Here is a 72,089-nt window from a genome sequence, read left to right on the forward strand (position 1 = left end):
TGGTCAGGAGATCTAATCCAGCAAAGCAGAGGGTGGAGGTTTGAGGAGAACTCCTCTAGATGTGGTTTGTGTGGGACACCAACAAGGACCGTCACTTATTTGGAGCCACAAGAGGGCAAAGGTGGCCTTTCCTGTTCTCTACCCGCGTCTCCTGGTTTGCTGATGAGAGGAGCTCACCACAGGCAAGAAGCTGCAAAAAAAGTCTCCGAAGAAAACTTTACAAATCCTGTGTTTATCCGTCACTTTCCAAACAACAAACACTTAGAAAATGTTTCAAAGTGGAACTCAGACGACTAACAGATGTGGACTCCTCTCACTTTCCGCTGGCATGCCACACAACTTTACAAATACACAAACACACACACAGACTTGCTGTACCACTGCGGCTTCCTCCATACACACAATACACCCACCACAATGACCTGGCACGGCCTACACCATGCTGGAGCATATACTTACTCCACAGCAATTTACCCTCGGGCTTTGACAGCTCATCGTTTATGCCACTGTGGCGTTGCGAGGGCACCACTCCCTGTCTGTGAGTCCGTCTGTCCGTCCATCTGTCTCTGTCCGTGTGTCTGTCCTGTCTGTCAGAAAAACGGCAAACCAGAGACTGAGCGATGATGCTGCATCTCAGGTTGAAATGGTGTCGAAAGTATTTTGAGGTCACAGCGGTGGTTGATGTTTTTGTAGGATTTAGTTTTTTTCAGATATTCATGGTCCCCAGAGGATGAAGTCTACCTACTTTGGTAATTCCCAATGTTTCCTCTACTGCCACCATGAGGTTGTATTTTAGTTTTTTAGTGGAATATCTCAATGACTATTGTGTGATGTGTACTACCACTCAATATCTCAAGCTGATCTGATCACAACTTCATCTCCACTTCCTCCAACTTTCCAGAAATGAAGCCATAATATCCGGGATGTGGACGCTGCCATCTTGCGCTTGACATGTTAAATTGTGGATCCCGTTCACCATTACACCTCCAGCTCATCGTCCAGGTTCTGGTTCCGTTCAAACTCTGGAGTGATTTCATGTTGCGCTGGGATCATTTGTGTCCGAGAAACATTTCCTTCTCTTCCGCTGTGAACCACGGATTTAAATTCACCATTGACACTGCTAGATTGTAGGGTGATGTAACGACACCATTAAACATGTCTGGATGTCTTATTGAAGTAATTAGCCTGTTGCAACCTTTAATCTCACTAAATTCCTCTGCCTCATCAAACAAGATGCCCTTGGCTTTCTCCAAATTGCCACATGCATGTCACATGGAAAACGGTAACCAAGCCAATTTCCCCATTTCCAGTCGTTTTTTCCTCTTGAATTGCTTTGTCTTCCTTTTCACTCTGATGTTTTCCTGCCATCCTTTCATTCTCTCAAGGCTGAAGCTGATAGCTTATATGCCATGAAAAGCGGCTTCTTGTGTGCGACTATAATTGGACATTTCATAGCGACACTAAGCAGACATGGACACAGATAAGAAAGAGAGACAGGAAAAAAGAGGGGAGACGGTGTCCCTGAAGAGCCCAGCTTAATTGATGACAAGCACAAGTGAAGTTTGGAACCTGAAGCTCCGTCCTGACAATATTACAAGGAGCTGCGACGGCATGGGCTCCCTTGTATTTGAATGATGTTGAAGTAAAAGCTGTGTTTTGTGCAAATCCCTGCAGTTGTGGGGCAAGACTGTTTTACACACATAGCAATCTGCAGGAGGCTAATTTAAAGACGCACGGTCCTTTTGTAAACAAGCATTTACAGCTTGTGTGGCAGCGTTCAACAAGTTTGCCGTGTGGTTGATCTCAGGGCCGGTGATAATGCGTAAGATTTAAAGGGAGCGTATGGGGACGTTTTAATCAAGCAACAGGTACCGGGTCATTTACACGGTCAGGGGACGAAGGGTGAAGTCAAGTGCTCCCAGCTATGAATTAAATAGGGAAGAAAAAAAAAGTGTCTTTGACTACATGTTGCTTAATTCTCTCTCTGGGCTCTGGCAAGCCAAGCCCAATGTTAAGTGGCTTCTTGAGTTTATCCAGCGAGGTCAGAAGGAAAATAAAAACATCACGCGAGAGCTACAATTACAGCCCTCGAACATGACAAGCGTCTGTTTTTGTGCTTTTGAACGAGGGCCCACTTTTAATGGTCGGTTCTGGCTGCAAGATAAACAAACAGTCATAGGGTTAGCATAACCTCTGTCTGCAAGCGCTAGCCAGCGAGACAGGCCGAGAAGCTAAACTCTGCCGCAGCGCTAAGGCAGCAACAGCAGAAGCAGCAGTGGTTTTGGCGGCAGGGCTAAATTACAGCATGGAGCAAAGCTGTGGTTTGTGTACAGCATACTCACACACTCGTTTGCTTTTGCTTTCGCCGAGCTTTCTCTGTCACACACACACACACTCAGGCTCCTTCTACTCTATAGTCTGAGTGTTTCACCAAAGTGCTCAGGTTGCACACAAATTTTCGCACACATACATGAACACACACGGTCCCTTGGGTGGGCCCTTCTGTGGGTCCTTCTGTGGGTCCTTCCCGTCCCACAGGTGTCTCCAAAGCAAGGCCAGCAATCAACATCGCCTCTGGCAAGACTTCCAACCTACAGACCTACTGACCTCATCCAGAAACCACTAATCTGTGAAATTATTGGCTCCGGCTCCTGTGGGAGAATCTAAGCTAATGGGATCTCATTATATGGAGATAAAAAGAATCCCATCAGGTGACATTTACATCTTGCATCACTCTGCATTCTCATCCAGTCGGGCCCGAGGGGCTAATCAAAGATCAGTTCAGCTGGATTTCCTCTTAAGCCGACACCCTGTTTGGAACAAAGAGACAAACCATGATGAATGCTGATTGTAGGGTCACAGTAGTCGGGTTGTAACAGCACACGATCCGTGCGACCACATATTGTGAATAATACACGGATGAACTCAGTGGTTTCGGCACTGCTGCACTTTTTAAGGTGATCATCATGCTATCACTAATTGTGTTAACATGAGATCCTGACATCGTGTGTTTTGCATTGATTTGATGTATTTATTTTCTACTGAATGTAATTTATCATTATATAATGTATAGTCACGGATTGTCCAGGATGAAATGGTCCCATTAGGACTGTTGTTGGGGGATACTGCTCCATTCAAGTGGGACAGAATCAGTTCAGTTGAGTAATTTGAATCACAGTGATTATTGGAACTTCTCATTAATACATCTAGACAAACTGATAATTAAACCTAAGCATGAAATGTAAATAAGCATGCATTGATAAATAAATCTTATACATAAAAACTGCTGTTGTTTTAAATTATGCTTAGATCTTCTTTTGACTTAGATTAAACACAACATATTTCAGCTGTTTAACACTAATCATTGCAATGTACTTGTGTTGGACTGTATTGTCCATATTCAATACATCATTCAAACATTCACGAGTTGGATTATGAACCAGAGTGAAGGTTTGGGTTTGAGCTTCTTGAATTACTGCTGTTCATTGACAGAAACTACTGAACTGATTTCCACAAAACTTGATTCAAACAAGGACGCGGGCCAAGAAAGATCCCATTACAGTTTTTGAGAGGGTTCCCAATATTCTGGTTGAGCGAGCCCCCCATGCAAGGTGGCTTGAGTCCTCCGGCTCTTTGCTGCAGGTCCCACTCTCTCTCACTGTTTCAAGCTTTTCACAGATTTTCAAGGGAATTATTCATGGTATTAATGAAAAGTATGGATATACTTAGGGGACTGATATCAGTGACTGGGTCCACTTTGGTGTGGATCAAATAGAAATGCAAATCTATTGGATTTAAACAAGGGGACTGCCCTGGTCGAGGTGTGGGTTCTACTGATTTCTAGTTTGTAAAGAAACATATTGATGAGAACCACGTACCTCACTAGAAAGAGATCTCACAACACATCTAACTATTCTAGATCAGCTGAGCATTTATTCATTTATTTATTTGATAGGGAAAGAGCATGTTACTGAACATCAGTTTGAAAAAACTACATGCTAGTAAAATGTAATAAAAATGCTGTAGTCCCTATAGGCAGGTAACAAACAAAGACTTCAACAAATATAAAGATGGCTCCACAAGCACAGCACAGAATGATCAGTGAGGTAAAAACCAGAATAACAAGGCTTATAGGAATCATTGGAGTGGGTTAACATCTCCGTTCATGAGTCTACATTCAGCAAATCATGGTGCATGGAGCATAACGTCCATGGCAGGACACCACAGAGGAAACTGCTGCTCTCCAAAACAAACGTTACTGCGGCCTGAAGTTTGCCAAAGAGCAGCCTGACACCGCACGACACTACTGGAAAAATGTTTTGTGAATTGATGAAAGTTAGTTTGAATTGTTTGGGAACAACATGCAGCTCTACGCACAGGGCAAAAAGAGCAGCGCATACCAACATGAGCACATCATCCCAACAGCGAAGCACTGTGGGGCCTGGACAGCTCACCATCATCCAGGAGAAATGAATTCCTAAGTTTATCAAGGTATCTTGCAGGATAATGTCAGGGTGGCTGTCCGCCAGCTGAAGATCAGTGGAAGTTCAGGGATGAAGCAAGACTGTGATTCTAAACATCAGAGTAAATCTACTACAGAATGATTTCAAACTAAGAAAATCCACTTTTTGGAGTCCAGACCTGATGACTGAAATCCAGAGAGCACTTCACAGAAGAAGAATATGGCTGATCTGAAGTTTTGGTCCAAACTTCCCCCTGACGACTGAGCAGCTACACAAAACACTTGTTTGAGGATATTGATGCCAAAGTAGGTTTTGACCAGAGGATAAAATTAGACTGGGGATTGAACCTCCAACCTTTCTGGACAGTGGACAACCCACTCTCCTTCCCTAAGAGGAGAAACCCAGCTTACCGCATTTATCTTGCTCAGGATTTTATGTGACACAGACGGTATGTTTGAATTGAATCATTGTTACACTGGTGGACTCCAGTTCAAACATAGATAAAGATGGATGACGTGTTACATTATTGTTGTTGGGTTAGGTTTCATTTATTATCTGATTTTGTTTTGCAAATTTGTTGAAAGGAGGCAGAGTCTGCGCAGTAGCGATCGGAAGTTTCTGCTGACACGAGAGCTTGACTGAGTCTGTCTGTGCTCAACGTAGCAACGTTGCTCCTCAGCTCCATTGACGTTGAGTGTGTAAACATCCTCATCTTTGAACGTATTTTCTTGTTCTTTGTTCTGTTTTCACACCTGCTGCTGACTTCCTGACGCAGCCGCACTTTGACCTTTTGCTCTGCATTGTGGTGCTTGATGCTTAGACAGAGCAAATCTCCATCTTCTCTTAAATCCCTGTCTTTTGGTCAAAGCTTTTACAAATGGCTGCCCCTGACTTTTATTTATGCTGTCTAATCCTATATATTTATTTAAGTGGTTTTGTCTATTTTATTGTTCTATATTTCTCTGCTCAAGCTCCTTTGTCCTGTTCTCATTTTATTTGCCTGTTTCTATTCCCTCTTGTGAAGCACTCTGTGTTATTGATAAAAGAAAGAGCCATATAAATAAATTTTATTGTCATTGCTATTATATTTTTATTACTTCAGGGTCACCATGCACACTCCTGCGCAGTGTCATTAGCATACAGATACTGTGTATATTCATAAGCGCACTGTGCAGACACACAAACAACACTCACAACTAACAGTGTGTTTGCTCGTGATTATTATGTCCATGTACACGAGGGGGAAAACACACTGGCACAAACACACCCATACACCCCCACACCTGCTGCTCGTCCTCTTCCACAGCTCCTTGTGTTAATGGATGGGAGTCTAATTACTACTCTCACACTGGGACTACTTTCTCCACACTTGTCTCCCAGGACATGTGTGTATGTTAGCGTGTGTGTGTGCATGTTAGCGTGTGTGTGTGTGAGTGTGTGAGTGTGTGAGAGCTCTGTGCTGACAGGAGCTCACCCCCCCCACACACTGCTCATTAGCAGACTTTCTTTCTTCCTCTCATTTCGCTGTCTGCTCGACGCTCTCACACAGAAACACTGTTAAACACTGCGCAGCGCTCAGCTGAACATCAAAACACGTAGTAGCAGCTTCGCTTTGCGTATAGATTTTATTTTAAGATATAGATCATTTCCACTCTCTCTCCTTGTTCTGTGGCTGAGATAACTGGAGAGAGAGACAGAGAGAGATGATTGTTGAGCCTAAAGCAACAAGAAAACCAGACAGACCCACTTCCCCATTCAGGTTCTAGTTAAAAATAAAGACAAGGAACTGTGAGCTTCTGACTCCCTCTCTCACGGTATTAATGCACACATGTGTCACACTCACACACACACTCACACACAGCCTCTCAAACAGAGCTCTGGTGGTGGCTGAGGTCTTCCAAGTCTCTGTTTTGACACAGTCTCGTCTGTGACGCAGTCTGTGTTGTACCATAAACTGTCTCTGCACAAGAGTGACCTCTCCCACCACTTCCTCTGTGTCTGCGAGTGTGTTTCATCTCCCCTGTGGCTTTCAGACTCAAAGTCTAAGTGGAGCACGGAGGAAAAGACAGGTCTTCAGAGGACAGGATTGCTGTTGAGAACCTCTGCAGCTCACAAACAAAGGCCACCTGGCTCCTCGCAGCGGGGCGGAAATGTGCTCTCCTCTGTGCTACATTGACAAGTGCGCGCTAATAACAGGGTCCACACTCTTGAGGCCTAATTAGCCCTTCAACTAATGTGCTGCTAATCATTCATAAATGCTGAAAAAAAAGCTTTCATGTTATTATTTTGAATGAGTCCCCTCTCATTTGATCTGGCGAACAGCGTGGTGACACAGGTGGACGAGTGAAATGCAGCTATTGTAAGTACTTTACAAAATGGGGCTTTTATGGTGAGATTGTTTGATTACTTGATTCTAAATGAGCCAGTAAAATACTGTTTAGTTCATTTGATCTTGATGTGCAGGGGAAAAAAACACAGCTTGCCAATATCAGAATGAGAAGTTCACAAATCAAATATCACCTTTTGCAGCCCGACTTCAAAGCTTGATTTGTGTCTGTATTTATTTCATTCACCGGCTCTTAACATCTTTTGAACATTACTTCAAATAGACTGTTTATTTCATCCTCCTCTGTCTTTAACCTCTCAGACTGCTCTTTTGTCTTTTATTTTCTATTCAAGGCCCAATCAGTAATGTCATCATCCATGCATCTATAATCCATATACTGCTTATCCTGGAAGGGACGAGAGGTGGCGTACAACCTGGACAGGTCGCTAGCGTTTCACAGGGCTTACATGTGCAACCATTCACACTCACATTCACACCAACACCAACACGAGGGGATGAGGTAAACTCCACACAGAAAGGTTCTAATGTTTTTCGACGTGTATGCATTATTAATGTGAAATGGAAATGTTTGCATCCCCCTCAAATAAGAAGGTTTCAAAACATTTTGTTGAAGCAGTCATTAATCCATCTTCACGTACTGTCTGTGCCTGAAAAATTCTTTACAATGCAACTTAAAATCCAGCTTTCGTCCTAAAACTGAATCGTCTACGAATTAAAAAGATTTTATGATGGTTGCAGTAGATGAAGTTTGGTGATAGGGTGACACTTGAGACTTTAAATACACTTGACGTTCATGATTTCATTTTGCTTTCTGTTTACCGTGGTCGAGCTGCAGCCTCACTTAACGTTGCTGCTTAAGTATCCATCAAGTGAAAAGCTGCTGCTGCCAGAGTCTCAACCTGTGGATCAGATTGTCGAACAGACCGACAGCATTTAGTCCACAGATAAAGAATGAAAAACAGGAATTGAGTCTTACAGGCGGCCGTGCCAGCAGAGTATGGATTCATCTCTGTCTGGCTGACCTTATCGGCCGCTTGCTGCTGATCTGCGATGCAGAAGGAGGGGCAGACGGGGGGTGGGCAGAGACCAGCACCCGAGTGGACCCCTGGGCCGCTCCATTGCTCAGCCAAGTCGAAAATGTGTTCTCAGATCTTTGCCTGACATGCTGTCCTGTGGGGTTAGGCCTCTGTGTGTGTGTCTGTGTGTCTCTGTGTGTCTCTATGGTTCGCGTGTATATGTCAGGAAGGAGAGGAAGCACTGCTTGGCAGGAATTCACTGTGATCATCCTTGACTGGTGTTTGTGTATGTGTGTGTGTGTGTGTGTGTGTGTGTGTGTTCAGAGAGAACAACAGTGGGTTTACATGAGATAATCTGTTGTGTGACAGTTTTAGAAATATGGAATATCCGATTACGGGCGCCATGTGCGACCATCATGTCATCTGTTCGGAGGTGTGTTTATCTTGTATGAGCATCAATATTTACTCATTACAATATTAAACGTTGTGTTTACCTCATGTGAAAAATTATTGTGTGTTTGAAAGCTTGAGTGTGTTTCATGTTGCAGTGGAGGCAGTGGAGCCATGACGCCTCCCTGGGCCTGTTTCCAACTGGAACACTGTCAGATTGAGCGACCTTGGGCTGACAGGCCCGGGAGTTCACTGGACCGTGTGTGTGTGTGTGTGCGTGCCGTGCGTCTGCGATTGTATGGTCATGCATGTGTGCGATTATGTGTGTGAATATGGGTGAATGCACGCATGTGTGACTGTGTCTGCCGTTTGTGTGTCACATGTCCATTGTGTGTGTGTGTGTGTGTGTGTGTGCCTCTTCAAATCTCCCAGGGTAGCAGTCCATCTTGACAGTCTGTGTAGCCCCATCACATCACTGTCACGCCACTCTCTCACTTGGACGAGTGATGGAGGAAGTCCAGAGGGAGAGAGAGAGAGTGAATGACAGAGCGAACGACAGATCGCATTGGACTCATCAGGAAAAAGTGCTGTGACACACTCTCCTCCGCAGAGAGACGGGGGGGTGAGAGTGCGACTCAAGGCAAAACAAAACAAACCCAGTCAGCCTCCCTCTTATCCCTGGATATTGACTTAATTGGAAGTCTCTGCTCATCCTGTTTCCTCAGAGGTAAACGGCGTGAGGCTTCAATTTTCACGCTTTTCAGTGCTGACACAAGATGAACTTGTGATGAGAGCTTCTCTTTCTGCAGACACAAAACCAAGTGTTAGAGAACACAGCCTTCGTGTGTTCCAAGGACACAGTGTATTAAATATCTTACCTCCGGCAACAAGGTCATATTTTCATCTGCGTCTTTTTGTTTGTTACTCAGAAGGATTATGCAAAAAACTATACTGGACAGATTATCATGAAACTTGGTGGAAGGATGTGGATCACGGAAGAACCCAATACGTTTTGGTGTGGAACCAGATCAGGGGGCAGATCCAGGAATTTCTTTTCACTTTCTTTAACATAGTGAGATTATTTGATGTTTTTGTTCGTTTCTCATTGAATAATGAGTAAAACTTTGTGGAAAAAATCTGGCACATTTTAGCGACAGATGATAAATGTTTGCAATGTGGTGCAGATCCAAATTGAAAAAAGAACATTGCAGTACTGAATTATTGATCTTTACTTGCTGCCGGCAGCAGAACTAGCTTCAGGCTCAGGGTATGTCACGAAATGTTATGGATTTGTCTGTTTCGCATTTGTTTTCTAACCAACACCTACATATAGTTTCATAAGACGACGCTGCTCCATGTTTTGAAATCACATTTCAGATTTGGTTAAAAAAACAAAACACTGAAACATACCAGAACTAGAATAACACAAACCTTCGCCAAGGCCCAACAGTCCATTTAAATTCAATCTCATAGATATCAGTCTCTTAAATGTGCATGATTATTTTCACCAAGATCCAATAGTTATTCACTTGAGAATTGTGAAAATGTTAAACGCCCGATTTCACCATGTGAAAGAAAGTGAAAAAAGATGTAGAAGACAACGACATTCGAGCCGTAAACAAAAACACGGCATCTCCACTGCGGAATTTATACGTTACGTCCTGCCCCCCCGCTGTGAAACAGAATACAGCGTTTAGGCATTCCCTAAGCATCGGTTATTTCTTGAATTCAAGCAGGATTCAGTGGATTGTTTGGTAAAGGATCTGTGCTCACATTATTTTCCACTTGTGTGCATCGCGTCTTATTATGTAGGAGCCTGCAGACAGCTGGGAAACTGTGGTGACACCTGTGCAGATCTCATTAAGATGTCCAGCGAGGAAGCTGCTTACTCAGCCTTGACACCAGGGATAAACTCTGCTGCTCTAAAACCACAGCATTGCTGAGGACGTCTGAGGGAAGTTAGCATCCAGCACTGCTTCAGCTCTGTCTAAAGTCATGCTGAGATTGTTGATCACTGCTGTGTAACATAAATTCCCCAAACTCCACAATTACCTGATGAAATCCTGTCGCAGTCACTAATTTGAATTCCTTTCATTGTAGATTTCCTCATAGTTTATATTTCCCAAACACGATGTTTGGCCTGGTTCACTCAGCACAGTGCCAGCAAATGTGATCGCGGTCCTGTTCCAGAGTAATGGTTTACAGAATTGCACAGGGTAAACTTTCATGACTTCATTTCCTCTCCTGCTGCATTGTCACTCAGCTGTAAATGTAATCAGTTGCTATTCCAATTACATTCAAGCGCAGCCTGTCAGTGTTGTTTGGAGGAACAGGACTGCGGTTAGCTGGGGCAGTGAGGAGACTCTTGGCTTGTTCGTCTTGTCAGCTGCTGCTTTTAATCGAACTATCTTCTGAATAGTATCCAGGCTGCGCCTGCACTCCTTCATCCAATCCTTTTATGTGTTGGCTGCCTGAGGCGCATGAGGAAAATCTCCTTGATATGCTCGGCTTTTCAACCTTTGCTCAAAATGTGGAGCACAGATGGTCATTACTGGCTGAGAACCAGGTTTGTAGTTTTCTAACACTGTGGATGGTCCAGAAGTTTAATTGAAATGCAAGAAGTTGGATGAATAAAAGAAAACGTGGGGGGGGGGGCGCAGCGTGATGTCTGCTCATTTCATTAATTTATGTTGATTTGGTTAATCACTCTCACAGTCTGTCAGGCCCAGATCACATCAAGATGTTTACAGCCGCAGCTCTCAGCAAAGCGAGGTGTTATAGTCCTGAAGTCAGATAATTAAACCAGTGCTCTGATGTGTAATGGGGTTAAATTGGAAACAGGGAAGCACTGCAATCAATCAGGAATTGGCAGGTTATTCCTCTGTTATTGATCCAAGCAGAGTCCTGAAGCCCAACGTTTGAGGAAGACCTGAGGAAAGAAGCGTCTTCCACTTCCTCATCAGGATCCCATTTAATATTGATTCAATTGATCGCTCCTTCCAGCGTTAATGTCGACATTCTCCTCCCATTTGTTTGTCATTTCCACTCACAATTGTCAATGCGCAGCGTGAATGAGATGCTGTTCTTCTACTACTCGCTGTAAAGAAGCAAAGGTATTTTTAACCAGGCCCCCTGTGTCTGTTGCCAAGCATTGAAGGGTTTGTGTGGAGTCCTGTGCCCGCAGGGGCTTCTGGTTGTTTCTCTGTGTGGCAACAACAAGTAGAAGAACAGCGGCAAAGCCAAATAGAAGAGGATTTTTTTTTCATATCTGTGGAATCCACAGAGGTTGTGCAGCTGACACTTACAGATACAGAAGTGTATCACAGGAGGGGCCTCCGGAGACAGATCGCCTTTTGTTTTTTGCACTATAGGCGAATATATTATGGATCAGCTTCATACTGCTGCTGCTGTACGTTCACTACAGCTTTAACACAGTAAATATCTGTGGTCTTGTCATGTTCCAGTTGTTTTCTCCAACTCCAGGTTTCCTGAAACGTTAATGGTTTCATTTGCCCAACAACAAATGTCAACTATAGAACCCAAAGCAGAAACGACATGTTCACATTTTTCAATCTGACATTAGGCACCAACCACGGATTATTTTCAGTATCATTCATTATAAATCAATTCCTTGTCAGAACAAACAAAACACAATCAACACAACATCAATGTCCCAGATCCCAAGTTATTTGACTTTAGATGTATTATTTCCTCTCAACAACAAAGTCCAAAGAGATGAATATCACTGCCACATACAACTGAGATGATCAGTCTGTTCAAGGTGATCAAGAGATTTAATATGCACCTATTTTCACAAGTGATTCATCATTTCAGTCATTTTCAATCAAAAAAGTGAAGTAATTGCAAATATTTTAGCAGGTTTTGCTGCTTTTCTTCACTGTAAACTGAATATTTCAGGTGCTTTTGATTTACATCTTTTTTATTGTTTGTTTGTTGTCTTTTACTTCTCCAAGACTAAATGATAAGAAATAATTGGCAGATTAATTGAATACTGAAAGTAATCATTAGTTGCTCTCACGTCACCATTTAAAACAAACAAAGGCAGCAAATCTTCACGTTTTAGACAATAGGTTTTTCATGTAATTGAAAAACAAGAGGAGAATCTAATTTCTGCATCAGAACCTTGTTGTGGAAGAACAACACACTGGTACCCTGATTAAAAACTGGTTTCCATGTCAACAAATGCAGCTACATTTCTGTGAACACTATTAGGTTTTAAATATATATATATCTTATAACATTAGTTTATATCATTAATATATAACTCACATTGGATCCCAGAGACTGTAACTCTGCTTATATTATACACATTATATACGAGATCTCCTAAACAAATATCACTGTATTTAGTGACTAAATCTGACCTCTGCATTTTCACCCTGATTTACTCGTTTGACATTAACAGAGTGATTTAAGAGCTGATTCTCTTCTCGGCCTGAGCCAGTACATCGTGTCTCCGTTTCCGTCCAGCGATACGTCAGCTGGCTGCTCACAGCTCCATCACAGTTCTTTAATCTAATTAACTGCATCTTAGGAGAACATCTAAATGACTTGAAGGCCGATGATGTGGTTTAGTGCAGATTTAATTGTTATAACCTCTCTGACCCAGGCTATTGTAACTTCATGCTCGTTGCTTATATCAGCTCAGCAGTGAGGCCAAATCCTCCTGCTCCAGCTGCCAATTCTTTATTCCATCTTAAACTGTGACCTCAGCTGTATGTCGCTATATAAATATGAACGTGTTTTATGTGGATCTTTATGAGACGCTGCCTTTAAGAAAATGTCAGTCTGTCAGTCTGATAGTTGGTTGAGCTTCACTTTTATCCAGATTAAAGTAACACTACTTCCATTGAATGGATTTTCATGAAGTTTTCTACAAACGAGGATGAACCCCGATGGCTTTGGGGACCCCCTGACTTTCCCTCTAGCGACACCAGCAGGTGGATATTTTTGCTCTCAGTGAACTGCTGTCAAAGAGAGAAAGGAAAGGTGGGATTGTTTGAAGCTGTTTTTAACTCTATTCATTCTCAGGCAGTCTCTCCAGGAAGACGTTTGCTCTTTGTTGTCGACATAAAAAGTGCCACAACGGCCTCTACTTCCACAGCACTCATCTGTAAATTTTAGAATAGCTTGTCTGCTCCACAGTATGAAGACTTCAGCTGCCAGAGCCACTTAAAAGCAGCCCGACCCTGGGTGAGGTGCTGTTCTTTGTGTGTGTCTCTTTGGATGAGAGAACTGTCTGTTGTTTGAGAGGCACTTCAGTCCGTCTCTAAAACATATTTGTGTGTGATGCTACAAAGAGCATGAACCAGAATACGTACTCCTGTAGGTGCTAAAGCTCCACATCGTGACCCCTGAGAGGCTGTTGAACACGTTTCCTCTCATCTGCTCGGGCCGGGAAGATGGAGCGGCTCGAAGAATTGCTCTGTCATTCACTAACAACCACTTGAACCTCGCTACCAAGGAGACCCAGGTACTCCCCAAATCCCAGTTAATGAGAGAAAGGCTTGAAGAGGTTCTTCTTGACTCTCGCTGTGACAGCTTAATTGTAATTTTGGTGGGGCCCCTCCGGCAACAATCTCTTCTACTTGACAGCTTTGTGCTCGTGTTTGAACCGACAGCCCTCCTTGCATATTCATTTAGTGACAACTGAATACAGCGTAATGGTGGAACATGTGTCCACGGAGAGGATGCGTGCAGGCCACGCAGTTTTCTGACAAGAAACCATTTTGTGTCTGTACTCAACAGGTGGATAATTAGACAGAATGAAGAGACATAACAGTGAAGCTGAACCATCAAATCTAATCAGTGCTTTAGAACCTTTTTACTATTGTTTATAACCCAATAACAAGTCAATGTGCATGTTATTGTCAAATGTTCATAAAAATATAATCTACTTCTAAAATAAGGACACTTGAAGAGGAAGCCTTTTGTTAACCAATTAATCTCTCCCATGTTCTGACAACAATTTACTGATACACTTAATAATAATTTATAGCACTTTTATCACTGCTCTTTACCACAGAGAAATCAAATAAAAGCAAATAACTAAAAACATAAATGCACATCATTAATCACAGTGATGCTAGTATGCTAGCATTAGCAATTAAATTAACTGTCTTTGAAAGAATTCTTGTTAAAATGTATATTTTGACATTAACCAATTACAATTCAACCAGTCAAGGGATGACATTAAGTTGTTTATATAGGACACTGATCACACTGTTTGTTTCCTGATACGACTTCTCGTATCTCAAATATAAGAACATCAAATTCTGTTTTAGTCCTCATTCAACATTCCCTTGGGTTTTTTGGGGGGGATGGTGGAAACAAACTGTAAACATGGATCAGTGATGATCCACTGAAAAAGGATCATTATCCTATAAACTGATCCGGTGAATCAGCTCAGGAGCCAGACTGATTTATCTCAAGCTTTAACTACTGTGTTGTGCCATCATTTGTTGATTCCTTTATTTGTGGTGCGACAGCTCAGAACAAAATTGCTTCCTTTACTTCATTGCTTTTTCACTGCATAATATTCACTTTCACTGTGAAAGTACTCATGACAAAAATAACTCATAAAAATGTATTGACGTGCAAATTAATCACACGAAAAAAGAAAATAAAGCCTCCAGTGTAAAGACCTTTATATAGAGCTCGTCCAACAGTCATTACTTGGGCTGTAAAGTCTGAACGTCATGCTGCAGGATAGTGAATGTAAGTGAATAGTTGTATTGTGTATTTAAATATGAATATGAGCAGCTCAAAGCAGCAGAAAGACTTTGTGTGATACTTGTATTGTTTTATTCTTTACTACTTCACCAAGGATGTTCTTCCTGTGAACAACTGCAACTCGGACCATCATCTGCATTCATTTCTCTGGTAGACACTGAGGTCTGTGGATTGATTCTCCTGAGTAACTGTTTCTGCAGTGACAAAGCAACACAAACAAATCTGCAATCGCCTCCGCTGTGTAAATCTCAAAACTCAAGCACATGAACCCAATAGTTAGATATTAGCAGTGAGAAGCTGAAAATATGAAAACGCAGATAAATACACAGAAAGACTAGAAACAGTGTCGCAAGCTGTGCATTTGCATCGACATCATATTTTATCCAGAATCATGAGGTAACTTTGACCTTTGACCACCCAAATCTAATCATGTGCAACATCCCTGACCTCAAACCAGTCTACATGGACCATTATTACCAAACTGATGCATACATAGCAAAATTGTTTTGGCCCAGATTTGGCCCACACTGTCATCTGGCCCACATTATGGAATAATGGCACTAAGTCGGTCTGCTCCTGTTTGCCAGATGTGGGCCACAAGTAAGCCATAGGAATACCGCATTTCAACCATAGGTGCCAAATATGAATCGAATTAGTTTTGTGCTATTTTGGTCATATTCACCATCGACCACACGGGCCACTTTAGGTTCACTTCCAGATTACAGCTTGGTCAAAGCACCACACATTTGCCAAAAAAGCTCCACATTTGTTTTGGGATATTTGGGCCATATTTGTTATTTTACAAGTCAGGCCACTTAAGGCTCACATCCATTTTGTCCGGGCCACATGAAGGTCAGAAGTTCCGCCTCATTGCCTGAAGTGGCCCACATCCGACTGCTGTCTGGAGGAGCGAAAAAGCAGCAAAGTGCATGAACAGTTTTTAATGTTCATGGTAGAATATTCTTCCTTGTATGAGTGCACTGGTTCTCACATGATTCCTGCTCCTTATTAACATAATATTAGGTTTGACCCGACTGGAGCTAAATGCATTTCTCTGCATGAATAATGTGTGAGGCATGTCGTCGTCCAAGTCTCTTTTCCACGCAGCTCTACCCTAAAAGCCTTTCCTGGGAGACGCCAGTGAAGTGGACAGCACAGCAGAACAAACGGTTGTTTTGTTGAAAGAGGCAGAGTGGTGACAAATTATGAACAAGTCATTACACTGAGGTGGCACTTTGCAGAGCCGTGCAGCACAATCAAACATAGAGGACAGATCTCCGGGGGAGTTGTTGGAAGGTGCTAATAGCCCTCTGTCAATGACAAAATGAATTACATTAAATTTCCCTTAAGACCAAATTCTCATTAATACTTTAGTGTGCTTCATGTTTTAGGATTATTATTTTTTTATGGTGATTCCGCGCTGTTAGACACTGTCCCTCACAACTTTAGATTAAAGATAATGAAGGTGAAAGATGAAATAAAAACATTTTTTTCTACTAAATCTGCTCAAATTTACTTTTATATGCAACTAACTAGTGTTTGCCTGGATTATGTTTATTTGTTAAGTTTTTTTCTAATTCAAATGATTATTATTTATTATTAGTGTCATTATTATGTATTATTACAAGTCTTTCACACCAAAATCAGTGTTTATGTCCTGCGTCCCACATGTGGTTAGTCTGCTGAAACACTGACATTATGAACAGATTGTGGTTGTATTTAAATATTTAAAAACATGTTCTGTGTTGGGTCACCACTGACTTTTCAATATTTAATCAACACCAAGATCATGGTTAAATGCACTTGCACCCATCTTAGCACCCATGGGTGAGTTGGTTTTAAAATGAGGTGCTGTCCAGAATTCATCTGACAGTCAATAATAAACTAACAAATAATAAAATAAAAGAGCTGTCTGTCTTTGTTTTAAATTTGTAAAATTGGTTAGTGTTAGGTTTTATTAAATTCCAGTCATGCTTATAATGTCAGTGAAAGTAAAGAGATGACAGAGAAGATGAAAACAATATTAATAAATATAGTTTTAACTGTTTCCTCACTTAATTTGCAGTTTTGTTTTGTCTCTTGTCTCTTGTCTCTGTGCTGTGGTGGTTGTGGTTGGAGGAGCAGTGCAAAGATGATCCCAGCATAGAATAAGAATAAAAATAATACAATGTGAGAATGGTGACACAGGTTCAGTCCCTGCAGCGCTGTCATGGAGCTTACTCATTTGCTTCTCAGTTTCCTCGTGCAGGGCTGTGGGGTGAAGCAGTGGAACTCTCCTCTAGCCTCTTGGATCGAGTTATCAGCTGTTTGGATGCTATGGTGTTAAAGAGAACCACTGTGCGGGCCAGCACATGTTTCCCTGGTGGCATCATGAAATCCCTGCAGCTCGACTCCCCACTTTGCTTAATATCCCTTGTCAACAACTGCTTTGGGTTCAGTTCTGGCCTCTGGTATTCTAATCAGTCACTATTATGGGCTAAACAGCTACAGCGGCCCTGAGGCCGGCTGCTGGGCATGTTTGGATATGTGCCTGCATTGCAGTGGCCTGCCAGTATGGGGGCAGTACAGTTTGATAGAGCTCACACACACACACACAAACACATATATATACACACACATGGCTGTGGGTGACAACAAGTACACACTTCTTAGCAACAAGAGGCAGCCTGGACGGGATTTAACTGTATTAATTTTATGTTGGCTGTAAAGACATGATGAGTTGTGTTTGGTCAGGCAGTGGCTGAAAACGAGGCCACGCTACTTAAAGACAGACATAACGGACACACAGGACTGTTACTGTTCAATGAGTTCAAAACTTGAGCCAACACATAAAGGAGATGCCTCCAACTGAATTAACCTCCTGACTCACCATCAATTAGACCCAGTCCTTGGAACAAGAAATACCCCACAACATACCACATAACTAAATACTTTACCCCGTGTTGACAGGTCACATCACACAAGCTATTGTTTCTTTAATGACACGGTGCTGATTCAAGATAGACGCGTCCTTGGATTTATTCTGAGTTCATTGTCTAAGTCTCTCGTTCATTTATTTAAATTGATTCTCCGTTTCTCAGCTTCTTAAAGAAGACTATTATTTTATTATTGCCACCTCCCCCATTGAGGTTATGTTTTCAACCCCTGTCCATTTTAGAAGTTTGGGACATGGGCCAAGACAGAAGCCTTTAAATTTGGGGATGAATCTAAACAAGGGGGTGAATCCAGTCTAATGAATTTAAATGTTACCTGCAACTACCACCCATGTGTCGCTGAGATGGTGGACTCGGTAGGAAACAACAGTTTCTTGTATCTTCATTCGATTCGACCTATATGTAAAAAATAACATGATGGGTTTGTTGTGGAATTTAAAATGTTGGACCTTGGTGGAGGTACGTGCTCGTCTGTGATTCTAGTTAATATAACAACAGTTGGAAATACATTTGCCATACCATCACATTGATGTGGTGAATTTCATGGCAAACATGCACTCACACATTCTGCAGTCAGTAAGAAACATTATCATTCATTTGTAGTCGTGTTTCTGGACACCATTCACTCTTCTTCTAGCTCCACCAGCTCCCAGTGGAAATATCAGACAGTTTAGCTGCTAAATGCTTCATCACATTCACAGCTGCGTCTTTAACTGTGTTTGTCTGCTGCTGGGTGCTGAGACGAGAGTGCACACTTCTACCTACGTGAAAACAGCTCCGTGCTGCAGCTGAAAATGATGCTGTAAGAGCAATGAACAGGCAGGAAACTAATCAATGAGCTGACACTGTGAAGCTGAGCTGCAGAATCAGGAGATAATTATCTGTAGGTTCATTATTACATGAGACTCTTCACATGGTCACGTCGCTTTCACGTTGTTGCAATAAAAATATAGATCACAGCATCTTGACGTTCAAGGGACAGTTTAAGATCAAAAATAGTGGCTCAATATTTTAATCAGTATCTGCTGATACAACGAGAAATATCATGATGACATGTTTTTGAAGCGGACACAGTGGATCACCACATTAAAGTTCCATTCACACGAGCGAGTTGTTTCCCCATTCTGAGCGAGAGAGAAAGTGAACGACATGACGTGATGGGCAGTGGGCTGCGTGCCAGCCTCAGTGATAAGTGGACCACTGCAGAGTTATGAGTGTGTAGAAACCCGATAGCAGGATGGCAGCACTCAGCATGTTAGAGGTGAGGGAGGGAGGGAGGGAGGGAGGCACACTGACAACAGCATTACTTTTAAGTGCACGGCTTGAAGATATTAACATGAGATGCTGTGCGTGCGTGCGTGCATGTGTGTGTGATGAGTTGGTGACACACAAAGCAATAGTCGTGCTGAGAGGAAATCGAAGTGGATCAGTGAGCTTTTTGGTTTTGAATCAGACAAAGACTCAGAAAACAAGAACCATGTCAACTGACATGCTGCGTTCACATGAGATGTACATTTACCTCTGTAATGTCCTGTTCTCACTTAAAAACCAAAACTAGTTCCCGCTCTCATGTTAACAAACCGCAGACCGTATATGAAAATGGACGACGTGCCTCCACTTCCCCCCATTGTACAAACGTATCGGTGATCGAGTCACGGAGCTGCGATATCCAGTCAGTCTCAGCTGTCAATCATGGTGTTTGAACCTTGTTTTTAAATCGTCAAAAAAAGGAATTAAAGTCAAACATACCGGAACAAAAGATCAGAATGAACAGAAAATGATTTAGGTCCCATCCACTAACACGGTGGAGGCGGTATTTATAACCAGAAACACGACAGTGACCGTGTTTGCACATCTCTTGATCACATCACTTTCTGATCGGTGATTCAGAGATCTGGTTTTTCTCTAAACGTTTGCGATTAGAAAAAATAATTGAGTCTCTGACCAGAATATGATGCTGAAACAATTTATATCTTCATAAACATTCAGTTAACTTCAGTGTGATTACATCAGTGATACTCTGCTTCCTCATTCCACTTTCTGGAACACAATATGATAGGTTCTGAATTTATTGCAGCGGGTGGAGCACAGTAATTAGAGCCATTGATCTGGCTAAACGATAGCCTTTGCCCAGGGCTGAAGGGCATGTGCTCAGCAAGCCCCAGTGTTATCTGATGACCCATGAAATCGATGACCTGGCTGCAATCTCCCAGGTGATTTACCTCATTCCATTTATCTCACAAGGCTGAGCGGGTCCACGTGCACGAAAAGCAGCACACGAGGCCACGCACGCGATTGCATATCCTCCATAACCGAGCACAAATACAACACAATTCCCCCCGAGGTAAACGTAAGGAAACACCTCATCTGGCCTCCAGTCCTGAGGCAGTGTATGTGCAGGCTTGTTCCCTTGGAAACCACATTTTGTTCTGGTCCATTATGAACTCGGTTATCTGGCAGCCTGAGGAGTGACTGATCAAAAACAAGATCATTACATGGAGGAGACATTTGAAATGTCACCAGGATGTCAGGCTGCTCTCACATACTTACATTCCAGTTTTATTCTGAAGGACAAACTTCTGCCAATGAAGAGCAACCTCTATTTTATCATAAAGCAACAATTTCGTCTTTCTCAATTAAATCTACTGATATGAGGGAACAGTACACGTCCCAACCACCATGTGGATTACAGAATAAATCATTAAAACTGAATCCGCTTCATGTGGTAAGATAATGTATATTATGATTTGGTGCTATACAAATTGATTTGAATTGAATGAGAGATAATTGATTAACAGTCAAGAAGACACGACTACAGCTCAGGTCTCCATGACTCATGACTCAAATATCCAAATATCTAAAAAATATGCTAAGTTCAATTTTGCCAAAATTAAAATACTTTCAAAGGAGACATATGATAATGTTTCAGTTTTCCTTGCTCCGGTGTCAATGTCTTCACTACATACTGTAAATGACTCTGGACAGACATGGAGGAAGAAGCTGTGAGGGGGTAATTGCAGTTTAATATATAAAACACAGATTGTCAAACTGTAATGGATTTATTCAGATAAGAGCCACATTATCTCAACTAAAGTTCTGGTCACAACATTATCGCATGGAGAGAAAATACATGTGTGGCCTCAGATGAACTTCTCTGGTCCTGTTCACCAAACTCTGGCTTCTGGAAACTGTGGTTAAAAACAATTCATCTGTAACAGCCTTTATGTTTTGAAGGGAATATAATGCAGACCAGGTTGGGTTTTATTAAGTTAACAAGGAATCAACTAAAACTTAAAATTGTGTAACTAAATAATAGGATGATAATAATAAGGATTGACTTTATAATCCTTTATTTTAATCATCTTTAAACTAGGGAACGATTGTGGTCTGATTTAATACGGAAATGTCTGCAGTGACTTGATTCATGACACACAATGTAATTGTTACATTTAACTTAAACCACCATCTTTCCTTAACCTACACCAAAGTGCTTTTATTGCGTAAACCGAACCACAGATGGGATGGATTTGAATCCCGGTCTTTTGAGTCACATCCTGTGGTTTGCTCACCGTCCAGCCACTCTGGTTCAGTACATTAATGCAGCTCTTCAGTCACTCAAAAAAATGCTGCCTGTTAATGTAATCCAGAGAGCGATTCGATTTGTCAGCACGACAGAATAGAGAAAACAGTAATGTAAAAAGGTCATTTCTAGGCGACAGGATTGTTAAACCAGGCCCTCTCTTGTTTTTCATTGGCGGTCGCAGCAGTGGTAGAAGTGGTACTTGGCACCTCACTGGGTGTGTTATCAGTCACTTGGTAAAGTGGGTCTCACTGTCATCACTAGGTTCCCTTTCACTCTCCAGCTGAAGGACGGGATAAGGTCACTCTGTTGACCTGCCTTTTACAGCAGCCACTTGGACGGTAATCACAAAAAATAACACCAGCCCACTAAAGAGCCTCACGCCGGGCTGGGCTGTGGACTCAGTCACAATGAGTGCTGACTAATGAGCTTATTAATCACAGACAGCACCAGAGGCAGAGCCATTCTGAATTCATTAATGCTCAGCAGAGCAGCCTGACAAAAGGCTCAGTCGTGTTTTCAGTATCAACAACTGTGAACTCTTTTCAAATCGACACTGCATCTACGACAAGCACTCAAACTGCACGAGCGCTTAATATTATGATCCAGAGCAAAATGTCCATAGAAAACAACAAGACTGCAATTAACCTGCGTTTACAAGTGAGCTGGGGGTTCTTATTACAAAACTACAAAATCAAAAACACCATTTAATCATCATTTTTTAATCAACTTTTATTCATTGATTGATTTTTCAAGTCATAGATTCTTCTGAAAGAGTCTGAGCATCTTTAACCTGTGATGTGGAAGCTGGAGAAAGTCTTTCAACTCAAAGCGTCAATGTATCAAAGTTCTCCCAAAAAGACGAGAACAAAAGAAAGATTTGTCGAGGCTCTTTGAGGAGCTTCCTGTCGTGCCTCTTTTCTTCCTCTTGTTTACCTTCAGTACCTTAACAAATTGCCCTGATAGACATCTGTGGTTTTTAAAAGCTCACTTGTCACAGGTTTTCTTAGCAGAGGACGGGGCCAGCTTTCACAGGAGGATTACTGCAAATCAACACATTTGAGTGTTTGAAATAAACTTCTGTGTAAATGAAATGGAATTAGGAAAATATTTGTACTACCTCTGCTGTTGGTACATCATAGATTTTATACAATTACAATAACATCAGAGACTGCACATGTTCCGCTATTGTGCCACTATTTCTTCTCCAAACATGCATCATGTGTCCAGGTACATGTATGCACACACAAACAGTAAACACACCAGGACCAACAAATACATGGCCTCTAGCCACAAAAAGCCGTCACCCTTTTCTGTGTTTGCCTGTTTTGATAAGGCCCATTCCACTTGTTTGCATTGATCACAGGCTGACGAGACACAGCAGCTTCTCTTACACAGCCTGTGAGAGACGGGAATGTTGTGCCTTTATTCTTGGTTCGTTATAAAAGGGACGTAAAAAGGAGGCAGTTGTTGTTGTGCCTTTGTCCCGGGCGGCTGGGGTAGTCACAGAGCCGAGTGGATTCTGTGTTAAAGGACGAGCCGGTGGGACAGACGCTGACGCTGTTGTGTTACATGTCGCACCTCTGATACTAGAACGTCAGCCTGCCATGTAAAATCACACACTGGGGCGGCACTATGCCAGCGTGTTTGGATCAGTGTAAACAAGCAACAAGGGCATAATGAGGGGTCTTCTTAACGGCAATATAGCGGGATCTGTGTATAAAAGGGGCTATTGATACACTTAGGGGCCCTATTCAAGTCCGCTGCCCCCGCGACACACACTGGGTCCATTGTGACGAGGAATGTTTCCTTTCATGGCCTGAACTCCCCTGTGAAAGCATGTCAATAATCCTGAGTCAGTGGGTGCTTCACAATACCGCTGTGACCAACCCACCAACCAGACCAGTATGGAAATAGGCCTCACTTTGTTCTCCGCCGAGGAGACGTAACTGGGGCGGTTGAAAGAACGGACAGTTGAATAAATGAAGCAATAAATCTGATGGATGCTGATACATAAACAACTTCACAAAGGTGAGATTAGTTACAGAAGAAGAAGAAAAAAACTCATCAGTGTTAAGCTTGGGAAGAAGTATGCAATCCTTCTTCATTTATAAGTTCACATGCCACACCAGATATCTCGAGAACAGCTTCGTGGCTTTGCACAGCCCCTCCTTGTTTTCACACCACAGGTCTCTGAGGGGCGAGAGAACAGAGTTTCTCTTCTCAGGAAGTATCGAGATCCTCGTATACGGCAGAAGCGGGACTCGCATCGGTTCAGTCTTGGTACTGAGGGTTTGTTTGAGCAAAGAATGTGATACCATATGCAGAGTAAATGGGATTTGAGTCTTTAGTGGCCACGAATTTATTGAAAATATACATCAGTTCTATTTACTTTGGGGCGCGGGGGGGGGGGGGGGGCTAAGACGGGCTGTAGGAATCCAGTGGAGATGGGAGTGAAAAGAGCCAATCATTGCTCTGTGAAGAATTAAAACCACCTCTGCAAATAGCCCCAATATTTGTGTAGTGCCTCAGAGTGGGAGTTTCACAGCGTCTGGGTTTCCAGTGCAAATAAACAGTGCAGAGGTCTACAAGGGTAGAACCCCCCCCCTTATCCCAGAGGTGAAGCCCACCCTTTGGTGCTCCCTAATCTAGGCCACTCACTATTGAGTAGGATGAAAAGTGGATCTGTGTGTGTGAGTGTTTACGTGCTAGTGTGTGAGTGACACATCCACAGTCCTCAGATGAAGCTGTATAATAATGTTTGTATGTGGTTCTTAAATCAGAGACGCTGGGCCTGTGGAGACCACCGCTGTGTTTGCCAGTTCCCAGATAACCCACATCTTCACACTGGACCTACACATACCAACGCCAGGATCCTCAGCGAAGAGTGCACTGACAAATATCAGCACTGCTGACCAACAACTCTGCATAACCCAACAGTACCTGCTCACTCGAGTGCATGATGAATAGAGGAGGATGTTGAAGCAGTCGGCAGAGGAAAGCGTAACTTGTTCACCTTACTTGAAATACATCCTTCTGTCACTGCGTCGTGAGGATCACAGATTTTTTATTCATCCTGAAGTTCACGGATTCACGATGATACTACTTTAAAGAGCTGACCTTTCTTTAGATGCTTTCAGATTTGCTATTAAGTCCGGCCATTATGCTTCTGGAGGGGCTGTAATGGCCAAGCAACATTTTCAGGAACTTCTCATGCCAGTAAAATGCAAATGTATTACTTTGGTTTTTGGTTTGTTTTTTGGGTCCTCTCAGTATCTATTCTGTCTGTTCGTTTGGTCCCTTTCAGGTCTGCTCTCTCTCTCTGTTTGGCAGGTTGGGGTATTTTTGGGGGGGTTTCCACAAGCTAATTTCAGACAGGATCAGACAAGACATGAAGAAGTTGCAGGGATGATTTTACTTGGCTGAGGATTGTGTGGTTCTTATTATGACATTAGAGAATATCCTAATTTTATTCCTTTTACAGTAAAATGACAAGACAGATGTATACGTTCTCAGTGTTTCTGTACAATATGAATCATTCTGCTTGAAGGGGACGAATAAAAAGGTGTAAATACCTGAGTGAGACTTATGTAAACAGTCAGTAAATACAGTAAAACTAACAAACCATCTCCATGCCATTTTTAAGTACAGTGACATGAAAATGAGTGGGTTGAAATAGTGCCTTGGCAAATGACTCACAACTTATCATAAAATATTTAGTAAGCTGCTCCCACTGTAAACTTGGCAGAATCCCATATCTGAGGTGGAGGAAGAGGTTTTTAAGCATTGCCACTCTTCATGGACACTTCAGTCGTGCAAACTTTACAAAAAACACTGTGGTTGATTCTGTTTTTAAACAACCTTAAATCACACTTAGATATTTAGTCATCTCAAGGGTCACAGTGAAATTATACCACAACAACTCCAGGGATGGTTTTAGTCGGACCGGTAGAACACACACATCAGCTTGATGGTTCTTTCTGGGTCTTTTCAGTCATGAGCCCGAGAGGTGAAGGGATCCACTGCTCAGAACAACGAAGGTTACACAAACTTTACATTGCTCCTGAAACCTGGATTCATTTTCTTGTTCCGTGTTTCTTGAACATGCAGCCTGAAGTCATAAAAACTACCAACTATGTGTTTAAGGTCAAAGGTCAAACAACGGGGAGGCAGAGAGGAAATTATTTCAGTCGCTTTTTCTCCTTTTACTGAAAGATTGGTTGATAATTAGATTTTTTTTTCATAACTCAATAATGAACTTTGCAAACTTCTTTATTAAAAAATATCAAGTAAAGATGGGAGCGTATCACCATATTATAGCTTGGATTGTGTTATTAACCTTTGTGCAAACTTTCTGGTATAATTCCATTATTTTTGGAAGGATCTTTGAAGCCTCGTTGGTGAAGTCTGTTTTCAAGCACATCCTGAAACTTAACCTGTGACATGTGCAAGCGCCTCATTGGTTAGGAAGGACGATGGTTTCAAAATGTCAGCAGGTTGTGGACAAAGATTTTCATGCATTTCTGTGATTCACCTGAAATATTTGGATGTATTTCAACTTTATTTTGAAGCAACAACGACATTTGAATACACCTTTATTAAAACTGATGTCATAACATGGAAGTAATGGTCAGTGTGTGAAACGTACATGTCGGTCGATGACGGATTTGTCAGTGACACTCAGCGATTGTTAGTTTTCTCAGCTGCCAGTAAGAAAGTTCCCTCAATAAGTGTAGCGTCAAAAGTCTGATTATATTCAAACTACTGTGATTATAACGAGGACTACTAAGATAACTAATCATTACAAGTTCTGTGAGACAGACCTTTAAAGTCTCCCAGTGCGTGTGTAGCTTACTGACATGTCCTCAGAACATGAGTTATTATCCCAAATCATGTCGGAGCATCTGCAGGAGGGATCCATTTGTTGCTAAGCAACAGCTCAAGCTCACAGCACGCTAGCTACACAGTGATGTTTAAAATTTGCCATACTTTTTGACTTTAGGGCAATTTATTTTGCTGTAAATAATAGGAAATGTACTAAAATTGATTTGTAGGTCATTCTAGACACGAGACATTTATATGTTACAAATAAACACATGAATAATTAGAGCAAAACCAAAGGTCAAATCAAATCAGGAGACACAAACACCTATACATACAACATGATAGCTTCTCTAGATCATGTCACTGACTGATTCAATATCCTATATACATTTATTTTAAGCTTTAAAAAAATACCTTACCTTAAGGCGATTTAAGTACCGGCCCTCACATTTAACATCTTTCTCTGGATCTATAATAGATCCAGTAATAAAATGATCAGCTCTTTTCAGTCATGACGTGGCTGTAGCCGATTCGTCAGGCTCATATCACATGACCCTCTTCCGGAAGAAAACAATAGGCATTAGCTTTGGTAACCAGAGTTGAGCCCAACATGAATAATCAGTTACAAAAAAAAAAACAACTAAAAGACTGATCTCTTACCTTAAGGCGATTTAACGACCAGCCCTCGCATTTAACAACCTCCTGATAAATCAAGTAATAAAACGATGATGTCTAGAAACTGGTGAAACCTGGTGCACTTGTTCTGGGGAGAATCCAAAATAAAAAATAAAATCCTTGAATTGAAATGTGAATTAACAAATGGTGGAAACCAACACATGCATGTTTGGATGAAGATGTGGACAGAGGAGTGGACTCATGTTTGATGGAGGTAGAAGCTTTGTTTTGCAGCACATGTTTGCATGGGGGAGGGTTGGGGGGGGATCAAACTGATATTTAGCCCCTGCTGGCTCTTTTCTTTTTTCCTTTTGTTTTATGCACGGCTCTTTTTACCACATGGTCCTGACAGATTGTTTGAGCTGAAAGGAAAAGCCATTGGAAGCTAATTAAGCAGCCATTCCGCTCCGCTCAGGCAGCGGGAGGAGCGCAGCCATTTGTCAGCGCGCGAGACCAACGTGGCTTTAATTGACAAGCGGGGCTCCTGACTGACAGCTTCTCCGGCGCTCGGCCAATCGCGGGCCGCGCAGGGAGACAGCGGCCACGCCATTGGACGGAGAGCAGCGGAGGGGAGGGGGGAGGAGGAGGAGAGAGGGCGAGGAGGCGGGGAGAACCCACGTGGGGACGAGCTACAGCCAACAACACGTGATAGGCCGAAATCCTGGAGTGTGGTAGCTGACCTGCTGATGAAGATGATGAAGATGATGAAGATGCTAATGACGATGAAGCTGCTGCTGCTAATGAAGATGATAATGATGAAGATGACGATGCTCCTGATGAAGATGATGCTGATCGCTGTGATGAAGATGAAGCTCCAGCTCAGACACATCTGGATCAGAGCACATCGATCAGCTGCTGGATGAACAGCTTCTCTTCTTGTCTCTGCATCACGTTAGTTTTCTGTTCGACCTGAGAGCACAAAGTTTTATTTCTGGGTTCAAACTCCAGACGAGCTCCAGATAAGATCTGATCACACATTCAACACATCGGAGCTCATGTTCCCACACTGAACCTCTAATGATGGAGGCGCCCCCCCCCTCTGCAGGAGCTGCTAGTTTATTGATCAGACTATAACTGCAGGTAGACGCTGGGCTGCTTCACATGTGATTCACTCACATGTGAAGAACATGTTCAGGGGGGGGGGCTCTCGTGTGTTGCTGGGCGTCATGTCTCAGATTGAATGATCCGGAAGTTTCATTTAAATGATGTTTAACTTTACTTGATTGGTTATTGGTTATTGATCACTGGTTACTGGTTATTTGAAGAAGCTGCTGAACGGAGTCACTGCAGATCCAAAATGGCGAAAGGGGGGGTGAGGTCACGGATCGCGGACCAATCGCAGCGTCGCGTCGCTAGTGCCCCCCACGTGGGAGAGCCGCGCCGCGATTGGCCGGCGCCGCTGAGCGTGTCCGCGGGCCGTGATTGGCTGCTCGCGCTGTGGGCTCCTCGTGCCAGGGAGCAGTGTGTGTGTGTGGTAGCGCGAGCGGCGGAGGAGCGGGTTCGAGCTCGCGCTGTTTCAGCAGCGGAAGACATTTTCTCTCAAAAACGCGACGAGGAGCTTTAAACAATCCACATCTGGAGTTACCGGAGGGTTCCGCCGCTGCCGCTGGATCTAACGCCCGCTTTCTGCGAACTTGTCCGCGGGCAGCAACTCGTCCACGGACCGAGGGGCTTCCGACGTTCAGCCGGACGGAGCGACGCTCTCCGCCGCGGGTCACCGACTCTCACAGGCGAAGAAGAAGAAGAAGAAGAAAGAGACACGGAAACGGACATTTTTTCCCAGCTCCCACCGAGAGGATATTAAGTTTCGTGTCTGGATTATTTTCTGTACCTGAGACAAAGGTAAACACGGAGAGAGGCGCTAACGAGGTGGAGGGGGAGGTGGAGGAGGTGTTGTGGCTTCATGGCAGCGGCTCCTTGTTTTCTGATCTTCCCGGACACCGAACCACCCCCCGTGTGTGTGTGTGTGTGTGTGTGTGTGTGTGTGTGTGTGTCTGAGAGTGAGAGAGTGTGTGTGTGTGCTCCTGTTCGTGGAAGACAGATTTTACGAGAAAAACCAAACATGATGTCTTTCCGATTAAAACTCTCAACTTCGGGGTTTTTATTCATTTCACTGCCATGGTTGTTTTTTCTCTTCCTCCGCGTGGGAGACAGATTTAGATTTTTGGTTTTTTTCATTAAACACTTAGTTTTTATGATGTTTAGATGTGAGGAGGTGAAGTTCCGGTTCGTGTCGGAGTCCAGCTCCTCAGCTGTTCCCCCTGTTTTTCTGTGTGTTCAGGTACAAACCAGGTGATAACATCCAGCCGTCGGGGTCTGAGGGCGCCGCCTCGCAGCCGAGAACAAGGCTTTGTCCGCCGCCATCGTGCGTGTGCGGGGGAGGGGGTGGCGGTGATTTTCCCGCACCTTCACTGGGACTACACACAGACACAGAGAGAGAGAGAGAGAGAAACCACGCAGATTATCTCGTGTTAAGGAGCCGACATGTATCCACAAGGCCGGCATCCGGTAAGTAGCTGTCTTTGTCACTGTGAATTGATGCAACCGCACCGCCCTTCACAACAGCCTAATTAGCTCGTCAGAGAGGAGCTGCTGATCCACACCTTACTATTTATGGTCTGCACCGCTCCGGTAACACACAAACTGGGAGATCGTGTTTATTGGCAACAAGATCAGAGATTTTGGTTTAACTGTGGAAAGCAGATCACCGTGTCCTCCTTCTGGAAACACTCTTAATTCCTCTGCTTGTTGTTGTTGTTGCATGTTTTAGTGCTAAAAGGTTAATTGTGCTTGTTGCACAGCAGACACTGAAATCCCACAACTGTGTTTGATTTAGAGTCCCCCCCCCCCCCCCCCCCCCCCTCCCCCTCCGTGTTCTCCTCTGCTCACCATGTAACATTACTTTGAGGCTGGATGAAGTGACCCTCCTCTCTGTCATGGCACATGTTGTTGAGTGAAAGCGGCTCCATCCTCCGCCAGTCAGGGCTCAGGGGAAATGTGAGGACAAACCATCAAGAGAAAGAAAAGAGAGAGGAGGGTGGAAGTGGCAGGAGAGACAGATGAGACTATTATCCTGGCTGTGATGGTGCTACTTACACCTGTGGTATTTCCAACCTTGCACTTTTCAGGCACCTCATCAGCCAGGGCAGCCTGGCTTCAAGTTCACGGTGGCGGAGTCCTGCGACAGGATCAAAGATGAGTTTCAGTTCCTGCAGGCCCAGTACCACAGGTAATGATTGGCCCCCTGTAAACAACACTGTCTTCCTGGAAGGAAGAGGAAGACGCCTCTGTTTTGTTCCATTTTGTAGCTTCACTCGCCAATTCTACACTAATGAAGCACAACAATGTCTATGTTCTATACTCTGTTTGTCTCGTGTCCATAAATCAGTGTGTTCACTCTGATTGTTTAACCATCACCAGATATTAAACACTTTTCTTCTTTCTTTCTTCAGCCTTAAAGTGGAGTACGACAAACTGGCCAATGAGAAGACAGAGATGCAGCGTCACTACGTCATGGTAAGAGCGATCGTCATAAAGCTGTGAATCTGATTTAATAGCATATCCTCCCTTTTGCCTGAGGTGAACAGTCACAGGTGGTGCAGCCCCGGTGTTTTGCAGAGGCCATGTTAGCATTTGTTCCTGCTCAGTGCTGTTGACTCACACCTGTGTTTTCATTGGATAAGGAGGTGCAGGGTGGGGGTGTGCTGAGAGGCAGTCGAGACTCTAGCAGGGGTCAAATGTCCAACTATTGATTGTGTGGTGTGACGACCCCCCCCGTGGCTCTGGCTCAGGGGTCTTCTTTATGGCCCTACGCCACCCCTCCCTAACACACCCAACATGACCCATTGGGGGTTAATGACTGGTCGGCTGGCTTTGCACATGAATCAGAGTTTCCTGTACTCTTTTCTCTTTTTTTTCTTTTAAATTCTCCTAAGTTGAACCGTGCGCTCGTTCAGACACTTTAGACACACCCAGGGGTTCATAGATATTAGGTGACTTATGTCTTTTTCTCCAACCATAAAGATAACAGAGTGCTTTCTGGGGCAGGCGTTTTCTCCTGATAGGTATTTGATTTCCATCAAAGCCGCGTGGCAGGTTAAATGTAAAACGGCTCCAAAACTGCAATTAAATCATATTACATTCAGTTCAGGGCTCCCCGGTGATCAGATAGAGACAATGAAATCTGTGCCTGTGTCACAAAAACTCAACTCAAAGGTTATTTCTGATACCGTAAAAGCTGCATTGTGTGCACGGAAAAAGAACAACCTTTATCTTACAGGTGATGTGACTAAGAGCTCAGTTGTAGTTTGTGTATGTGTGTGCTTATCTTGTTTGTACATGCAAGGAATTACTTAAACCAAGCGCAACAGTACGTTTGTTAAATATTATTTTCCCTGTGAGAAAGCAGAAGGTGGTGGGAGTAGCTGTAATAAATGGAAACTGTTTAGTGTGTGTTTGATAAACAAGACAAACTATTAAGTCTCAGTTTGCATCTGGTGGTGGGCTCACAAGCTTTTGGCACTCTGCAGCAGATAATGTTGTTTTCAATAATAGCATTGGCTTTCCTCTTGGTTTCTGAAGCCATACACACTGCTTGTGCTCAGCGAGTGGCAGCCAAGCGTCTGTTTGCAGTACTTGCAAAAAGTACATGCAGTTTTCAACCTCTTTGGTTAATCAGTCCGTGTGTTTTTAAAGCTTCACTCATGTGCTGCAACATGTAGTCGACTTCTCTTTTGTTGTTCGTGTCACCACCACATTTTTTTCACAGCTTTGATGCACTTACATTCTCTGTTCCTCAGTCAAGAAAAGTCAGATTCCTATTTTGTGTTGTGCATGCAGTGTATAATGTACAAATTAAAGTGCATCATTGAAACATTCATGTTTTCTCTTCTAATTCACAGTACTATGAGATGTCCTATGGGCTCAACATTGAGATGCACAAACAGGTATGTAGCCATATCAGTGATGGTCTATTTATAGCCAAAACACTGTTGTTTTTTTTCTCATTGGTGATTGAGGAACACACCTTCTAACACACACATCCCCGACCTTAGTTTCTGCCCTCATCCTTAAATGGCATACACACACCGGCTTCCTGTAGTGAAAATGCTGACAGGCTAAACAACACGAAGGGCACGTTGCCTGATGGGGATGGTTTGATAAGATTAAAGAGAAGTATTTGGCAGACAGTCTGAGAAAATGTGGTTTTGTGTGGTTTGTCCTTCTGTGTGTGTGTGCGTGCGTGCGGAGACATGTCTGCACCATTGTGTGTCTGCCTCCCCAGTGCCAGCTGGGCTAAAAGCTCATTAGTTCAGCTGCCACCCAGCACCGGGCATCATGCTGCAGTGGAAAGACTTCTCCTGATGAACAAGGCTAAAATACCACCACACCCCCAATGAGTAGTTTCAGGCGACATCCACACCTTTTTGTTTTATAACTGTTTTAACAGACGTAAACGAAATAAGAGTGATGCGTTTTCAAACTAAAGCATAGTGGTGTGGATTCAGCATCAGCAGACTGGAGACACGCAGAAAAATGGGGGAGGTATTAAAATAATTTTAGCTGTATTTTTTGGCCTTAGCATAATCTTTCTTTTTTTTTTGTTCATTTAAAAGGAGAAAAATAAGATTAAAACTATCTCACAGTGCCCCTCTTATCTTTAAACCTTACATATCCATTCTCTCAGATTCTGTGTTGCTTTCTGTTTCCCCTCGTTCATTTTTTCCTCCTCAGATCTCCTCTCCCACCTCCTCCTGGTGCCCTTATGTCTTTTCATTATTTCCCCCCCTGCCTCCCCGATGGAGTGATGTGAATGATGGCCCTCGTGTCATTAGCTGTTTGAGATGATGTATGAAAGTGGGAGTCTGTCAGAGAGGGAGAAGGCGAGACAGAGAGGTGGGGCGGAGGCGTCATGGCCCTCAGATCCAGAAGGTTAATGGCGTCAGTGGGAGGGGAGCCCAGTTGGAACAGCAGCACGCTGCACAATTCATCAGGTGTAGATGTTTTTTTTGTAGACATGCGGTATCTGTGTGGTGCTGCTATGTGTGCTAAGTAGTTGTGTTTCTGTTTATCAGGGTGCTCGCTGCGATTCAACCCCCCCCCCATTCTTGAGCGTTTTCTGTCAGGCACTTATCACCAACAAGGAGGCTGAAGCAATGCATGGTGGGGGTTGAACTGGTTGTTGTGTGTTGATGCTGGTGGCAGTGGATGAGACAAGCTGGCAAACAGGAGGGGTGGAAACAGGAGAGGAGTGATAGGCTTCAGGGTAAATGGGTTAATCGACTGGTCCTCTCCCGTGCATCTTCTTTGTTTATCAATAAGCCCGGCGAAGTCGACAGAGTCCTGTGAATAATGCATGATTCCTGCCACCTCCCTCCCTCTCTCTCTCCTCTCCCATCCCTGGTGAACGAGTGTTTTTGATGACATCAGCGAGAGGTAAACAGACAGCCCATAGCTGTCCCTGTTATTGGTAGGAAGGGAGGAGGGCTGGATTATTGGATGCAGGCAGGCATATTACTCCGCTTGTGAAGAAGATTTATTGCAGTGAGAAAAAAGACACGATAAAGTCATTTTGTGTTATTGCTACAAATCAGGATTGAAAAGCGGGGGAATGGGTACAAACACACGCACGTGCATATGAATAAATACACACATCCCTTACATGGTAACACCAGTTGTGACTTTACACAAACACTGTAATTCAAGTTCCGACAGACACAGCCTCCTGCTGATCTGAATGGTTTTGCTAGCACAGGGATCTGTGCGGCTGCTGGGGGGGTAATTTGTTTTGACAGTGTCTCTTATGATGGCAAAGAGTGCAGGGTGGAGGTAATCACCCTCGGTTGCTGTCAATAAGTGATTTTAATTAGCGCAGCTCATTAGGCTGCCTCAGCAACGTGCCCTGCTGACTTTGTGGTGTGGGTTGCTTTGTTTTTCACTCCCTCCCTCTTTTCTCTGTTGTGGTCTCAGTTTATCTCTTGTACGTTTGCTTTGTTTAGATTTCAGCTCTCTTTGGTGAAATGAAAGCAAAAGTAACATGTGTAGAAAATACGTCAATCAACAATTAACCATCGATGGATCATATTCCTTAATAAGCATTTTTTGTGCCTTTTGGTAGCCATTTTGTTAATCGTGGTGTGCATACTCACCCTGTCACCTCTTTGAGTGAATGAGGGAAACGGAGAAAGTGCTTTATCAAGGAGTCATGTCCGTTTCCTGGATGGAGGAAGAGGATGAAAGGAGGAACAGGGGGAGGGAGAACGAGAGCTTGTGCAAATGAATAATTTATACTGGATTCCTGGAATTGTTTGCCAAGGTGATGATGGCCGACCTCTCTCTAAGCCAAAACAAACTGACTATGAGAACACACACACAGTCTCTCAAGGGAGGTTGACGAGGTTAGTGGAGGCTGTGAGACACGCTTTATTTTGATAGCCAGGCTAGAGGGGCTGGTAGAACAGAGTTACACAATTAGTGTGTGTGTGTGTGTGTGTGTGTGTGTGTGTGAACACCTGATGATGGGTTTTGCGTGTCTGTGTTGATGCGGTGAAATGGGAGTAAATTCTTGTGTGTGTTTGTAGCGCCTTTGCATAATTCAAATATTGTGCATGTCATGAGGATTTCAACTCTTAGCGAAATCGAACCCAATCTGTTGGAAAATGGCCCGTTTCCACATGCTCCCCCTGCAGAAGAGGATGTCACTTCATTTTTACATGTACCAGCTCAAAATAGAATGACATGCACATGCAAAATATTCTTCATGCATTTGTAATGAACCAGATACCTCTAAGTGCCTCTTTCTTCCTCTGCTCTGGCTGAGAAGATAATTCCCAAACAGCCATCTCTGCCCTCCTCCCATCATATGCCACTTGTTTTCCTCGCCAATTGAAACCTCGTCGGAGACTCTGCTCTCCACTTGGGGGCTAATGCCTGGAGCGACAAACAGCCAAATGGCTTTCAGCGCACCATAGACAGAGGGATGCGGTGGAGAGAGAGAGAGAGCCTCTCCAAGCTCTGGTGCTACTAGAGAACCCTGAGTACCTGTAATTGTGGAGCTGCAGTGAAAAGCTTCTGCTGGCTCACAGGCTTCTGTTTTCACTGGCTTTAAGTGTCAATAAACTCTTTCCAGTGGCTGTCACTGCACTAAAAGCACTGTGAAAAATAGTGCCTCCAAATTAAAGTGGTGGTCGTTGAGGAATGCTGCAAGTCATTGGATCTGATGTGTTATCTGTATTGTTCCCTCCTATGTAGCTGTCATAAATTAGTTTAAATAAGCAGTGTGTCCATTTGGTCTCACTCACGTGTGTGAACTTGGCCTGAACAGAGCGGATTGACTAAATTTAAAAAGCAAGGTGTAGATGTAGCAGATAACCGCAGTGATTCAATTGAGCGGTTTGACTGTTTGTCTCTCGGGTTGGCCTCATGCTCTCTGAAAGTGTTGCTGAGAAATGACGACAAAAAGTCCAACATCAGCACTACAGTAGTTAGAGCTCAAACAGGAAGGCTGCTCTATTGTTTTATTTCCTGCCTTCAAAGCAATAACTTAACTTAAATTTCAAAGGAATTCAAGAGGTCGGGAACATTTAACCTTAAAAACCCCTGGACCTGACTCAGCTTGGTCTCGGCTCCTGAAACACCTGGCGCCGCAGCTCATCTTTCAGAATGAACCGCTGAGAGAAACCCGTGTTTTTAGTGTACCTGCATTCCACGAATGCTTTTGGCTCTAAACGATGGCTCAGGAGCGATGATTTGCTACCAACAATCAGATGGCTTTCGTTGTGAATTGGTTTGTGGTGAGGGTTTGCAATGTTGTTGTTCTAATAGCCGAGTGTATCAGCATACCACTGTTTCTTACAAGCCCCATGTGGCTCCCCTAGCAGCCATTTCCAGAGAAGTGGTGTGATGCTGAAACAATCTAATCCTACTGTGTGGCATTGTATCCAGCCCCCGCTAATGATGATGGTTTATGAGTCTCCATAGAGCTTTCTCCCTCCCTCCCTCTCACCCCTTCTCTCTCTCTGTGCGTCCCCCCCGTGCAGCCTCTTCCCCACTCCCAGTTATCCCTCATTAATTTCCCGTGCCGATCAGATCGACAGGCCGAAAATTCAATTTAATGACCTGCCTCTGTGCTGCGCCTAATATGATTTTACAGGCTGTTCTGGTCAGGGCCCCAACCCAATTTACATAACGATCAGCCGTGCCAGATAGCGTTGCCCCAGCAACAGAGGAGGGGGAAGATGGGAGAGGAAGAGGGGGAGGAAAGAGGGAGGGAACAGAGTAGAGTAGTGGAGATTAGCATGGAGGGGTGTGAAGAAGCGTTTGGAGAAGGAAGGTGGGGGGGAGGATGGAGAGAGAAAGCAGAGTGTGTCTAAGGTCAGGCAGGAGGTTGTGAGATAGTTCCTGACAGGCCAGTAAAGATCTGTCCCTCTCCTCCTCTGTCCTTTTCCTGTCTCACCTCTTTCAAAATGGACAAAGTGACACAAACGTTGTGCAAAAGGCTACCGGCACCTCCCTCTCCTTTTCTGTCTTCTTCCTCCCCCTTTCACAGTCAAACAAGGTTATGGGAGAAAATGAGTGGAATGCAGCAGCGTATAAAATGGCGGGAAAGACCTCTTCACCCCACACACACCTGCTGGGCTTCCACCCCTAATCTCTCAAAATCAATTAGTTCACCTCCCTCAGTTCAGTCAAACCACATTACCTTAGTGTCAAATCATAGGGTTTCACTTCACCATTCATCACCCCCACACAGCCCAACACCCCTTCTCCTTTATCCTGCTTTCCACTTGTGTTCCTCTCTTTCTCCCCCTCGTTCTTATACCTCCCCACTCTCTGTGGAAAGTACAGATTTTTAAAAAAGGAAATGGGTTTGGGCAAAATGTCTTGGGACGTTCGATCGCAGTAGACAGGCTGCACAGCACATCCATTTGTCCAAATCGAGCACAGTAAAGTGCTCCACGTTTGTCGAGGCCTGTATCATCTTACTCTCCCAGCTAATATTCCGTGGTCGATACCAAAGATGCCTCTGATAGATAGGGTCAGAGAGTTAACCTGTCTGCTTCAGCATTCCCCACCCTGCTCTCTGTGGGCTGTAATTATGAAGTATGGACCTCATTAGGGTCTCTCCAGCCAGATGCTATTAGCATATTTCAGCCTCCTAATGAAATAAGACCTAATGGAAGCAGGAGAGAGAGGGAGGGGTTGGGTAAATTTGTTCTAAGGCTGTCCCACTTTAGTTAAGAAATACATGGTCTGCCCAGACGGACGCTGGACACATTTGTGTGTGTGCCCTTTTGTATTATAGGTAGTTTAACTGCTTAATTACAGGGCTGCCCGTGGCATGCAGTACACTGAAAGACAATTATTCTAATGTGTCCTCTCTCTGCCTACAGACTGAGATTGCCAAACGTCTCAATGCAATTCTGGCTCAGATCATGCCATTCTTGTCACAAGAGGTGAGTGTCAACCCAGCTAACAGCATTTTAAGAATGTGATTGAGATTCATGTTATTCCACCATGTGTCATAACTGTAAAGGAAACTGTGAAAGTGGCTCATTGTACAGAGACTCTGTCAATGACTTGTTATAGGAAGCAAGACATTCGTTATTAGCAACACAAGCTGCACATGTCTTAAAGATGAAATGTGACTGAGTCAGGTTTAAGCAGCACAACCACACGAAGTAACGCATTGGGATCATGAATCAAATAAAAACGTTAATTATTTTAATCACTCAACATTATTAAAACATGCTTCCATCCCATTTCTTCCGCACCTTATTTAACAATCTGCCAAACAAAGTACAAACAATTAGAAATGACAGTTCTGCCAAACCTCCTGGCTTTTCTTCTTCAAATGCAGTGAACTTAAAATGGCTGTACCAATATCGCAACAGATTGTTGTACTACAGTTTTTTACTAACTTTGATCTCCTTGTTTAATTGTATAACACAGACCTCTTTTACACCACAAATAGCCGTTATACCCAGTTTTTTTTACACCAGAGTTAACCAGCTAAAAAGGCGATTTGCTCCTTTTCCATTGCCAGTAGAGGAGTTTGATGCACCACAAACTTTCACAATGTTTCATTTTGCAGGATTCTTAAGAAAAGATTTCTGTTGCACGATGTTCCCACAATGTAAAAACATTCATGGCCATTTATGTGCCAACACCCTAAAGTTCAGTGTCTGTTATAACATAGTATAGGAAAAAGTCCAGACTTCCAAAATAAAGAAGAAGAAATTAGAACATTCACCCAGGTGTCATGTGTCCTTAACTGAAGATTGATGCCAGGGTCTTTATTTAAAAACCTGTATCTACTGCAGAGTCATTTGTTCTTGAAGTGGATGCAGATTTAATCCATTACCATCACAGATGTTAATGGGTGTTAGCAGGTTTTTTCACTAGTGGAAAAAGGGGCTACAGATGCAGATGGTGTTTAGTTGACTGTTGCATCATTGACTTAAATTACTTCTGTGCGTTATGTTTTTGTTTATCTCAGCTAATGTTTGTAGACTTGTGTATGTGAACCATCTTCTTCCAGTCTGAAGTTATGAATGCTTTACCATCAAGAGTCTCATCTGTGTGTCCATGTGTCCTGCAGCATCAACAGCAGGTGGCTCAGGCTGTTGAACGGGCCAAGCAGGTGACAATGACTGAGCTGAATGCGATCATCGGGGTACGTGGACTTCCCAATCTGCCTCTCACTGTGTGTATACCCCCTCTTCTTCCTTCATTTGATCTGAGGCCGGGGGCAAAACTGCATGCATAGAGGAAAATCGGCATATAGGCAGTTCAAGCATGCTACATTACGCTCACAGGCTTCAGCTGAAGTGTTGTATGTCAAGGACAACCTGGGAAAGGGCAATAGATTCAGGAGGAAAATAGGGGTGAAAAGGGAAAAGAGAAGCTTAGTGTATTAATCTGCTTCCATTTTCCTCCTCCTCTCTGTGGCATTTGAACGTCCAGACTGAATACAAACTAGCAACGTGCCTCGTCCTCTCTCATGCAGACTTGCCCCCTGTCTCCAGTGGTTTATTATGTTTTTATTTGAGTTGACAGTGTTTGTAATGTGCTCTCGATGTGTTCAATGCTGTAATTCCACTGATTGTTGGTTGTAGGCTGCAGTTCCTAACGGCAGCTCCACTCTGATTTTCCCCCCGTCTCAGGCAGAGTCAAAGAACATCTGATACAGAGTAACACAGTCCAGGCTGAGATCAGATCATGGTGTTTTTCACGTTTCACTTTGGCTGCACTTTAATTAGATAAAAGGTTCCAGCCAACAGGCTTACCTCTGCCACCGACCCAATAGCAAGAGGAATTAGAGCTCTCAGGTTAGGACAAGCATTGTGATTGCAACAGTGATTACAGCAGTATGGACTTCACAGGCACCGATTGTTTGTGAGGTGTCGTGGACCAAAGATTCAGGACACGTTCAAGCAAAGTCATCAAAGTGGGAGGAAGAGGAAAATTACAGCCTTCCAAAAGTTAAAATGGAATAATCTGAATTTTGGGCCATAAAAAAATCATGTATTTGTTCAAATATGGTCTTAAATACGTTAAGATTGTATTAATTATGCTTTTTGAGCAAGTATAGTTTGTAACATCATGTGTATTGTAGTTTTTTCTCAGCGATACAGATATTAGTATGCTGTAATAAAACTACAAACAATACCAACATGGAGCTGATAACTGATACGAACACTGGGCAGAATTAATAGCAGTTCACTCAGCTTGGTTGCAGGACAGACTTTGAATACCTACTGTCTTTTATGTTTTAAATTTCATTGATTATGGTCAGAAAGTCTTAAATTGAACTTGTTGAAACCTGCACAAACCCTGTGATAGTTCCTCTGCTCACTTTACTCCACCGTGGTTGCCCTCCACTGATAGCGTCTCATTATTTAATAAGGCTAAATGATCTACTTCTTTCTGTCACCTATTGTTTGCTTTATATTTTTATAAGTAAAACTAGATATTAACAAACACTGTGGTATGTAGTTCCTTGAATTTGGCCATTTATTAGTGTCAATATTAGATTTCATTTGCATGTAACTGTGCACTTTGCAATTTACCAGTTTGTTATCTGTAGTCATTTTGACAAGACTGTTGTGAACATTTTTATTGACTTTGTCACTACTCATCATACTCATAATGAAGATGTGAATAATGTGACATTTATGTGGCATCATGTTTGATCCAATTCTCACCAGTTTATACGTTTTTAGCACTAAGCTTTAAACTCAGTATCCTTTATAATAAAAGTTTAATGTCCTTAATTTGTAAATTTCATTTGAGAGCATCTGCGGCAAACTAAACTTTATTAGAAGAAGCACTTCAAAATTCAGTTACTGACCTTTTAATTGTAGCCACAACCCTTGAACACAAACAAACTCCACTCTGGCTAAATATACTTTTTGGTGATTTCTTCCATCTGCTTTTGTTTAAAAAAGAGCGAGAAGGTTCGCTGTTTTTTAATAGCCAGCTTGGACCCAGATGTAGAACTGACCCTTTTGATTAGCCCTCTGTAGCAGAGGTTAGTTAGCGGTTAGCTTGTCCCAGTGGTAGGGGGTCAAGTCTAATGAGAGGCGGATATCGAAATTCTATTAAGGTAAATGAGCCAGGAGCACAACCCCCAGTTTTCAAGGTAATTACTTCCTATTTCCTCCTCCTTTATTTTTTCTGAACCTGGCTCAGTGAGACGGTATACAACAGGAGTGACCCTGTCTTCATTACGGGTTGGCAGGGCCAGACGCACACGCGCAAACGCACACACGGCAAAGACACGGGAAGTGATCAATCTCCACGTCCCCACAGTGTTAGACTGTTAGCTATCCACACCACTAAGTTTTCATTTGCAAACGTAGACAAACACTAGTGTTTTGGCTCTTTATCAGTTTTAATCCTCGTCCCCCAAAAAAGCCCCAAACATGTCTGACTGAATCCAGCTGATCGAAGGGAATGATTCGCTGTTTTTATACGATTTTAAATTAAATGTCTTTGGGTTTTGTCTGATTGTTGAATAAATCAAGGCTTTTGAAGTCACCAGCTTGGACTGCAAGAAATTGGAATGAACATTCCCCAATGATTTTATCATTATTATTTTCTTATTTAAATGACTTAATGACTAATTTATCAAAAGGGTCACAACCCTGCGTTTCAAGTAAAATTCTAAAGTAGGTCTGTGTGAAAATCAATTTAGCAGATGGTGTGGCAGTAGTCGATGTCTGGCACCAGGACAGAGTGTAATTTCAGAAGTGATACGCTGTCCAAAGTAAACTAGCAGTTAATGCCATATTTGTTTTTACAAATGTTAACAGGATGTTTGCCTGATATAAAAAAAAATTAAATAAAAAAAACCGTATAAAAAATGCTGACCTGAAATGAACTGAGCAGAAAGATGCCAGAGGTGAGACACGAGTTTGATTTGACAAGTGTCGGAGCTGTCGTCTCATTTCCATGTTTTCCACACAGGGTGAGATTGTGCTTCGGTAATGGTTAACAAGTCAGTTACAGGTGGGGTGCTGCTTATCACCAACCCTTGCACAAATGCTAATCTGTAGGACAAAGCTTTTACACTGCCTGGTTTTGTTTGTGATGTCACTCTGCTTCATTTGCTTACAGTGATCTCCTTTGTGAAAAATTTGCATGTGAAGGTCATATTTCCATTTGGTTCGAGTTTGTATATGCAGTTTGATTCATTTACATCCACACGTTTGTTACGAACAGTTTGAAGTTCCCCTTTTCCCACACTGTTCCATACTAGTTCCCCAAATTCTGCTTCCAACGTATTCAATGTTAATATTTGTTTGTTTTCTTAATTGTCAAACTGAATATCTAAATGCTTCACCACCTTTTTTTCCCCCTTTTTCATAAACGAAATAATCAATAGATCGCTAGAGAAAACTGACACTGCAGATAAACTGATGAAATAACAGTTATAATATTTACTACCCATGGCTTGTTGCTTGTATAATTTCTGGCTGAATCTCTCCCTCTCTTCTCTGACCCAGCAGCAGCAGCCGCCGCCTCATAGTGCCTATCCAGCCTTCATGGTCAGTGTTCAGGGAAGTTATGAGACATAGAGGCTACATCCACATTACTACGTTTTAGTTTTAAAAGTCATCAACATTTAGGCCTAAAACTGAGAAGTTTGAAAGCGCTGTTGGCCCCATTTTAGTTTGAAATTAACGCAAAATATTCCACCTAATTGTTGGTCCGCGAATATGAATCCCTCATTTTACTTTTCACAATTTTTATTTTGTATTTTCAGCAACTAACAACCAACTGCTGAGTAGAAAATCTACTTCCTGTTTGCACCGACACGCATATGCACAGTGTATGTGAACGGTCATGTTTTCAGGTGTGTTAGCGTGGACGGGGATTATTACTGATGCGGAGCTAGAACGCTCAGCTGGTTGGAGATCAAAACAGAAACGTATTAGTATGGATGTAGCCAGAGAAACTCTTTTGCATTGCTTGCTGGCAGCCTAACACACGTCTCTGTGAAGGGAGATGATGTCCCTTGAAGACAAACCACAACTTGGGTGTGTTTGGATATTTTTGGCATCTTCTGTGTTATCTGCCTTACTCGGGTGACAGACACTTAACAGCACGTTTCTTTAACTGACGACTTACATCAGAACCCTCATGTCAATCCTGTTCCGATGCTCAAACGAGTCAGCTCGGTGTTTAGCGGAAGCCGTTGACTAATCTTTGTCGCAACGTCTGAAGAAAGTGTGTTTGAGTACAGAAGACAAGTAGGTAATGTGACGATCGTTGCCAGACTTATTGAGCCGGTGTGCCAGCTGGTTTGTGCCGCTACTGTTGATGCTTGTTCCACCTGACAGTACAGTTCTGCAGGGAGCCAGCTTCGCCTAGTTAACTTTAATTGCCTGTTTCCTGTGGAAGTTGCCTGAGCTGAAGCGGCATTTACACATAATGAAAAAAGATAAGTGTGAAAGGAAGCCAGCTCTTTATCCATGAATATTGAATTGGAAGCAATTTATTTTCTGAAATTTTCTCTACCCCCCCCACCCACCTCCCACTCCCCTTCCCTCGTCCCTCCTCGCTCTTCTCCTCAGCCATAGCTTGCTAATGAGGCTTCTTGATAATGATCCCTGCACGCTTTTCCTCATTAGGCACACTCAATAGGGACGTCCCTGCCTCAATCCCTTGCTCGCTCTCTCTTTCATTCTCTTGTTATTTTTCTGAATCTGCCGCTCCCTCCTCTTCTTGTTCTGGCTGCCCCTTTCTCTCTCTTCTTTTTTTTTTTTTTTTTTGCTCGCTTTTCCTTTTACACAACAAATAGGCTGCCGGGCACACCAGTACAATATCGATTAACAATGCCGCCCCTCGGTTGCTTATATCCATTGTGCGATTTCAGGTCCAGCTACACATAATGAGCTGACTGAGTAATGGCCAGCTGCTAAATAAACCTTTAAATGTGCTAAGCCACTACATATAACCTTGTCTAGTTTTTCCCCCTGTCGTGTAATGAATGTATGGATGAGGTTATTGAAGTTCTATCTAGCAAGCAGAATAGCAATCATGTTTTTTTCTTTTTTTAGAGAGGCAGTTGATGGATGTGCTAAGTGTTATTTAACCTTGTTTTAAAGCACTTGCTTCCCTCTTGCCTGAGTGGCTATTTAACTCCTGTCTATCTACTCACTCCTCTCTGGTTGCCTCTCACGCAGATATTCATGGCCTCTTGGGAGGTGTGTGTCAGAGTGAGTGTGTGTGTGAGAGTGTCTGTGCTTAACAGCGTTCTGCTAGATGAGTGGGCATGTTTGCTTGCTTGGTTTTCCAGAAGGTTTTGAGGTTTTCAAATATAGATCTATTGATTTGTATTTTTTGTAACAGCTCCAACTATGATTGAAGTGCACAGAGTTGTGGGGAAAATGTTCCTTATCATTTCTGACGACCGGGGGGGGACGTGTCGTCAAACATGGTTGTCACATGAAGGTCTTGTATCCTCAATAAGAAACAACAGGCAGTTTGTAGAGCAGCAGCGATAAGTGTGGCAGTGTTGTAGTAAGTGAAGTGTGATAAGAGAAGAGAAACACATCTGTCATGTAAACCTGGAGGCAGTGTTTTCATAGGCTCAACACTGAGGAGCACTCATGTGCAGACGTTAGCACTGAGCTGTGTCAGTAAACCGAACTTTTATTCAACCGACAGAATGAATCTACAACTGATGAAATGATTTATTATCTTATTCTTCACTGTGATGAGTTGCTGTTTCTTTATCATTGTAAATTGTAAATGAAAGGAAATGTGTGACCGTGCCCTATAATGTGTTAATGATGCAAAGACAAATGCTAGAGATGATAAGAGTGAGATAAATGAAAGAGTAATAATAAGTAACACGTGTGTTCTACTGTTCTGGTTAATCCAGCATGTTGAAGCAGATAATAACTTCACTGTTCCTCTGCAGATACAAACTCAATCAGTTTTTTCCCTCAGACAGTGAATGAGCTGGATCAGCATGTTGGGAGTCGTCATCATTCGGATATTATGCATAAAAGCTTTGGCCTTTGGACTAAATATTGTCAGATCCAGCTGTAATGCTGAAGTAGAGTGCGATCATTCACAGATTCACTTCCCAGCCGACCCATTTGTCCTCTGTCTTGTCTCTTGTCTCTCCGCATTTGTTTATAGCAGCAGCAGCTCCAGGCTCAGCATCTCTCTCACGCCGCCCACGGTCCCCCGATCCAGCTGCCCCCTCACCCCTCAGGCCTGCAGCCGCCTGGCATCCCCCCTGTGACAGGCGCTGGCTCCGGCCTGCTGGCCCTGGGAGCTCTTGGCAGTCAGGCCCACCTGCCTGTAAAGGATGAGAAGAACCACCACGACCTGGAGCACCGAGGTGAGGAGCACAGCCAGCCGCACAAACCGCCCGCAGCATTTTACTCCTGATTGTAACTGCCAAGAACAGGTTTTACCAGCCAGACACATTTATCATAGAAACACGTCACTGTGTGTTTTAAATCTTTAATTTAATAAGTGTTTATGCACAGAGCTACTGGGTGAGGACATATTTATAAGGGCCATTTTATTTGGCTTTAACCAATGATATATATATATTGATGTGAAAATAAAGTTGAGTTTATACTTTCACCAAGAAACAGGAAAGAAGGAAATTGGCACACTAGAGGATAAACATATTCTAATATCAGGCAGAAATAAAGACAGTGTAGAACTGTTCAGTTTAGATGTTGATAATAATGTTGGTCTAATTTAAATGAAATTCAAATTACAACCTGTATCTGTATTTTTGTCAATAAATATAATGTTACAGATTTCTGAGTCAACTTTTCCACAGGGATTTGATGAAGTTAATATTATTAACTAAAGTTTTCTCACCTTCGTAAACACCATCAGGTCTGTTCAACTTAGACACAACATCAAATGGTCTTGTTTGAGTCATCTGTAGTTTTTAGGTTTCAATCATTGATAGAGGAGTTTTTAGTATTTCATCACGTCTGCAGTTGTAAATTTAAAACGTGGACTTGGTCTTCGTGTCCCACAGTCTGTACCGAGACTGTCCATTAGAGAGTTCACCTAATGAACTGAATATCTGATAAAGATAATGTAAATGGAGAATAATCACTATGTATTCACAACCTGTCAACCTAAAGCCAAAGTTCATAAAGACTTTTATCATGCATCAGTTATTTTATTACAACTTATGAACCCTTTATAAAAGATATAAAGTGGTAACAACAGGAATGAGGCTGAGCTGCACATGACGAGAGCTTTGTTTTACCTGAATAATAATTCTGTGATTGAATCTCTCCGTTGTGGTGACACCCATAATAATTTGTGTTTTGCTTTTCTCTCTCCTGGCCCCTCATCTTTTCACTCACCTCTGGCCATTCCTCTGAAAGAGCGCGAGTCGAGCACGGTACGTTCAGTCTGCTTCTGTGTGTGTGTGTCTTGCCGTTGTCGTCCCTGACTCACTGTGTTGGGTGTTTAGGTGTACTTTACACTGCTCAGTAGACATTAACGCTCTGTGCATAAGAACATACACATTTTTGTACTCCAGGGGGTATAAGCTGACTGAAATCAAATATTTAAGTCTGGTCAAATAAGCCAGTGCCATCTAATCTATGTGGACAATGATTCCAATCACTGGGTGAGGATTAATAGTCCTTTAATTTCAGCACAATTAAAAACGACTTTGACTCTTTTCTTGCTTCACCTCTGGAGAGGATTTACTGTTGCATGTGTCTGATACCTGATTCCTTTTCATCTTTTTATCTGCCTTTCTCCTTTTATTTAGCATATATCTTTATTTTCTGCTCTCTCCTCCTTTTCTTATCTCACTCTTCTGCCCACCCCCCCCCAGTCTCTCTCTTCCTTCTCATGTTAAAGTCCCTGTTTATTGGACTGGCTTAAAGCTCTCAGTTAGCTGGAGCAGAACGCTCTGTTGGATCTGCTCGACCAGATTGAGTTCCCATTGACTGGCCATCCTGAATAGGCCCACTCATGTCTGAAGGGAGCCCAAACTCTCTCATCTCGTATGGTGACGAGCGGCTGCCAATTCTACCTCACCTAATCTCTCCACCGCCGTCCCTCCTTCCCAGTGCACACACTCGCACGCAGTGTCTTCCTGTCCTGTTGTCTCAGGTCATCTGATACCAAAGTTGGAGACAAGTGCAGGGTTATTGAGTCCAAGCCGTCCTTTAAAGGTCCAAGGCGCAGATTCATAGTCGGGTCGTGAAGATGTCGGGCGGCATCTTCACATCGAGCTGCTCTAAAACAGCTCTTGTTGCTTTCTTTTACATATTTTGCCTCTGGGAGGACGGGGTGTGACAATTGCAGAAAGCTTGGAGGCCAAGGCAGGGCCAGTTACTGAAGGGAGTGTTAGTACGTGTGTGTGTGTGTGTGCGTGCGTGTGTGCCACTTACTGTGCAACCACAGTGTTTTTTTTGTTTTGTCACTCTGCTGAAATCTGTTTGGCTCATGAAGTCTCATCATCCTTTCACTCAGACTACATCCACACTACTACGTTTTTATTTGAAAATGCATCAACTCTGCTGGATACACCTGGACTCATTTTAGAGCTGCTACAATGGAGACCTTTTTGAAACGCCAGACTGTGGTGCAGTAGTGTGGATGAAGCCTGTGACAGGTTTTTTTTCCCCACAACAGCAGCAGAGCAATTGTCCATATTTTGAAGGAGTCTGTGTGGAAATGGCAGAAAGCTTCATGCTTGGTGGAGACCTTCAGGAACAGTCCCTGTGTGGAGGCAGGGCCAGTTTCTGAAGGGGGTGCTATAAGTATGCGTGTCTGCCATTAACTGCCCAACCACAGTGTTTTTTTTATTGTTTCTCTCCACTCTCCTTGGCTCAGGACATTGTTGTCTTTTTTATGTCACCCTTTCACTCAGTTTTCAGGCTGTTGCCTTCCTCTCCTCGTCTTTCTCTTTCTGTTACTTGCAGCCAAGATGTCAGACATCTTCCTTTTCCCTCTTTCACCACATCTCTCTGTCTCTGATGAAGGCAGGGATTTGTTGAGCTGCCCCCCCACCCCCTCCTTCCCTGCCTGCCTGTTGGGCTGTTTGGCAGTGCCACCCCACCACACCAGTGCCCAGACTACAAACCCCCCCCCGTTTGCTGTTTCTGAGATGGTGCCAGCCTTTGCGGGCATTCCCACTAGTGGGGAGAACTCATTGCCACACTGCTACACTCTCATTGCTTGCCAAGTTCCTTTCCTGTTTTGGTCTCTTGTCTTGTCTTCCTCTTTTTTTTTCCTCATTTTCTCACTCTGCCTCTTTCACGGCTCTTTTCTCTGCTGGCAACATCCTCTTTGTGTCTTCACATTGCACTCTTGTCCAGTTTCCCTCAAAGGCGTCTTTCTGTCCTTCCTCTTCTTTATTCTAGTTGGTTTTCATGAACTTTTCTGTCAGTCATTTTCTGCCGTTTTGTCACTGACCTGTCGCAGTGGTAAACACACACACACACACACACACACACACACACACACACACACACACACACACACACAGTTGCACAGTGACATGCTTAGTCAGTGTTGTTTTCATTTGCACGTTCTCTTGTGTCTCGTTCAGTCAGAATGAAAACCGTTCGGTTAATATTGTTGGTCTGACCAGGTCTGTCTTAGGGTCTACAACAGGATCCAATGTCAGGTTTATAATTTATTTGTGTTGATATACACCAAATATCCCATGATGCCCTGAGATTCCACCTCACATCTTCTGTTATGTTCTGATCAATCTTCTTGCTGTGAAACCTCCGGGGTGTTTTGTCTTCAGTGGTATACTGTGTGTGTGTTTGTGTGTGTGTGTGCTCAGCTGTCTTGTCTGTTTCCTACTTGCTCCGCTGCCACGGTGGCAGCAGTGGGGCTAAGCTGTCCCAGAATCCTCTTCTGTCCTTTCTATCCTAAATCAGTCCAGTTCAGTCTGGGAGCATTGTACGTTTAGCTACACAGTCAATATTGCCACTGGTCTGATAAAGGAAAAGGCTCCAGAGTCATATCTGGGCTTAAATGCACCATTTGTCAGTTCCTGGCTTTTCTGGTTTCTCAGGATTTGTCACTTTTAAACCTCAAAACATTCACCGATTGAAAGAAGACATGTCTGGACAGTGAACAGTGCTTTGTTATTTTATTAAGGCATCAGAGCAGTTTGTCTCACACATTTTTTACTCCATATCAAGTCATGATGACATTTACAGTCATGCTCATGGGGGTTGAAGTTTATCCGTGTACAGTGCAGGATTTTATATGAGTTAAATATAAAGCAGACTCTGGGAGCTGGAGACTGATTGTGTGGTCTGTGTGTGTTGTTGTTGGCAGAATAACTCTGTGTCGCCGTCAGACAGCCTACGGGCAGCGAGTGAGAAGCACCGCAGCTCTTCAGATTACGGCCTCGACTCCAAGAAACGCAAAGTGGATGACAAGGACAACATGAGCAGATATGTGAGTTCACTGGTTTCTTTGTTTGAAACTGTTGGTGGGATCCTGAGCTTGTTTCTGCTTGTATCTTAAAGGGATCGTTCACCCAAAAATGAAAATTCACTCATTATCTACTCACCCTTATGCCGATTCAAATTCATTCCGTGTTTCAAGCTTAAATGGCCGGTGGTATCTTCGGACACTCAGCGCTCATACCTCCACCAAGACTCAACAGTCCCCTTAAACAAGCTCCACCTAATTTCAAACTCATAGATATCAGTTTCCTAAATGTGCCTGTTTCTTTCATCAAGATCCAGGAATTATTTCCTGAGAAACTGGTGAAAATGTAGATAAGAAAGAAAAGAAAGAGATAAAACATTCTTGAATATGCCGCTAGATCCAATCTGAGAAATGTCTCAGTCTATCAGCAGCTGAATAAAATACATCTCAGAGCTGTGACTCCATTAACCTTGTAATTACTACACAGGTTGCAATGATCTGTCCTGAAAACCTTTAAGAAATTAAGAAACTGTTTGGAAATAATTAGCCGGTAAAATAAAGAATCACCCAGTTTCATTTAATGTCTGGTTACAATATTTAAAGTAAATAATCAAACACTACAGCTGAAACATGTTACAGATGCCCGGTTATATTTTGATCCACCAGTGAAAAATTAAATTGCAGTTGTCCATGCTACCGACCAGAAAACTCAACCTGTGACTCTTTCATTTCAGGACAGTGACGGAGACAAAAGTGACGACCTGGTGGTGGACGTTTCCAACGAGGTGAGACTGCGTTTGAACCGAGCTGTTCAGTCACATTCCAGCGGAAACGCTGCATCGAAACCAAACACGGTCCTTTGTCACTTGTCTGCAGAAACCTCAACACATTTCACAGCGCTGACGAAAAAAAGTCTGTCACAATATTGGCTGTGTGCACCATGAGTGTGTGCTTACTCGCTGTATTTCTTTTGCCGTTCATGCAGAAAGTAATAAGACAAAGAACACAAAGAGAGAAGGGAGTGACAGGTGAATGAAAAGTGTGTGTATGTATGTGAGGGAGAGAACAAGCACGCATGAGTATATTTATCTGTGTTTGCACATGAGGCCCCAGTTTGTTTGACCCACATGTACATGCCAGTGGCTTTCCTCTGCTCTGTTTGCTCAGTCTTACTCTCCGTCTGTCTCGTTTTAACTCTGCAGGATCCTGCCACCCCTCGAGCTAGCCCCGCTCACTCACCTCCAGAAAACGGCCTTGATAAATCACGGGGCCTGAAGAAGGATGCTGCCCCCAACAGCCCCGCCTCCGTCGCCTCTTCCGGCAGCACACCGTCCTCCAAAGCAAAGGACCACGCCCATGTGAGTGCACTGAAAGACAAGAGACATGATGAAATAAGGAGGTTACAGTGGAGGGGGTGATGGGTGAACTGACAGTCCTTCACACAGACGCCCACTCCACTTGACAAATGCCCTTTAGTCTAATACACAGAAGGCTTAGCAGTCGGCTGCTATGAGGGTCTTGAAGGGGCCGAGGGTGGATGCACTCTCAGGAAATCAAACGCTGTGGCTCACTCCTCTCAATCTTCTTTATGGCTTACCCAATAAATGGTCATTTCTTCCTTGGCCCAAGGCTGTAAATAACCCAGAGACGCAGTGGCAAGGGAACTGCTGTCTCTTCCTCCATCTCATCTTCTCCCTCCATCCCCCATTTTCTCTCCGATACTGAAGCTCTTACACACCAGGCTAAAACAGACCGCATGCATTGGTTCTACATAACGATTGAACTGCGGATTAGAATATATTTATAGTCCCTATCTCTACTCTTCACCTCCTGTGGCACCCAGCGGGACTCAACCCGCAACCAGCTAAACCCTCGTTTTTCTAACTTGATCTGCAAAGGAAGAAGGAGATGGATTAATTATGAGAGAAGTGGTTGGGTCACCATCTTGCTTGTCTAGTCACTCTTAACAAGCTTGACTTCTAAGCAAAGGTTTATACTTCTACCCCTGACACACACACACACACACACACACACACTCACCATAGCTGTAATGAAGTGTCAGTATTAGATTGGATTACCTTGAGCCGTCCACTCAGATTGTCACTCTGGATTTTCGTGCCAGGGGGAATTTTTTTTTACGCTGACACGGATTCTGTTTCGTTTTGGTGTACGTGTGGCTGAGAGCGAGAGGAAGTGAACTTGAGTGTTCCAGTAAGAGGACACAAAACAAGGCTGCACACAAAGGCTTAAGAGCATCTTTCTGCTTTAGAACGACAAGTCGTCCACACCGAGCCTGAAGTCCAACACGCCTACACCCAGGAACGAGGCGCCGACACCAGGAACCAGCACCACTCCAGGATTACGGCCTCTAACGTTGGGCAAACCCCCCGGCATGGAGGCGTTAGGTATGTAACGGCACATAATGTACCTCAACCTCACGCTGATATAATAATTGACAAAAGAGTAAACAAAATAATTATCTGTTCTTGTTCAAGCAAAAGTATAAAAAGCTCTCTGGTTCTCTCTTCACTGTTTTGAGAATTAGCTCATGTCATAATCAAACCAAAGTTCTATCTGGAGCTTTTTTATCACAGGACGTGAACTTTTTCACATTTCACAGAATTTAATAAAATAGAAACATAGGTTGCAGCTCATTGTAATGAATCACATTAATATTCCTGAAGCTAAATTGTCTTTTCTTTTGTGTTGTGTAGCAGCTCCTGCCCTGCGTACGCCGCTGTCCATCGCAGGCTCCTATGCCACCCCGTTTGGTATGATGAGTCATCACGAGATGAACGGATCCCTTACCAGCCCCAGCGTCTATCCGGGTCTCATCTCACCTCAGATGAGTGCAGCAGCTGCTGCCGCTTATGGGCGCTCACCAATTGTAATTATTCTCACCTCTATGAAACATTAATGAATGAAAATGTTTTATTGTATTATTTCTGTCTTTCTCATTTGGTTTCTGCAAGGTCTAAAATTGAACGATCAGAATTTTAGACCTCAAAAAGTCTCAAATATGTTTAGGTCGGTCTCAGCTACTTGACCTTTTTCTTCAAGTGTATATAATTCTCTGATAATCTTTCATAGGTCTTCAATTTCATTCGTGGGGTTTTAAAAAGGCCTAAATTTAACTTGAAACTCCGTCACGCACAGTTAATCATCTTGTATATTTCGCCTCCATCGGTTTGATTCAAAGTCTTCACCAGCGTTTGTATGAATTATCCAGCGTGGCTGTGAGTTGTAAAGTATTAGTAGAAAGACTCTGAGAAACTTGGTTATTCATTGTGTATTTCCAGAACTCATTGTGAATATTTCTGCTCGGCTGGCTGCAGCATGTTGTGTAAACATAATGAGAGTACAAAGACAAGCCGAGCTCCTTTGCTTTGATGTTAGTTCGTTAGCATTCTAAAGGCTTCAAAAAAAAAGAGACTCTCCCCCAAAATGCCTCTTGTGCATGTCTGAAAATCTCCCAGGCTTTCATTAGCATTAGCAAGTGGGATGTTGGAGCCTTGTGCAAAGCTTGACTGTTTGCCATGAAGCTGAATTTGCACCTTTTGAAGGGATTTGCCTGGAAACGATGGGTCCTCAGGGCGTTAGCAGCTTAAATGAAGGATAGTTTTCAATTTGAATATTAGTTTAGTCTAATTTATGTTGCAGGTTATTGACTGTTTAACTCTTGTTTCTTTATGCTTGTGCAGGCGGGGTTTGACCCTCATTCTCACATGAGGGCTCCGGGCCTGCCAGCCAGCCTCACATCCATTTCTGGAGGAAAACCGTGAGTCTTTGTCTTTTATTCAAAATGTGTGTTTAACTAGTTTTTATTAACAGATGACTTAGTTTAAATTCTTCTGTCCTCGTGCAGAGCTTATTCTTTTCATGTGAGTGCTGATGGTCAGATGCAGCCCGTGCCCTTCCCTCCAGATGCCCTGGTAGGCCCGGGCATCCCACGCCACGCTCGCCAGATCAACACGCTGAGCCACGGGGAGGTGGTGTGCGCTGTCACCATCAGCAACCCCACGCGTCATGTCTACACCGGCGGCAAGGGCTGTGTCAAGATCTGGGACATCAGCCAACCAGGCAGCAAGAGCCCAGTGTCCCAACTCGACTGCCTGGTAACGAGATGTTATTGTTTGTTACAAGTCACGAAGAAAAGAAACGTTTGTTTGCTCTGTAACATGTGTGTTATAACTGCACACAGACACGATGTTCTCATGTTTCGTTAGACGACGGTGATTACGTTTTCTTGGGCATCATATGTTGCCTGACTCCACACTTCACCTTAGTTTTCCCCCAGATCCCAGCAGATAGAGATGTAAATAATTCAGTTAAGTGTCTCACTGCTGCACTGAAATAATCCTTAGTGAGGAAAAAAGCCTGCTGAGTAATGATGCTCCGACTGGTCTACCCTGTCTGCTATTACCCAGCTCATTACTTCCTCCTAACTGTCTCCCATTTCTCATCCTGATACTGTGGCTTCATCCCACTCGACTCTTTTGGCCTCCAACACCCTCAAGGTGTGTCCAGAGTGCAGCTGGGTCTTATAAAGCCATCAGGGTGCTGTTTTAATTCGACCCAGCGCTTCCACAGTCCTATTGATCTGTCTTCCTGCTCTTCTGGAGCCTGGCCAACAACTGCAGCCACATTCCCTCTTTCCCTGAATCTCTAGTTAAAGCTGACATCCACATCTTCACTATAACATGAAAGAGTCAGCTGCAGTCTAAAAACCGCACTTGTTAAAAAGAACAGCTCCTCCTGAGTGGCAGAGGAGACTTGACTTGCTTTCAGAAATACACTGAACACTGGATAATATCTGGAGGGGCTGATTGTGAGAGCGCAAATGTCCGGGTCAGTTGCTGGGGACGTTCTCCGGAGTTTCTCCTGATAGATCCTGAGTAAAAACTCTCATACAGCATGAGATCCTCAGGAGGTTTCACAGGAAGTGAGTGGGTGTGTTGATGAGGGTTATTACACGTGACAGACATAAAACTGAGAGAAGAGAATATAAATATCTCTGGATGAAAAGCACATACACGTAGAAGATGCAGACAATGAGGTTTGAGTTATGTTGATGTCGATGAGCTGTAAAAAAAAACCCCACATGATCTCCGCAGCAGAATTTATACTTTACATTCTGCCTCTGTCTGATGCTCCGCCCCTCACCTGAACGCCGTCTGTCTGAAATCGGCTTTAGATCCACACAAGTATCCTGTTCATCTGTTGGTTACTCTACAGAATTGTAATTGAGTTTTTCCATGCAACTATTTCACATCAGGGAAATTTAGAAAGGTAAATAAATTACATCCACTTATCATGACAGTGCTCTTCCTTTCGTTTCCCCTGCAGAACAGAGACAATTATATCCGCTCATGCAAGCTGTTGCCTGACGGCCGCACCCTGATAGTGGGTGGGGAGGCCAGCACGTTGACCATCTGGGACCTGGCCTCGCAGACGCCCCGCATAAAGGCCGAACTCACTTCCTCTGCTCCGGCCTGCTACGCGTTGGCCATCAGCCCTGATGCCAAGGTCTGCTTCTCCTGCTGCTCCGATGGAAACATCGCTGTGTGGGACCTCCACAACCAAACCCTCGTAAGGTCAGTACCCAGCTTGGATGTGCGTTACAGGACTAAAACATCTGACCACCAGCATAAGATGTAAGACTTGGAGGGTTTTCTGCCCTGGTCCTGACCTCATGTTTGATGTTGTATTATTCCAGGCAGTTCCAGGGCCACACAGACGGAGCCAGCTGCATCGACATCTCCCACGACGGGACCAAGCTGTGGACCGGAGGCCTTGACAACACTGTCCGCTCTTGGGATTTGAGGGAGGGACGGCAGCTCCAGCAACACGACTTTACCTCACAGGTAGAGAAGGAGAGACACTAAATCAAATGTGCTCTTCATTTGACCTGCAGCTACAGTGTGTGATCAACCCTAGCTGCTAAATAAGATTCTTACTGCTCATGAATTAGTGTCACACAGAAGAATGTATTCAATGTGTGTTTTAAACCAATAACCTGACGTATCAGTAAAAGTCAAAAACCTGAGCATTGTTTAAAAACCTGCTGAAACCTGAGGATTATGTGAAGGATGAAACTTTATTTCTCAGCCTCTGAATCAGATCAATTGAGCCATAAAATAAAAAAAATGATTTAAGAACTCAAGCTCTTTGGCTTTTGCAGAAACAAACCTAAATCCTCCAAACATCAGTAGACACGTCCAAGTCTGCGCCGGAATCTTCTCATTCGTTGTTCTTTCCATCCAAGTAACTCATCACCCTCCGTCAGAGTCATCGGCTTTTGTGTGAAGCGCGGCTGTCATTTCTTTGCAGGCACAGACTGCTGAAAGAAACAAACAAAAATAGATTTCCTATGATGCATATAAACATCTGAACGTCTCATCGGGCTCTAAAAGGAAAAACATGTAGACGCTGCATCTGGTCCTGACGTGTTAATTGATCGGTGGTTGGTAAACAGGCAATGTTTAAAATGATGAAACCCTGTCAACACTTGTTGAAAGAACAGTTTCCTCGTTGCAGATCTTCTCGCTGGGATACTGTCCCACCGGAGAGTGGCTGGCCGTCGGCATGGAGAGCAGCAACGTGGAGGTGCTTCATCACACCAAGCCCGACAAGTATCAGCTGCACTTGCACGAAAGCTGCGTCCTCTCGCTCAAGTTCGCCTACTGTGGTGAGTACCAGGCCCACACACGTCTTCATGCATTCAAGAGCAGGAAGAATAAAGGTTTGATTCCTGGATAAGAAGGTGTTTGTGACTGAAATTAAAAAGCCTCTGCTGGATAGTTTTCATTCACCTCATGTCCACTGAAGTTGTGTAAGTCCATAAATTCTGAGGTGGGTGGTTGTGTTGGATTAACCCCCCCGCTGTCCTGAAATGTCCCTGTGTGATGTTTGAAGTCTAGATGAGCACAAGCTGTAGCTCCTGTATTTAACTATCCGTTGGTTGCCGGTCGGTTCTGTTGCCTAATGAGGGAACGACAGTTTCTGTAGAAGCTGAACTGACTCAAACATCCAGTGACTCATTTAATCACCTCCACATGGTTATAAATGCCTCGTGTCTTATTTTTGCTCTTGTACATGTTTTACCTCAGCGATCTTAATTGCTCATAATAGAGTCTGGCAGTTGTGTGTGTGAACGCGGAGGCTGTAACTTTACAAACACGCACGTTCATCGCCTGTTTGGTTGAGATCACTGTGTGTATTGTGTATCAGTTGTGATCATTGTGTGTATTGTGTATCAGTTGTGATCATTGTGTGTATTGTGTATCAGTTGTGATCACTGTGTGTATTGGGCAGAGCAGCTGGTTTTGAATTTAAAGTTCAGACAATTGAGGTTTTACAATCGTGTCAGTGACATTTTTCCAGAAATGTCAGTTTTAATTTCCTCCTCAGCTCGGTCTCATATCTCCACCACCGCACAACTTGTTCATTCAAATGGCTCTTTCACCGCTCTCGCTGCAGCTAATTAAATCAGTCCCAACTAGTCGACTGGGTAATTAATAAGACGGTGATTTAAGTAATCATCAGAGTGTAAATGTGAGTCTTCTTTATTATGTGCTTTTATGGTTGTTAATGGAATGGCATTTTCCTCCTTTAGTGTTTATGGCCATTGATGAGGTTATTACAGAATCACATGTCCATCATCTCTCTGGATGTTTCTCCTGTTCACCAGATTTATGACAACACACTCGACCTGTGTGTGTTTAGTGTCACATGTTCAGATTATATTGTCATGACGATTGCTTCTCTGTTTGCAGGTAAATGGTTTGTGAGCACAGGGAAGGACAATCTGCTGAATGCATGGAGGACTCCTTATGGTGCCAGCATATTCCAGGTGACTGCGATAAACACGCACACATTTAACTCAAACTCTGCCTGTGACAGATTTATTTAGAATAATTAAAACATGTTTCATAAGATCAATGATTCTATAAAGAAAAACCAAACTTCTAACCAGTGTTCTTTGTTTTTTTCCCCCCACAGTCGAAGGAGTCGTCCTCCGTCCTGAGCTGTGACATCTCAGCAGACGACAAATACATCGTGACAGGATCTGGTGACAAGAAGGCCACCGTCTACGAGGTCATCTACTAAAGAGAAGCAGTCAGCTGCTCGGCTCCAGCACTTCTGAGATGACTTTGACTTTTTCTCCAGGCCGAGACGAACTGAGGATCTAAGCTGGTGGAAATCAATGGATCCGTTGACCTAAGGATGTTAATGCTGGAGAGAAGTTCACCTTTTTTGTCCTTTTGTTTTGGAGGGTTTCTTTTTTTCCTCTGAGAATATTCGGGTGTCACCCTGTGAAGCAGCGCTTCATTTTGGAGAACCTTCCTCAGACATCTTGTGAAAAGTGTAAATATCGGATTAAATAAAAGACATTTTATATATATTATAAGAATATATATTTTCATGTCCTGGGTGTACTTGTGATGATTTTTTTGGCCCTCTCTCTCTCTATGACGCGGGGAGATCAGAACATACAGTAGACTAGAACTTTTTAAACAACGTTAACTCTTTGATTTTCTTAAAGCACATTCTCTGGGCTGACTTTTTCACAAATCAAACAGAGGGACGTGAAACTTAAAACAGGACATTTTGTGGAGATTTTCAAAATGGCCTTTCGTCACTCCATAATCTCGGACATGGAGCCCTCCGACTCAGGCAGAGCCTCGGCTGGTTTGGACCACTGTGGGACAGAGTGGAAAAGAGATGGATGTAAATTTAATTCATATATATAAAGACCTTTTTAAAGTGTACTGCTCTGTCTGTGCTATCTTTCTCTGTTTGTTTTACCTTGTTAGATTATGGGAGATGGGGGACGTTTAATGTTTAGCCTAACCCTTGGACCTCAGTTGGCAGGAGATTCACTGCTGCAGGCACAAACTGAATGACAATGTGCTTTTTGCTAACTTGACGTAATACAGATGTTGAATTGCACCATTGATTTCTTGGCTACAAACTAAACTCAAACAGTCCAATCTGCACTATTGGAATCCTTCTGCCCTTCGGTATCTTATCATTATTCCTGGAATATGTTTGGCTGGTCGTGATGGGGAGGTCGTGACATTTGTCCTGATTAAACGCAGAGATCAGTCTGTCTTAATAAAACTGTTCAGTGCCTGTAAATGCTCTTGAGGACGGAGGGAATGGCACTTCATGTATAAACTCAACAAAAATACACGATGAGTAAAAGTGTCTTCAACGTTGACGACAACAGTGAATAATTCTGGTTTCTACACTGTGCTCTGGATCAAGTCAGCGTTTCCAACAAGATAACAAAAGGGCGAAATGCGCTCTTCCCTCTGAGTCACACCAAAGTATGTAGCAAATGCTGTCAGCACTGAAAAGAAATGTACAGTTGTTGATAAATAAATAAAACTGTTTTTGTAGAATGGCCCATGTCCTTGTGATTGACCTACTGATGATTTCGTTGGATGTTCTCCTGAACGATACCTACTGTTAAGGAATTAGTTTTAACTGAAGCTGCTCACAGATAGAACGCAATGATCCGAGACAAACAAACATCTCAGGATGAACTAGAAACAATTGTGTTCCTCCACTAACCTCTGCACTTTCCTTCTACATACATGTTTTGCTAATCTTTAAGATATCACGTTCGAGAAGTCGAATAAGTGTTGTGGGAGTTCACTGTGACCATTCACCAAATTCTACTCAGTTCATCCTTGTGGCAGACGTAGTGAAATTCTCTTTGGACATTCTTAATATATCACATTCACATAGGGGATGAGGGGGGGCAGAATGTGGGCTTGTTTATTAAAGGGACGGCTCAGGTAGCCCACGGCTCGGCTCCCTTTGTTCTTACAGCTGAAAAGAAGCTGAGATGTTATTTTTCTTTTTAAAGGGAAGTTAAATGTCATGACTGGAACAAACTCCACACAGCGTATTTGTCACTGCACACACTGATATGGAATAAAAGAAGTGTGAGAGAGACAGAGGAGTTTGAAACTGAAGTAAAAGGTGTGAGAGAGACAGAGACGCTGTTGTGAGTTAATGTCTTTGTTTCAAGACGGGATGATTTGTGGTTTCAGGCCTGCTGACAGGAGCCATAGTGGGAGGGATGAGACAGCTCAGGATCAGTGAGGCATGCCAAACCACACACTCAAATACACACACACACAAACACACACACACACACTCAAACACACACAGTTGCCTCACTTGAATCACAGAACCAACGGACACATTCAGCCGCACTCATATTTCACACACTCCCACTCATGACTTAGAAAAAGAAAAACTACTTTGGGAATTTGCGGCTTCAAGCTGATCTCAGTGATGATTGTGAAACAGGATTTGTTGATGTAAATGTGTCACAAAAAATGTTGTGTTGATAACGATCAGCATTCGATTACGAAATTGCAACTTTTGAATGTAATTTTTCAGGCTTCATACAGTTACTCATGATGTATGTGTTCCGTCAGAGGGTTGGGATGCTGTTCTCCTGACTCACCGCTCTGAGCAGTAGTCTTTCCCTTCTCTCCTCTTTCTTCCTCTCCCACGTCCTTTCCCACTCTGCTCTCACCACAGGTGGTGAGTGCATTCATTTTCACATTTGTGGGGGTGCTGGCTGTGAGGCCGCGATTTCTGACTGGATGAGAGAGAGAGAGAGAGAGAGAGAGAGAGAGAGGGTGGTTAGGGATGCACTATTGGACGATTTCTCTGCCACACATTTCACCTCAGTGTGTGGGCTGGAGGATCGGTGCATATGGTGGAGCTATGAATCCATACATGCACATATTCTGTTCCGATGCTTCAACATGGATTGTACCAGCCTGAGGACCAGTTGTCCTCGTGTCTTCTGGATATTATGTTTATTTATGACTAAGTGATTTTGCGTAATATGTTTTGGAGGAAACGATTGCAACTGGATATTTCCGCTGTGAGTCATTGGAGACAGATTATGGTCTCAAACAAAAAAAAATCAAGACTGTCTCTTTAAAACTACATTTATATTCTGAGCATCCGTTGTAATCTTTGTTCAGTTTAATCCATTTTTTTGGTTACAGTTCCAACGGCCAAGTCTGGCTAATGTCTTTAGGAAAACTCAGCCAACGAGTTCAAAGGTCAAGTCGATGTGCTTATAGAAATATAAGCTTAGCAATAAGGGAAATTGAACTTCCTTAAAACAGACTCAAGAGGAAGCATATACAGTGTAATGCAAAGAAAACAGGCTTAAAATAGAACCTTGGGGTACACCACAATAAATTGCTGCTAACTTAGACTGATCGAAAAGCAATGAACGCCAAGTAAACAGCTGGAGAAATGCAAGAGTAATGGAAAAGTCAATTTTGTTTAAATTCGGTTTTGGAAAGCAGTGTTTTGTTGACAGCACATCAACATCTTTCCAAGTTGACATCTTCTACGTGTATGATTCCTTTTTTTTCATCCTGAGATATTTTTACTCTCAGATATTTTACTTGGCGGCTGGCAGGAAAAGTTCTGCCAACAAATATCAGAAAATATCAGAGCGACTGACTCGGACGTGTGCGTTCTCACAGAAAATTTCAATGTTTGGACTTCAGTGCTTTATTTTCTGTTCTCTTTATGTATTTTATTATCGTCACGAATTTTAATACCTTACTGAACAAATCTTCCATTTAGGAGCCATTTCCCCCAGTTCATAAAAACCTTCTCTTTCAATCTCTGCTAAAAGCCGACTGTGCACCAGTGAAGGCTCCTTTACAACTTTGAAAGGCTCTGCCTGTAAAATCTTGATGAAAGGTGTTTTTGTTCTCTTGACAGTCTCGAGCTGCGGCTGTGAAGGAGAAGTGATGCAGGGCACTCTACCTCTCCTCTGCGTTTCTCTTCTCGGCCCATTTCAGCGGCGAGGCAAAGGTTTTACTCTCCTTTACCTGACAGCCGTCTGATTTCATCTCTCTTTTATAGCACCACGAGACAAGATGGAGAGCAAAATGATGAGACCTTTCTCTCATTTCCCATTTCTCTTTTCTCACCAACACCGTCTTTTATGTTTTCATCTCCCACTTCCACTGTCTCCTTTCTTTCCATCCCATTTTAAGCACCCCCCCCCCCCCCGCCACGTCTTTCTTTTCTGTTTCCCGTCTCCACGTCTGTGCCTCTGCAGTAGCAGCTCTTACAAACACATCGTTTTAGCCTGAAGAAAAAAACGAGAGGATTGTTTGAGGGTGCAGAATTTTTTTAAGAGAGCAACAAATGTGAAAAAAAATCTCTGTCACTCACTTGATAACCAAGTGCGTGTGGAGAGCAGAGGGAGATTAAAGGGAGCTTGAGTAGAGGAAAAGAGGGCTGGTGCTTCAGCTCCCAGAGGTCATTTGGGTCCCTTTGATAGCATTGAGGCCACGCTCCATCATCTGACCTGTCCTAAAGATGAGATGCTTTCATCAGTGTCTGCTGGACACAAGAGCCCACTCAGAATCAGGGGCTTAAATTAGAGGACTCTCTGAGTGTGTGTGTGTGTGTGTGTGTGTGTGTGTGTGTGTGTGTGTGTGTGTGTGTGTGTGTGTTTTCAGATTCTTATGTATAATTCAGTACTTTTACTGTTATAAAAGCATTTCTTTTGATCTTTGATCACACAGACTGGTGAGTACAGTACTTAAACTGGATCTTCTAAATTATTTGTCAGGGAGGGATTTGATTTGAAAGGATTTTAGGTAAAAACAAGACAGTACAGGAGGCTGTAGAACGCTAACAGTACCCGGGACATCTGTCACTACTGACGACCAGAATCACAGACACATCACATTATGGATCTTTGATAAATACGATCTTTACCAGGATTCTCTTCTCTTATTCGTTCCCTGTTGAGGAGGTGGAATAAACAAAGCGGAGGAAAATGTTTTCTTCTGTGTTTTATTTGTTTGCGTTCCTCACAGTGGCCGCTTTTACTGCCAAGGTGAACACGGGGGTTAACAAGCTCAGCAAAGCAAATAATTGGTACAAATGTGTCATTAGCACAGTGGACGGGCTCGGGTAAAATGCAAAGGAGCACTAATTGAACATGATTATAAACTTCCTCCTCCATCACTTGGAGCTGTAATGAGGAGGTCCTCAGAGATAATTAGGATCACAGGGCAAAAGTGACTCGGAGACAGCAAGAAGAGATGATCAAACATACAGAGGAAGACTTGATCGGCTCATATATTATTACGCACACACACTAACTTTCATGCCAAATAAATACATTAACCAGAGTGAATAAAAAGCTTCCTCTGTCTGCCCTGCAACAGACAGACTAGCTCCTGCCCAATGTGTGTGCATGTGGTTTCAGTGCACGTGATGTGAGTTTAGGTGTGTTTATAGTTAAGTGAACATTTGTGTTACATCTCAGTCATTCAGTCGACCCATTAATCCCTGTGCTGCTTGTATAAGCTACAAGTGGGTAAACGTGTAGTTGTTATGTTTCCTGCAGCTCAACTGTAACCTGACCTCCAGCTAACACACTCATTCGTACCTGACAGTGTTTTACAGGAGACAAATATGTTAATGCTAATTTTATGCTCAATTTGACTTTGTACTTCACAATGTTTTCTTTTGTATTTTTACCTCCAATAAAGAGGAAGTTAAGTTTTCACTCCTGTTGTACTGGTTGGAAGGAACATGGACGGAGGGATTATCACTGAACTTGCTGGAACGATGTGGTATGGGTCATCATTACCGTTGATTTCTCAGAGAATAATTCATGGATCTTGATTTTTAAAAAAGGGATGTTTTTTATTATGAATGAGATTTGTTTGCTGTTGTAAAACCAGAACCACAGAACATGACGCTGGACATCGCAATAGAGCAGCTGCTATTATGGAAGTTATTTGAAGTTCCTTCTAATAAAACTTACGTATAGGACACAATTAAATCCGTTTTGAGGAATAATGAAAAGTAATAAACTTTGAGGATAAAACAAACAAAGAAGGAAGAAGAGGAAGGTTGGAAGAGGTCACTGCAAAGAGGAAGAAGCGAAATGAAGCTGGAAGGCTGACACGGGTGTGTGTGTGTGTGTGTGTGTGTGTGTGTGTGTGTGTGAGGCGAGTGGGGGCTGGATGAACAGGTCATTTGTTTGGGTGGTTCACTGTGGTTAAAGAGCCAGAGGAAAGTGAGGTGCCAAGTTAATGTGACAGCAGAAAAGAGTGTGAGCCTGTTCCTGGGATTTCTATGGGCTTTGTGCAACGACAGAGACAAAAGGAGAACAGCTCATTCAGAGCAGCAGCGGAAGCAGAGTCTGATCAAGAAGAATCCAAAACACCAGACTCAATAAAAAACGTATTTAAAAGGTTTTTTTTTTTTTAATTCATCAAACAATCAACTCATTCTGTTAACGATGATTAACTCTTTGCAATAAAATGTGAAATAATGTTCCACCAGCGTCCACATCTGTGATTTTACTGTGATTGTGTCATTTCCTGAATAATCTGTAAATACTTCATATCTCTCTATACAACAGGTTAGGTAAGTCAATAATAATAAATGATAAAAGTACTAAAATTGTGTGATAAATAAATATAAATACAAACAAATGATATTTCATCATATTTTGCTAATTAAACACGCTAAACGTATTATTTACTATTGGTTGTAGGTGTGTTTTGTACGTTTTTGAGACATGCACTTTTTTCTCTGCTCCTCTCTGCCACTCTGTGACACAACTGCAAAACGTGACAACATCATCACGAGAGAACAACGTGAGTAGAAGACAGATTGCTTGGCTTTCTGCTAAGAAAATAATGTCTTAACTATTGGTTTTCATTTTTGATAAGTTTCAACAGGATCATGCAAACAAACATCTCCCAGGAGGTCAGGTTTGAGAGGTTAAGGTCTCTGAACACCAAATCTGATTTTTAAAAACCTTGCAAACTGAGTCCGATGTGTTTTATTATTCTATTCATTCTAAAAATCTGCGGTAGAAGATAAAAAGCAGTTGAGCAGTGAGGATGATTTTTTGGTCCTTTCACTTCTTGGAAAAAGAAAAGAAACATTGGGTGTTTCATCTTCAGATCAGGGAGATGCAAAATTATTCTGATCATTTCCAAATCTATTTCAGGATGTTAGTGGTGCAGTTTGAGACGCAACTCACAACTCTGGGTTCACACGTTAAAAAGAAGAAAACACATTCATCCAATTGATCCTGAACAGCTCGGACAGCTCTCTGGACGCAGCACAGAATGCAGCAAATCAACCTGTTCTGAAAACTTGAAAGAGTCGATGTGAGGAAATAATTGAGGCAACCTTAAGGTCGAATATTATTTTAAAATGTGCAACAATTCAAACAGAAATACGGACTTGTCGTGCAGAGACGTTTAACTCTCACTCTGTTATTCGCACTGACAACATTCAACAGCTGCATGATCCAACAGTCTGAACGTGCATTGATATGATTAATTGCACGCCGACACGTCACGGTGCGCCAGCGTGTGAAGTCATGAGTGAACAGGACTGATGTGCAGGGGAGTGAACACTCAGACACAAACACTGAAGCTACAGAGCAAAGCTCTGTGAACACATGAAGTGAACTGACCACAGGAAACTGAGTCACCTCTGACACAGAGAGAATCAGAAGCTCCCTGCTGGCGGATCAGACGGACATTTTCAGCTCAGCTGTGATTCACAGCGCCACAGAAACAATCTGATAACAAATAATAGTCTGCTGAGCCATTAACCTCATGAGCAGGACCGATAAACACGCTGGTGTTGTACTGAACCGAAGCTCACCGACTCTCAGCGGAGTGGAAGAACAACTGTCGGTCGTAGCCATGGAAACCAAGATGATTTCACTTATTGTTGTTTCCACCAAAGATTTGTTTTGATCTTTGTCCGCAGAATTACCCAAAAATGACTCAACGTATTTCCATAAAACTTGGTGGATGGATAAGGGGCAGAGATGGATACCCAATACATTCTGGGGCAGATCCAGGAACATCCCGAGATAGATTTTCTTGAGAGTAATTAACTGATCATGGTGGAGGGGAAAAAATCAGGCATGTCTATGAGTGTGTGTGATTTGCTAATTTCAGAAAGGAAAGTCCCATCATCAGATGAGACTAACGAGGTTTAGTGTTAATTCTGAGCCTCAAGTTAGCGTTTGCTTGGAGGTGTGTGGTGTGATCAGACACACGATAACACATAGAAGCTCAGGGACAGACATGGTGGACATGGGAGACCGAGAGAAGAGAAACTCTAGATGTCTGAAAAATTGACAATGTCAGAGGTTTGAGCTCTGCAGTGGTTTCACGTTTCAATCTGATTCAGAGGCAAAAAGACAAAGATTTAGTGAACCACATTTATTTTAGTTTTTAGAAATATTTTAGATGTTTTTTCAAATGGTAGCTTTAGGATGGATTTTTAGAGGCTGTGATGAGTGATGTTATGTTCAATTATTTTTCAAAATCACTGTAAGTACCAATTTTTGATATTTGAAAATAGTGGTAATGGTAACTTCCGAGCTATTATCTGCCTCGTTGTGACTGAAAAAAGGAAACAGTAAAACAACTTGATGTTGAGGTAATGGAAGCAGAATAAGGACATGGTGTTAGAACATGGTGTGATTTTGACCAGGAGGTAAAACCTCATTACACCAACCTTGCAGTAAATAAAACTCTCTCGAGTTGTCGTAATAAATGTGAATCTTTCCCATCTCATGCAAAAACAGGGCTCACTCGACTTCTAGTGACCGTTAGTGGCCCTTTCTGATCGAAATGGATGTTGTAGAGATGTGAGGGAATAAAACACGAGTTCACACACACACACACTGATTCTCATAGAAATCTGGACATTAGTTCGTCTGTAAACACAAATGAAAACAGCAAATCATTGTTTGTTCTGCTTGTGACGTTTCTAGAAGTGCAGAAGCAAAAGCTCTTCCTCTCTCTCAGTGACTCTTCTGTTTCTCAGTCTGAGTTTCTCTCTCTGTCACACATACACAGCATATTCCCTCTCCCTCTCTCGACCTGTCTCACACACCATTACCCCTGTGAGGCGAGGAGACAACCCTAACCAGGGGAGAGGGGGAGGAGGGGCGGCGTCATGGGTAATGTCAGTAGACACATGTCAAAAGTACAGCCTGTGTCCTGAAAAAGCTGTGTGCGGTGTGACAGCGGTCCGCCTGCCGCTAACCCACTCGCCTGCCCCCGCCGCCGCCCGCCCCCCCGCCCCACCGTGACTCTGTCCAGCAACACAAAAGCTTCCTGTTTCAGCCCCTGGAGAGAAAGAGAGCGAGAGAGAGCCGGCAGGGAAGGTCATCAGCACTACTCCACCAGGATAAATGCTTTTCCTCTTGCAGTCTCACCTCACTGCACAGCTATTGTCCTCAGGACGAGTGCAAAAGGGTTTTGTGTGTCTGTCTGTGAGTGTGTGTTTGTCAGAGACAGGCAAAGCGTGCACAGGTGTGAGTGCATGTACAGGTTATAGTTTACCGCTCAGATACTCACACACACAAATTAATTATACACTGCCACACCATGTGGCCATAAGTATGTGGACATCACAGCAGTGGGCATTAATCTGCTGCTGTAACAACCTCCACTCTTCTGCTTTCAGGTTTTCCACAGTATTTTGGAACATGCAGGGATTTGCTCTCATTTACCCACAAGCACATCAGTGAGGTTGGACACTCATTTGGCATGAACAGGTCCTTCTCATCGAGGCTACATCCATACGACTACATTCTCATTTCAAAACACATCGACTCTGCTGCAGATGAGCCCGACAGTCACACACTACTCCAGAGTGTTAGAGCCTTAGTGGCCGAGATGTTAGGAAACGCTGCCTTCGCCGAAAATTCCTGGTGTAGACAGTCACCACAGAGCTTACACTGGATCAGTGAGGACGAGCACTGCAGACTGCCGTGTTGCAGGAGGCTGATGTGGGATCAGAGTTGAACAATGGAAAAGAGCTTAATTTTGGAGTGTGCTTGTATTTCTGAGAAGTACTTGGATAAAATGAGATTTGAAATGTGTTCATAGGAGACGACAGTTATTACACTTTAATTAGAACAGATGATTAAATATGAAAATGAAACTAAAGTACACGGAGAGGCTGTATACAATGGTCCTGTGTGACCTTCATGAGTAACAGAGACGTACAAACGTTTTTCACCTCAGAACTAAACTTGACTCAGTTTCAATCCAAACCACTTATTGTGTCATAATGTGCAGAACATCTGAGAACACTAAGGCTAATAGGCGCCTGTGCGTTTTTTGCCAAAAAACATCAACGTCAATACTTCACTTAGAACACACTCAAAAGTGATGTCCCTGGAATTCATTCTCACTAACCATGTTTGCATGGATACCAATATTCCCATATTAACACTGTTGCACTGTAACATGCAGAAAGGGATATGATGGAAATTTCTATGAGCAACTCATGTAAACACCATAATTAAAATAATGTCTTATTCTAAATGCGGTAGGAATAAAAGTGTCCATGTAAACACAGCCAGAGTTTTTTTCTTCTCTTTTTCTGACCAGAGAGAATATTTCTGTCAATTGCAATTTGTGCAAATAACGTCTATCGGCCCACATTGACCTGAGGAGGAGGTGGTGTCAAGAATTCATTGGATCAGCGTATTTCATACAAATGACTTGTTTTGGATTGAAAACAGTGATTGTTTCCAAAAGGCAACAAGATTGAAAGTACGCAGAGAGAGTAGGAAGCATAATTAAATCTGTTCTCCTGTTGAATACATAACCTTGATAGGCTTCTGTCACTGTAACATCATATATAAGAAGTATAACAGGTCTATATGGTCTCTAAGCACACCGACGCTTTAACTTGATACAGCTCACTGACTGTATTTATATAGTATATATATATATATATATATATATATATATATATATATATGGATGGTGGTTACATGTATGTCACAATTTGATGTTGTTTGTTTGACTTTTGACAGTGAATGATGTGTAGCACTTAAAACCGGATCTGCTGAACGTCGTCTCAAACAAGTTTTTATCTCCGAGCTCTGTTTCCTTCACTCAAAATGCAAATGAATTCAAATCTGCCACTCTGCTTCAATTAAGAGGCAGCGTCAGAAATAGCAACAAAGTGAGATGTTTACTGGCTTCATGTGTCCTGGTCTGTCACTAATGATTCTTATACACCAACACTTTTACATGTAAGGTTTAAAAAGCTTCACTTATGTTATGCTCACACCTGATGTCCACATAGACACCTACACAGACACTTTACTTGGAAAACTAAAAAGAGACGTTAGGAGGCAGAAATGCACCAGTTGCATTTTCTGTGTCAATACATCTGTTTACTGTTGAGCCCTTTGGCACTGTATCCTCCTACTGTAATGTCTATAGCAAATGTTTGCACATGTCTAAAGAGTGCCCGCTCATTGTGGGAACAGCTGGGTTTCTCGATAATGTTTAGAGTCTTGACCTTCTATGTAAAGTGAGATAATATTATGATGTGGTGCTATACAAATAAAATAAAATTGATTTGAACATTTAGACCACGCAGGAGAGTGGAGCAGCTCTCATACAAAACAAGATGACAATGTCTCTATGTTTAAATCAGGTGAGGATCACCTTGACCTGATGACCTCTACTATTCTGTCGTGACCAAACAGAAACTGTGCGTCATGAGTTGATGGAGAGAAGCTGTACTTAGGCGGCCCTTCATATTTTTCTTTCAGCCTGTACGCAGAAAGATTTCAGAGGGCACAGGTAATTGCCCTCATTTCTGCCACAGACAAAAGCCAATGCTCCGGCTGCTCTTAAGTAAACTGTTGAGTGTCGGTCAAGGACATTGTGAGTTTCCCCCCCATTTGAAAACCTTTGGATTGACAGATTGTTGCTTCAACAATGCTATGTAGTAGAACTATTCTTTTTGGACACATTTTATTCCATTACCTTCTGTTTTACTGACTGATTTTAATTTAACAATATATACAAATGTCTGAACACATATAGTTGTGTGATGTGCAGGAAGAGACACACATTAGTAGACTCGTGAAGTTCTTTTTAGGTTTGCTCATTTTTTAAGTCATGTGTTGTCATTGAACTGAATCTGCCTATTTTATCACATAACATCAAACACGCACAAAGAGGATTTGACTGACACATGAATTATTGTTTACCTTGGTTAACAGGTGGCATTTTCCTTCTCTTTTGGCCACAACACTTTACAAACTATCCCAAAATACTAGTTTGGATGGAAGTCATTCATGCAAAATGGTGTTTTTCTACCTCAGGGTGAAAAGAACCTCTGAAAAAGGAGGTGTAATTGTAGCTGTTTGTCGCTATAGCTTTGAACAGGTGCTTATAAGCTTGTGTGTGTGTGTGTTCAGTCCAACAACATCAGACCAGAGTCACCACAGATTGTGAGCTCGTGCTTTGACGACCCAACCCATTTAGGGAATACAGAGGGTATTAGTTGGTGATGTAGGTCCTAATGAATGAGTTGCCAAGCCACACACACGCACACACAAATGTGTCCTCATCAAACACACACACACATACACATGGACGTGTCCTCATCAAACACACACACACACACACACACACACTAATCCTTCAGTGAATTGTAACCAAGCATTACTCTCGCCCCGAACCGTTCCTCCTGCCACACCAAACACCAGCTCATGAGACACCATCTGGTCTCCTCCATTCAAAAATGAGATCTTATCAATCCAACATGAATAAACACACAATTCAAAAAACCCAAAGGACAATAAAAGGCTCCAAAAGCTAACTGAAGATGAGAAGGCCAAATATTTCCCCATTACTCATCCTCTGACCCCAAATGTGACGTCCATTATAGCCCAGCAACCACCGGGGAAGAACCAATCCTCACCCAGTTCACATTTGCATATGAAAGGCTGTGGCCTCAGAATATAGCATCCAGAGAGGTGGCTCTGGCTCTGATTTCAAGGGATATTTAGCCCCCTATTCAGCCATCAACAAAGGACAGGCATTCAGACAGGCAAGGAGGGAGGCAGTGCTTGCTGAGCTGTCACAGAGCTCATTTGTTCTCTTCTGTTTACTTAAGCCTCCCCCTCTTTTTTCTCTCTCCCCTCCAGAGGCTTCAAGCACGGATGGGTGGGTGATTGGGAACCCTCCTTCCACTGCTCCATCCCAGTGGGAGAGATAAACAGCAATTTAAGTGGACGTCTGAAAAAGGTTTTCATTTGCATGAATTTATCGGTCAATCAGCGATGCCGACAATCATTATCAAACTGTCGGAGGGCTGTTGAACACAATTATTTATTTATTTCAGCTCATTCTTCTTCATTCTTTGTCCCAGTTGTTAGCCTTGTGTGTATCTGGGAGAAAGAATGTACTTTGGTGTGTGTGTGTGTGTGTCCATGTACTGTTTAAGTGTCTTTAGTCTCTGATAGGGTTACACTTGATGAAGCTGAGAGGCCTCCTAATCTGATTTCTGCCACCACCCGCCTCCAGCCTCCTGTGTGTTTGCTGGGAGATTGCTGAGATGTCTGAGGGGAGAGGTATTTGTAATTATATAGGAGGATTAGGGGGGGTGGACTGAAGGCCACATGGACTGGCTTTGTCGTGTCTGAGAAGTAGGTGAGGTCAAGTCGTACTACACGTCCCTCAGGTATTAAACGAGGTGCTGGAGAGAATAAAGCATCAGCTCCGGATAAGCTTAGTGTGGCGTACTGTGGTGGGAGATGAAGTGAGGACAGGGAGGCAGGTGCCTAACACTGCCAAGAGTCTTATTTTGAAATGTATACAGAGGATTGTTAAAGCAGATGGATGGGAGATGGTGTTTTAGTCGTCAGGCAACTTGCAACAGTAAAGTAAAGTCTGAACAATAATGGATTCTGAATACATTGATACTGATGTTGATATTGTTACTAACTGATCAGTTTTAATCCTGTTTCAAACGTGTGACGCACTAAAAAACTTTGTTTTCAAAAGCAACATAAAAAAAATGTTTACTTTTATCATTTATCATATTGAAATACAAACATGTATGTAATTAATATAAGACAATCTATTGGTGTAGCTCTAAATAAAATACTCAGATCAACTTGTATTTATTGACACTGCAAAATTATCCTTTCTTCACAACCTGTACTTTTTATTTCAAATGTTTCACATTCATGGGATGTACTTGGGTGGAGCGTTCAGGTAGCTAAAGACATGAACTCTGGAAAATATCTGGAAAATTGGGTCAAGACAATTTCTGGAGTTTGTCTTTCGTGTAGATATGAAAGGGAAACGTCTGAAAATACTTAGTTTAGTTTATAGCTCAGTCCACTAACATGTGATAGATGTACGTTTTGATGAATGGGATGGAGAAAACTGTTCCTTATTATTTAATTTCTCTAAAGCTGAAAAAAACCCAGCATTTCTCTTCTTGATTGCCAAAAAACACAAATAAACAAATTGTAACTCTCAAGGTTTTACTTTCTAAAGATATAAACTGATAACTGACTAGCAGACATACTGAAATAATGCATGCATGAATGAATAAGATTCATATCCCACTAAAGGCCTGTAAGTATTTTTTAGTGAAGGAGAGGCTGGTGGTTATTCATTGATTAGTCACAAACCACAACATCCTGACACATTTAGATGATGTATGAGGCAACTTTCTAAAGAATTATGGATTTGTCTTTAAGCATAATCTCTCCAGCAATCAATATCTCTTCAGTTCATTACAGTCACACAGCGTCACTCATTATTCTAACTGTCATGTGAGTAGACTGTGTATGACCTCAATGTTTTTTTACACTGTGCAACCCAAATGTACAGTGATTAAACACTGTCTCATTCTGGCACGAGAAGCAGATTCCAATGATGTTCCTTTGTGCAGTAAAATTCCTAAAACATACACGACTGCAGATCAACTGTTCTCGTCTGTTTCTGGTCAAGATATTTATTTTTAGGGATTCTGGCAAATATGTGAAACCAAAGAGGAGAGAACTCGACCACATGACATGTGCACCCTTTCTGTGCTGGGAAACTGGGCACTGTCCAAGGTGCTGAATGAGTTTCCTCTGCAAAAAGAAATGTGCATTGTGTGTGTGTGCGTGTGCGTGTGTGTGTGTGTGTAAGATAGTCCTATAGATTGTGCTTGCCAGGAACTATGGCTCTAAATACAAACAAAAGTCTTAGTCAATAAAGGTATGAGTATAAATCTGATGTGAGGATATTTTAAATATAACACAAGCCCGACTCAGTGTCAAGGCTTTGGGAGCAGTTGTCACTC

The 72,089-nt window shown here is 42.9% G+C and overlaps 1 protein-coding gene across 22 annotated transcripts; it reads left to right on the forward strand.

Moving 5' to 3' along the window:
* The first annotated feature begins 28,429 nt into the window (after positions 1 to 28,429).
* On the forward strand, positions 28,430 to 58,302 carry tle3b (TLE family member 3, transcriptional corepressor b). 22 transcript variants are annotated; one of them, XM_069525856.1, is made up of 22 exons: positions 28,430 to 28,823; positions 29,263 to 29,489; positions 30,110 to 30,210; positions 30,434 to 30,497; positions 31,883 to 31,927; positions 37,373 to 37,435; positions 38,581 to 38,685; positions 41,990 to 42,031; positions 44,637 to 44,841; positions 45,863 to 45,879; positions 48,795 to 48,917; positions 49,628 to 49,678; positions 50,096 to 50,251; positions 51,163 to 51,298; positions 51,608 to 51,780; positions 52,595 to 52,671; positions 52,759 to 53,008; positions 54,240 to 54,487; positions 54,610 to 54,757; positions 55,431 to 55,581; positions 56,669 to 56,745; positions 56,895 to 58,302. In XM_069525856.1, exons 2-22 carry the CDS (start codon positions 29,466 to 29,468, stop codon positions 57,000 to 57,002), a joined length of 2,364 nt encoding a protein of 787 aa, XP_069381957.1. In that variant the 5' UTR covers positions 28,430 to 28,823; positions 29,263 to 29,465; the 3' UTR covers positions 57,003 to 58,302. The 22 variants fall into 22 exon arrangements, with proteins under 22 accessions (XP_069381957.1, XP_069381960.1, XP_069381947.1 ...); XM_069525859.1 differs by having other exon boundaries at positions 51,611 to 51,780; XM_069525846.1 differs by having other exon boundaries at positions 44,637 to 44,840; positions 45,820 to 45,879.
* The last annotated feature ends 13,787 nt before the right edge of the window (positions 58,303 to 72,089 follow it).

The sequence above is a fragment of the Paralichthys olivaceus genome, chromosome 1, assembly GCF_024713975.1.
Source record: "Paralichthys olivaceus isolate ysfri-2021 chromosome 1, ASM2471397v2, whole genome shotgun sequence".
Lineage (NCBI taxonomy): Eukaryota > Metazoa > Chordata > Actinopteri > Pleuronectiformes > Paralichthyidae > Paralichthys > Paralichthys olivaceus.

Coding starts and splice junctions, on each gene's coding strand:
- tle3b (XM_069525846.1), top strand. CDS start 29,466: ATGTATCCACAAGGCCGGCATCCG. Junction 45,880..48,794: donor AAGAGCGCGAGTCGAGCACG/GTACGTTCAGTC, acceptor TGTTGTTGGCAG/AATAACTCTGTGTCGCCGTC. Junction 51,781..52,594: donor CTTATGGGCGCTCACCAATT/GTAATTATTCTC, acceptor ATGCTTGTGCAG/GCGGGGTTTGACCCTCATTC.